The sequence below is a fragment of the Neolamprologus brichardi genome, chromosome 12 (genome assembly GCF_056152115.1).
Source record: "Neolamprologus brichardi isolate AB-2024 chromosome 12, ASM5615211v1, whole genome shotgun sequence".
NCBI lineage: Eukaryota > Metazoa > Chordata > Actinopteri > Cichliformes > Cichlidae > Neolamprologus > Neolamprologus brichardi.
In genome coordinates this window covers 23912902-23984266 of record NC_142115.1, presented here as the reverse complement: position 1 = coordinate 23984266, position 71365 = coordinate 23912902, and the positions used below count along the sequence as shown (strand labels likewise).

At 40.3% G+C, this 71365-nt stretch overlaps 5 protein-coding genes across 7 annotated transcripts in view; 2 read left to right on the top strand and 3 right to left on the bottom strand.

Moving 5' to 3' along the window:
- Window positions 1-2806, top strand: part of LOC148100243 (macrophage-expressed gene 1 protein-like) — a 3255-nt gene extending 449 nt beyond the window's left edge. Inside the window, exons 1-2 of the mRNA XM_087848830.1 lie at window position 1; window positions 1172-2806. The exon at window position 1 is cut by the window's left edge and continues 449 nt beyond it. Coding sequence (XP_087704956.1) covers window position 1; window positions 1172-2806 — 1636 coding nt within the window. The remainder of the gene's footprint in view (window positions 2-1171) is intronic.
- A 10107-nt stretch (window positions 2807-12913) lies between these two features.
- On the top strand, window positions 12914-17055 carry prf1.5 (perforin 1.5). The gene is made up of 5 exons (XM_006789774.2): window positions 12914-13280; window positions 13513-13788; window positions 13963-14234; window positions 14434-14575; window positions 14685-17055. Exons 2-5 carry the CDS (start codon window positions 13519-13521, stop codon window positions 15570-15572), a joined length of 1572 nt encoding a protein of 523 aa, XP_006789837.2. The 5' UTR covers window positions 12914-13280; window positions 13513-13518; the 3' UTR covers window positions 15573-17055.
- A 376-nt stretch (window positions 17056-17431) lies between these two features.
- On the bottom strand, window positions 17432-33247 carry smarcad1a (SNF2 related chromatin remodeling ATPase with DExD box 1a). Of its 2 annotated transcripts, none has more exons than XM_087849205.1 (23): window positions 33172-33247; window positions 30578-30716; window positions 30346-30472; window positions 27977-28046; window positions 27614-27708; window positions 27273-27374; window positions 26585-26663; window positions 25785-26461; window positions 25194-25390; window positions 24137-24227; window positions 23744-23843; window positions 23426-23485; window positions 23048-23123; window positions 22766-22901; window positions 22535-22666; window positions 22027-22122; window positions 21525-21642; window positions 21287-21402; window positions 20582-20770; window positions 20365-20483; window positions 19677-19859; window positions 19375-19484; window positions 17432-18543 (listed from the first exon to the last, which is right to left on the bottom strand). In XM_087849205.1, exons 1-23 carry the CDS (start codon window positions 33203-33205, stop codon window positions 18482-18484), a joined length of 3108 nt encoding a protein of 1035 aa, XP_087705331.1. In that variant the 5' UTR covers window positions 33206-33247; the 3' UTR covers window positions 17432-18481. The 2 variants fall into 2 exon arrangements, with proteins under 2 accessions (XP_087705331.1, XP_006789835.2); XM_006789772.3 differs by lacking the exon at window positions 33172-33247 and adding an exon at window positions 31312-31742.
- A 27378-nt stretch (window positions 33248-60625) lies between these two features.
- atoh1a (atonal bHLH transcription factor 1a) lies at window positions 60626-64471 on the bottom strand. The gene is made up of 2 exons (XM_006789771.2): window positions 62627-64471; window positions 60626-62355 (listed from the first exon to the last, which is right to left on the bottom strand). The coding sequence occupies exons 1-2, from the start codon at window positions 62898-62900 to the stop codon at window positions 61505-61507; spliced, it is 1125 nt and encodes a 374-aa protein (XP_006789834.2). The 5' UTR covers window positions 62901-64471; the 3' UTR covers window positions 60626-61504.
- A 45-nt stretch (window positions 64472-64516) lies between these two features.
- The window catches only part of grid2 (glutamate receptor, ionotropic, delta 2), a 507657-nt gene continuing 500808 nt past the window's right edge, over window positions 64517-71365 (bottom strand). Inside the window, exon 16 of one of the 2 annotated variants that reach the window (XM_006789768.2) lies at window positions 64517-69276. In XM_006789768.2, the coding sequence (XP_006789831.1) occupies window positions 68812-69276 (465 nt within the window). In that variant the 3' untranslated portion in view covers window positions 64517-68811. The remainder of the gene's footprint in view (window positions 69277-71365) is intronic. The other variant, XM_006789769.2, reaches the window with a different exon arrangement.

The following is a 71365-nucleotide window of genomic DNA, read 5'->3' as shown; positions in this document are numbered from 1 at the left end:
GGTAAGTGTTTATTTTGTTATTTATGTTTTTGATAATGTTTTAGGTGATGAAAATGAAGGCAAAATGCTAGTGGTGCAACGGATCACGGTTGATCCGAAATCCGAACCGATCCCACTCCACGGTTCGGTACGCACGTGATCCGAAGATTCGAAAAAGAAAAAAAAAGTATGCATATGGTGCGTGTGGTCAGTCTGTCAAGCGGTAGTTATGGCCAGCGCTAGCGGTCCAAGTAGCGGAGCAGAGGAGTTTGCGGCGTCTAAGCAGCCCTTTGCTGCCCAGTCCGACCGGGCTAAAGCTATTACAAAAGCTAATGGCGCGTTTAGCTGCAGACGGGAGGCCGTCGTCTGTTGTGCAAAACAATGGGTTTGATATATATATACCATATATACACATTTATAAATACAGAGAATACAAAAGGGATAAATAGAATAAATAGGAATAAGAATACAAGGGAACGGCACATTTTAAGTATTGTGAGTCTATTACACCGTTGAATATTAACAAAAACTATTGCACAGTGAAAAGGCACTACAGCTACTTGTTCCCCCCCCTGTCCCCGTTTCCCCTCCAACAAGGAGTTAAACAGTTTGTTGGCGTGTGGGAAAAAGGACTTTTTAAGTCTGCTGGTCCTTGACTTTGGGAGAAGCAACCTGTCACTGAACAGACTCCTCTGGTTGTTTATGGCTGTGTGCAGAGGATGCAAAGGCTGCCCAGCATGGTCCATAATGTCCATATTGCACCTTAATTTGTTTTTATATAAGTGCGTGGAATGAGTCTTCAGTTGAATGTTTTTTAATAGGCAAAAAATACTTAAACGGCGAGCAGAATTTTTGTCTTTTTTTTCTATTTTTGCTGATCCGAAAATTGATCCAATCCGTGACTTTAAAACTGTGATGCGATCCGAACTGTGAGATTTTTGATCCGTTGCCCCACTACAAAATGCCATAGTTGTGGGTTTTGTTGATTAAGGCACTTTTAAAGAGTTATTTTTTCAGTTTGTATAATTAATACTCTGCCAACAATTTCTTAAAATTTTGTTTCTGAAATATGTTGTAAAAATGTAATATATAAATGGAATTAGATTTAGTTCTTTTACTAAACTACAAAAATATCTGTTACAAAGAAATAAATTATGTTCTTTAGTTAATTATATTATCTTCTCTTTCAAAGGTTCGTAACTTTATCTACACAGTTAAGGTTTATCCAGACTTCACTCTGGACGCACGATTTGCGCAGCAAGTCAGAGACATCGCTGATGCGATTGAGAACAACCAGACTAAGAATGCGGACTATCTCTCAGAGATGATGGTGCTGGACTATGGAACTCATGTCATCACTAGTGTGGATGCTGGGGCCGCTTTGGTGCAGGAGGACTATCTCCATGCCTCATATTTATTGGACAGTGACTCACAAAGTGTCTCTGCCAAAGCACAGCTGGCTGGATTAAACTTCTTTGATAAACTGAAGATTGACATTAGCAGTCAAAGTGACCAAAAGAGCTCATCACTTCATACATATCAGTCCAACATTACATACTCTCTCATTCAAAGCCACGGAGGCGCACCCTTTTATCCTGGCATCACTTTGCAGAAGTGGCAGGAAAGTACCAGAAACAACCTTGTTGCCATCGATCGTTCAGGATTTCCTCTGCACTATTTTATAAACACCAACACTGTCCCTGATCTGCCACATCCTACGATTAGAAAAGTTGCTCTCACAATCAGTCAGGCCATAATGCGCTATTACAATATTAGTACTCGCCCTGGGTGTGTTGACATCAATTCCAAGAACTTCAACTTCCAGGCTAACGTGGATGATAATTCCTGTGAGGGTCCAGCTACAAACCTCAGTTTTGGTGGTGTCTACCAAGAGTGTGTTAAAATCAGCTCAGATGCAGATCCACTTTGTGATGCCCTGGCCCAGACAAACCCAGATATAGGTAACTTCTCCTGTCGTCCACCTTACTCACCAACTTTACTGAGATCAGAGGTGAGACAACAAAGCTACCCTAAGTATGAATGTTACGAGGAAAGTTATTCCTGTGGTTTATTTTGGTTGTCAACTTGTTACAACAAACGGTGTCAGGATGTAAACTATGTTCGTTCTGCTCGCATCAACACCTACTGGTGCTCTGTAAATGGACAGGCTCCAGAAAACTCAGGATATCTGTTTGGAGGCATATACAGCCCCTCGCTCCTGAACCCCCTCACAAAAAGCAAAAGCTGCCCCCCAAATTTCATTCCACTAAAGTTCCTCTCAGATGGTGAGGTGATCTGTGTGAGTAATGACTATGAGACAGGTACCAGATTCTCAGTACCATTCGGAGGTCTCTTCAGCTGTCAGTCAACCAACCCACTGGCAAGGAATCAACGCAGGTGCCCTCCCAAGTTCAGTCAGCACCTTGCTGCAATCAGTGATGGCTGTGAAATCCTCTACTGTGTTCAGTCTGGACTGTTCACAGGTGGAGAGCTCCAACCAATTCATCTGCCTCCATACACAAAACCTCCACTTATCACTATGCAAGCCACCAACACAGTAATGGTGATGACCGAAGGAGAAAACAGCTGGGTGAGAGTGGGCCAGACCAAAATGTGGAAACTTGCCAAAACAGAAGAAATCCAGGAAATTGTTCAAGGCCTTAACCCTGAACTCAGTCAGATGTCTAATGGAGAAAAGGCAGGTGTAGCTTTTGGTGTGATGGGTGTGATGCTGATGGTGGCCATAGTGGGAGTGGTCCTATTCAAGAGGAGGAGGAGGATGTCTGGGTTTAGAAGTAGAGGTTATGAGGAGATACATGGCAAATGAGAGTAAGATAAAGCAAGATGAGGCCTGAGAAAATAACATAGCTTGAATGCTTGCTCAGCAAGACACAGATATATGTTAATATGACAGATTTAACTTTTAATCTCACTGTTGATTTTCATACTAGTCATGCTCTTTTTAGTGGTGAAAAATAATCATATTTCAGAGCTTCTATTTTAAACCAGCCTTTGTTTGTTTTTTAAAAAAAGAAACATATATTATACTTTGTATTCTGTACTTATAAAATATAAACTGTCACAATGTCACAGTGTATGACTTTAAGACTACTTCCAATAAACCAGTGGATCCCAAAGTGTGTGTGTGTGTGTGTGTGTGTGTGTGTGTGTGTGTTGGGGGGGAGGGGGGGGGGGCAGTATGAATTTAAAAAACAAAAAAACAATGCCAGCAAAATTGACAGGTTTTTGACAGGGCATCCACACAAACGCAAAGCAGAAGTTAAAGCATCACCAGATATGGTTCTAAACCAACTTCCTTCCAAGCCAAAGACTAGAAAATATGAAGAAGCAAATCAGACAAACAGTATTCCACATTCTTGATTTTTAGTCCACAAACACTTCTTACAATGGAATTTTGGCAATGTTAGCTCTTTATGCACTAGTTATAGTGGGATACAAATAATATCAGGCTGATCCTGCCACGATTTGTTCCCCTGGTTCAAATCACGGACAAACAGTATCCCACAGTTGTTTGTTTTTAAACCCGTTTTGCACAGCGAAACATTTTTTGAAAAAATGTATTGATAGCAGTGTTGAATATTCTTACACAGTAAAACAAACGCACAACAAAAGAAAGATGGTTTGTTTAATGGTTTATTTTACTGCAACCTGAAGGGTGATTTTGATAGAAGTTGTCACTTTTGTACTTCAAATTGTAAACCTTGTTTTAAACTGCATGATCAAAGACATTATTTTGTTTCTATTCTCCTCAACTGCCTTTTGGAGGTCGAGGGAGGCAATGGCTATAGTGTTAACTGCAGGCACATTCTATGTAAGATTCTGGGTTTCCTTATTTGGTAAGGAATGTTTACTTCCTGCTCACGTGTGTTCAGTGTTGGGAAGGTTACTTTTAAAATGTATTCCACTACAGATTACAGAATACATGCCCCAAAATGTATACCACCTTTTTAAACGGTAACTGTAACGGAAATACAGTTACTCATATTTTAAATAAATAACGCCGGTACATTTATTCCGTTACTCCCCAACACTGCCTGTGTTTGACATCTCCCCTCATCCCTGTATATGGCTCAGCACCGTTAAAGGAGCTGAGCCATATACAGGGGTGAGGGGAGATGACCATTTTGTAATCAGCAGGAAGTCACAAACACACACATGTGCTCGCACATGCATACACACACAATGCCTTAGTTTTATGACACACCTCAGGGGTTTTACAATGGGTGTTTGTGAAACTGTTTGACACTGAATAAAAGGCTGCAAGCGGAGGCGGAGGTTGGAGTCGTCTGAGTAAACCCTGGAGGCCTGACAACAGGTGTATCACTCCTCCAATGTAAACACACCTGGAGACTGTGTTTACATTGCAATCTGCCTTTGTGACATTCATTAGTACCCTCACTGACACACACAAAAAAACAACGACTACACAACACACTAACTATACACTCCACGCTAAACGCCACAAATCCATTTCAAAACTTGATCTCTGGAATAGCAGCAGTGGGGGTGGGTGAGTCTGCAGCCAATGTTGAAGACTGCATCCTGGATGAATTAAACTTGTTAACCAGTGGTTGGTGGTGACTCCGGACCACCAACCACTGACTCTCTCCCCCACCGATGTAGGAGCAGTGCTGAGCAGGATTAATGATGGCAACCCCGGGCGTGTTCTCATAAGATTAAGTCTTACTGTACAGACAGGTTCTCTGGAGTTCATTTTAGAACACTACAAGCTTTCAATATACTGTGACTTAGAAACGACTGCTTTAAATAACAATAAAAAACAAACAATTGTGTAACATAAAACTATGTAGGAACAAAAAAGGTTTCTGGTGTACAAAAACAGTCTAAAAAAAAAAGAACAAAACAAACCTACTTGTTGAACAAGATGCCCAAGATTATAATATGATAATTCACAATGACCTGGCCAACTCTCTGTAACTGATGGAACCATGAATTCTGTTCTCTAACAGAAAATCCTGAAAGAAAATATCCATCCATCAATTTGTACCCTAAAATTCAAGCTCAGTTATACACCAGGACAATGGTTTGAAACACACCAGCAAGGCTCATTAAAAAAAGAGAGAAAATGAAGGTTTTGAAGTTCAGACCGATTTAAATGTTTTCATATAACCCTAAGGAGATTGCTAATGCTTTAAAACTTTACAGTGTGGCTGAATTAAAATAAGTCTGCAAGAAAGAGTGGGCAAAGATTCCTCTACAGTATTGTGTAAGACAGTTATCACATACAGTGGATTGCTGTTCTTCCTCTCGAGGGTGGCACAACCAGTTATTAGGTTTAGGGATCAATTTCCTTTTTTTATATTTGGTCAGGTATTTTTGGATTATTTTCCTGTCTTAAATCATCATTTAATAAATACTTTTCATCTCACTTAGTGTGAGAGCATTTCGGTGGTGGTGATTAGAATTATATTTGCCAGATATTAACACAGAAGACAAGAGGAGTGTGCAGAAGGTGTTGTATTGGTAACTACAACAACAACCACAACCATAATAATAACTATAAAAGTAATACGACAGCATGAAAAAGTATATGAGCAATAAGTGTTTTAAGCATGTTTGGTGGACAGTATTGCAGCAGTGACAAAAGCACTCAGTAATGCATAAAATCTAAAATAACAAGCCTGTTTTGAAAGTGTAAGGAGTAAAAAGTACAGATATTTGTTTCAAGTGGGTCCTTTTTATCACACTTTCCATTAATTTAAAAGTGATGTCTGGATTATTTCAAGTTGGTGTGTATTTGTATAGAAAGTGAATGGTGTTTAGTGCTTTCCACCAAGCTACCAGAGCTGTGCTTTCGTGAACTATTAAAGCACTTTATTCTTAAAGTACAGGCCTACGCGCTGTCAGTGTTGCGTGCTGCACAATAACATTCAATATTTAGTATTTACTGTTACTTACAGTTATCTAGGTCATTGCTGTGGTCCCCATATTTTGTTGCTCTGTGTCGCTTTTGCTTGTTTTCTTTTGCTTTTTGTTTGTTTGTTTCAACAGGTCATCCAGTGGCTTTTTAAATGTCTTCTCTCATTGTCCCCCAGTCATGTCTGTCCTCTCTGAAATAACTTACAATAAAATAAAGGTCAATCAAATGGACCAATACGGCAAAACTGTAATGATCCACTTGGTAAAATAAATCCCTTGGGCATCTTTCTTGGCCATCAGACAATAATTCTGATCGCAAGTACCAAACGAGACAGGCCAAAAGAAAGAAGAAAAAAAAAAAAGAGTACAGACCTAATTGTTGTGGTGGGGCAACTGTGTGTGTGTACAGCAACTGTGAGAAAAGTGTTGAGTAAAGATACTGAAAGGTGTAGAAATGTCATCGGGTCTGCCCTGGTTTATTGCAACTGTCTTTCCTAGACCAGACATGGCTATAGTATATGTTGCTTGCAATTGTTCTTTATTTAACCTTTTACCCAGTGCAACGTTGGCACTGTCACAGTTTTCAGCTGCTCTGACCTGCTCTGATCTGCTCAGCCCAGGCATAATTAGGATAATGGGTTCCAGCTGTTTTCGTCAACCTCCTCTTACACCATGCCCTCACCCCACTGCTTCACCCCCCCCCCCCCCCCCCCCCCCCCCCACCCAGATGGCTGCCAGATAAGGCCTTGGCTCAAAGATTCCATGGGACTTTCCAGTTAGAAACATTCAAAGCCATTTTCAGTTGACTGAGAAACAACTGCTTTATTGTGACATAAACTATGAAGGAATGGGGCAGATGACACACATACAGAGTAGAAGGGACTTGGTCAAAGCTCTATATATGCAGTGGTGCTGGTGCTCACTTCAACAGTGATCACGGAAAGAGCAGTGACTCTCCTGGCTCTCTCTTTCCTTCATGTCTGCTCTTCAGTACCTGTGAGCCATCCAACAAACTGGCTCAGACAATGCCGTGCTTCTACCAACCTCTCCATCACAGCACTGGAGGTGCTCCCAGGTGGAGGATGGGACAATCTGCGAAACATGGACATGGGTCGAGTCATGAACCTCAGCTACTTCCAGTGCCAGTCCACTGAGGACGGGCTCTACCTTATCCCAGATGAAGTTTTTGTCATCCCTCACAAAGAGACAGGTGTGGAAACCAGCTCAGAGATAATCAGGTCCTGGCTTGAGCAGAAAAGTTTGACGTCTGAAAGTTTTAATGCAGACATATCCTTCCTCACAATTCTCAATGGTAAATTTTCTAGTGAGAACAATAGAATTAAAATCCATCAGGTCAGAGACTCTTCAACCACAGCCAGAGTTTTTTTCGGATATTTTAGTGTAAAATGAAACACAAGTGCCTCAGTTGGGATACTTCTTCATTAGAGCATGTCTAAACATTTTTTTGTGTAAGAAGTACTCTGCCATCATTCGTTTAAAATTTAGTTGCTAAAATATAATAAATGGCATAACATATTTTTCTTTATTAGTCCATTTAAACTAATGTGTAGCATAAATGCTAAAAATATATTTGTGTTAGTAAGAAAAAAATGATGAGATTCAAGATTTATTCAAAAACATATGGGATATGGTAAATTAATTACATATTAATGATAAAAAAAAAAATACTGCAGTTAAAAATAATAATATTGTAATCCTCTCTTTCAAAGTTTGTAACTTCATCTACACAGTTAAGGCTTATCCAGACTTCACTCTGGACACATGGTTTGCTCAGCAAGTCAGAGACATTGCAGATGCAATTGAGAACAACCAGACTAAAAATGCAGACTGTGGCTGTATCCCAATTCAGGGTCTGCAGCCTTAAAGGCCGCATTTTAAGGCCGATTACGTCACAGTGGCGCGCCGAAGGCTGTCCCAATTCAAAGGCTGCTCGAAATGCGGTCCTCAAATGCGTCCTTCATTTCCCTGAATTTTAAGGCTGTGGCAGTGTAGACTTCGTGGCCCAACATATCCCACAATTCATAGCGCGGCAGTCGGTGTGGATAATTTTGCCGCAGACGGCAGAAGCGGAACGGCCGAAGAGTAAACTGTGAAAAGTAAGTACTGAATATTATGTCACTTATTTATGTGCAAATGTTTAATAATGAGGAACATTAAAACATTACTGTTGGCCACATGTTGGCAAACTTATTTGCCATTAGCGATGTTTGTACGTTCAGCTTTTACTTGCTTTTAAAGCCTTTAAAATATAATAATACAATAGTCGACCTTAATCTTACAAAGAATGTGATGATTTTGTGGATAATTAAAGTCAGTCATATATCCACAAACACAACAAGCTGAAAGTCAGTGAATGCTACTCGGTTTGCAGTCCTGAATATCACGGCACAAGCAGGATTCACTGCACTGTTAATGTTAGCTATGTTATAGGCCTATTGCTGCCTCTGTTCGGTGGTGTCGAGCCAAACGGACTTTAACATGTGTTTGAACGAGCTGACGGTTCACTCGTTAAGCTGAAAGAAAGATGCTTTAATCACAGGAGTCACACATGTGTCCACTGTACCATCTGGGAACTCTTCTTGTTTAGCACTCGTAATAACACAAACACTAAATCCTCCTGTTTGTAGCAGTGTATACACCTGAGACTCTCACCTGTCTGTCTGTCCTGCACTCTCTCTCTTTTTCTTTCTCTCTGATTGTGGAATAAAAGTATGAACATGTATTTATAAATTACACTTGTGTTTGAATCCTGGAGCTTATCACACATTTGATTTCCATGTGTGACAACTGCAAGTGTCCAGAGTGAGGACAGACTGAGGGACCCACTGCTGCACATCATCTGTGAGGCTTTGCACCCCTGATGATCCACCAGGACAAACTCAGCAGTGTGTGAGGAAGAGGAGGAGGAAGAGCCAGCAGCAGCTGACAGATGGAGAGAATAGACAGACTGTTCCCTGTTTGTGAAGGACTGCTAGGAAAGTTATAACTAATTGTCTGTCCTGAATCAGTCTTATTAGGTATAATGTTCAGATAATTTGATCATTCCAGTGTTTGCAGTGTGGGAGAAAGTACTCAGGGCCTTCAAGTTACACACTATGAAAGGCAGCAACAAGTTTAATGTCCAGAAACCTAAAGTATGTATCAGCAGCAGAATGGAGCTAAAAATAAATGTTTGTTTCAGTCCTATGAAGCTTTGAGTATTTTGGATTAGTAGCACTGCTGTGTTTGTTGCATCATATTGCTGTAATTGTTTATATGCTTTATATATTCTGAGCTAAGTTGATCTATAGTGTTACATCATATTCTATAAGGATGTTATGTGTTTGTAGACTTTCTGCCCAGATTGACCCATTTAGCAGAAGTCAGCCTGTTTAAGGCTCTGATATCTATTCTGTATGACTAAAAGCAGTTATGACATGGTCTGATTTTCTCACCCAATAAAGGAATATTTAACATATCAGTCTACATTTCATTCTATCAGACACAGTTATCACAGCTCGTACATTTGCTTTTTACACATATATGTAAGCATTGAGCCAAATTTAGCAATGCCAACATACTGAAGGAACAACATTTGTCTCTTATATATATAATACATCTATATATACACTTTCAAAGATACTTGTCTTTGAGTGAAGATTTAAGGTGATAGGACATATACAGTGGGGCAAAAAAGTATTTAGTCAGCCACCGATTGTGCAAGTTCCCCCACTTAAAATGATGACAGAGGTCAGTAATTTGCACCAGAGGTACACTTCAACTGTGAGAGACAGAATGTGAAAAAAAAATCCATGAATTCACATGGTAGGATTTGTAAAGAATTTATTCATAAATCAGGGTGGAAAATAAGTATTTGGTCACCTCAAACAAGGAAAATCCCTGGCTCTCACAGACCTGTAACGTCTTCTGTAAGAAGCTTTTCTGTCCCCCACTCGTTACCTGTATGAATGGCACCTGTTTGACCTCATCATCTGTATAAAAGACACCTGTCCACAGCCACAACCAGTCAGACTCCAAACTCCGCCATGGCCAAGACCAAAGAGCTTTCGAAGGACACCAGGAAAAGAATTGTAGACCTGCACCAGACTGGGAAGAGTGAATCTACAATAGGCAAGCTGCTTGGTGTGAAAAAATCAACTGTGGGAGCAATCATCAGAAAATGGAAGACATACAAGACCACTGATAATCTCCCTCGATCTGGGGCTCCACGCAAGATCTCATCCCGTGGGGTCAAAATGATCATGAGAACGGTGAGCAAAGATCCCAGAACCACACGGGGGGACCTGGTGAATGACCTGCAGAGAGCTGGGACCAAAGTAACAAAGGTCACCATCAGTAACACACTACAACGGCAGGGAATCAAATCCCGCAGTGCCAGACGTGTTCCACTGCTGAAGCCAGTGCATGTCCAGGCCCGTCTGAAGTTTGCCAGAGAGCACATGGATGATACAGCAGAGGATTGGGAGAATGTCATGTGGTCAGATGAAACCAAAGTAGAACTTTTTGGTATAAACTCAACTCGTCGTGTTTGGAGGAAGAAGAATACTGAGTTGCATCCCAAGAACACCATACCTACTGTGAAGCATGGGGGTGGAAACATCATGCTATGGGGCTGTTTTTCTGCCAAGGGGACAGGACGACTGATCCGTGTTAAGGACAGAATGAATGGGGCCAAGTATCGTGAGATTTTGAGCCAAAACCTCCTTCCATCAGTGAGAACTTTGAAGATGAAACGAGGCTGGGTCTTCCAACATGACAATGATCCAAAACACACCGCCCGGGCAACAAAGGAGTGGCTCCGTAAGAAGCATTTGAAAGTCCTGGAGTGGCCTAGCCAGTCTCCAGACCTCAACCCCATAGAAAATCTGTGGCGGGAGTTGAAAGTCCGTGTTGCTCGGCGACAGCCCCAAAACATCACTGCTCTTGAGAAGATCTGCATGGAGGAATGGGCCAAAATACCAGCTACTGTGTGTGCAAACCTGGTAAAGACCTATAGTAAACGTTTGACCTCTGTTATTGCCAACAAAGGTTATGTTACAAAGTATTGAGTTGTATTTTTGTTATTGACCAAATACTTATTTTCCACCCTGATTTACGAATAAATTCTTTACAAATCCTACCATGTGAATTCATGGATTTTTTTTTCACATTCTGTCTCTCGCAGTTGAAGTGTACCTCTGGTGCAAATTACTGACCTCTGTCATCATTTTAAGTGGGGGAACTTGCACAATCGGTGGCTGACTAAATACTTTTTTGCCCCACTGTAAATAGCTGCAACTTGAATCTTTACTGAAGCTCAGTATTTGACACAGAGTTCACTCACATGTGCTGTACCAGTGTACCTGCACATATGAGTGACAATAGAAGTGATTTGATTTGAGAGTTTTAATTCATTGGAAAGTCTAACTCTGAGTCTTGTCTACAGTAATTGTCAAAAACTAGTTTTACTTGTTATTATCGGTTGTCTCCCTGCCTTTTTTAATTTTTAATTTTAATCAGATTTAACATGCAGGTAAAATCATTATTGTAACTTTTTTGGTTTTGGATCATTTGACCAAACCAAGGATATTTTGCCTGATAATTATTTGTATCCTAACTTTACTATATTAAGAGCTAAAACCTCAAAAAAGTGGACACAAGCAAACAGAAACTAGAGTTTAACAAGCCTAATTGGACAAATGCCTGGTTCCAAAAAGTTGATTCTGTTCATCTGGACGTAGCGTTGTCAGTGGGAGAAATGTTTCATCACTCATCCAAGTGACTTCTTCACCCTCAGCTGACTACCTTATAAACAGTACATTGCACAATGACTGAAACTAGCACTAGCACCACTTTGATCAGTAGTTGTTGATCAATGGTCATGGGAATTTGCACATTATTGATCAGGGAACTCACCTTACAGCCCATTGTTCATTCAGTGGTGCTAGTTTCATTGTGCAAATGCACTGTTTATAAGGTTGGGGAAACCTGCAGTCAGCTGAGATTCAAGAATTCTTGAGTCAAATATAACATTTAATTCAGTTTTACTTTATACTTTGTCATGGTCAGCAAAGAAACAGCCCTCACAAAAGACTTACCTAGATCACGGTGTGTATGAATTTTTTTTCATGATACAACAAATGAATTTGTGCTAGATCTTTGACCTGATACAAAGCATATTTAACTGGAACTTTATAGTATCAGGTCGATGGGCCGGGGTCTTTCTGTGTGGAGTTTGCATGTTCTCCCCGTGTTTGTGTGGGTTCCCTCCGGGTACTCCGGCTTCCTCCCACCGTCCAAAGACATGCAGTTTGTGGGGATAGTAAAATTGGCTAATCCAAATTGCCACTAGGTGTGAATGTGAGCGTGAATGGTTGTCTGTCCCTGTGTGTTAGCCCTGCGACAGACTGGCGACCTGTCCAGGGTGTACCCCGCCTTTCGCCCTATGACAGCTGGGATAGGCTCCAGCGCCCCCCGCGACCCTGAAAAGGAGAAGCGGAAGTGAATGGATTGATAGTTTGTATAGTGTAAAGAATAAAATTTTAACACTGAAGGGAACTTACACTAGGAAAACTTGCATAAATCTGTGGCACCACACAAAATATTCTTTATTCAAATATGAACTGAAATGAAATCTCTCTACCTCTTACACTGAATGAAACCTTTTGCATAAAGACGTGTTTCTCTCCTTTGTCCTCACTGAGAAAAAAACACAAACACGCCACCCACATCCAGAAATAGACAGTGGCAAAGCTGAGCTCATGGTTTTGGTAAGGTTATCAGCACACAGACAGGCCAGCTCAGACATTATGTGGACGAAAGCACAGATTCAGTCCAGCAGACATACACCCGTGCACTGTACACTCACATGTACAAACATACATAAATACACACCCATTTCCCGTAAAGACTGCTCAGACCACTGTTCATCTTTTCTCTCGTGACTACACAAAATTTCCCTCCCCCACAAATGCACATGCACGTGCGCAGACATACAGGGTTGTGAGGGATTTACAGAACTGGGTCTTGAGAATAAAAACAAACCCGCTCATGCTGAGGAAATTGGGAAGGCCTTGGGGTAGAGAGGGAGAGAGACAGAGAAGGAGAGAGCAGCATAGCCAGGCAACTCCCTCCATGTTTTTTTTAAAAGGCAGATGATAAACCAAAGTGTGCACGCAGCAGGCTTCCAGCACAACCTCTCAGCAACGCTAAGGCTCGTCCAACCGTGATTTTATCTCCAGCAGGATCGAGACGTCAGCCTGAGGTTCCATTGCTTGCAGCGAGCTGTGCAATCAACGGTGCAAATAAGGAGGGGGACTTCAAATCAAGAGATTTATTTTGGCTGTGGAAAAAATACTGGACAACAACGAAACGTAGAGGACAAAGAAAGCTAGGACAAGGTAAGAATGTATGCCACCAATGTGCACATTCTCAGCTTTAACAAAATATCTGTGGCCTGATTACAGCTTATATATTTAAGAGGATTAGAAGCTCATCTGTATTTACATCAATAACAAAAAAATCACATTTTCTTTATTTCAAAGGAAAATAACTTAGTTACAAAAATGTGCTTATACACAGTAACCATTAAAATCCACTGACTCCCTTTTTTCCCCCTCACTGTACCTTTAGGTAACCATGTGTGCAGGAGGATACCAGCAGAGACACATTTTCCTGTTTATGTTGGCTTTGCCAATTATGCTGGAAGACTGCAGTGTCCAGGCCTGTCGGAGTGGCACAGGGTCCCAGTGTGAGAAGGCTCCTTTTGTACCGGGCCACAATCTGGCCGGAGAAGGCTTTGACGTGGTGCGGATGCGTCGGACAGGAGCATATGTCATCAATGTCAAAGCCCACCTAGCTGACAACCACACCTGTACACTGTGTCCGAACCGATTCCAAAAAGGAGAGGTGAAAACATGAAACCTACTACTTAACCTTCACACTCTTTATCAGCCTCAAGTTCGTTCCTTCACCCTGTCTTTTTTCTGTACTTTCCCTGCATTTTTCCTCCCCCTCAACTTCCTGTATTTTCCTCCACCACCTGCATCCCGCTCCACTTCCTGCCTTTCATCTGCTCCACAGATTCAGAGACTCCCAGCTTCAGTGCTTGACTGGCGTCCCTTCAGCCGCTGCTCTAAGCAGCTTTCCAGTGCACTTCACCACTCTGTGGACTCCCTGCTGCGCAGCTCCAACTCACTGGTTAACAACAACTGGGATTTGGGTTTGAGCCTTGACAACATTGGAAAGGCAGTTCTGGGAGGAAGCCGCTCAGATTTGGCAAAGTTTGCACGTTCGCAGCACAGTGTGGACAAAGCCACTTTTGCCATTCATGAAATCAGTTGCACCTATTACAGGTAAAGCAACACAGGCTCACCCTTTCAGTTGTATGTGTTACAACTGAAAGGATGACCTCGATTACAATGTGAGAGAAAAGTTTACTTTCTGAATTGTTGGACTCAGTGGACTGAGCTGTTTATCGTCCCTCTTACAGAAAAGCAAGGTTCAATTGCTGTTGTTTCATGATTGAACTCCACATGCCTTTTGTTTTTGCAGCTACAGGCTGGCTGATCATCCACCACTGAGTGCAGAGTTCACAAAGCATCTCAAGAGACTCCCACAGAGTTTAAACACAAGCCAGAACAGAGCCCTATACAGACGGCTAATAGACACTTATGGAACACACTATATACACCAGGTCAGTGAAACTTGTTGGATACACAGTGCTGCAGTATGTAGGCTGAAAGCATTTCTGGTGCAAAAATAATGGTGATGTTATAATGCATTCTATTACTGTTTTGTGTTAGGTCCAGCTCGGTGGTAAGGTGAGGCGAATCACTGCCTTCAGGACCTGCCTGGCCACCCTGAAGGGCTTTTCAGAGGCAGAGATCAAAAACTGCCTGAATGTTGAACTCCGTATGGCATTGGGTTTCCTTCCTGCCAATGTATCTTTCTCCAACAGGTGTGACAGCCTCCTTAAAGGCAACATGAGTATGGGCTTTTACCAAGGCTTCATGACCCATAAGATTGAGGTTACTGGAGGAGAGAGGTACTTCCCTGACATCCTCTATCAGCAGGACCCATCTGAAGCCTACCACAGCTGGATGAACAGCCTTCATGACAACCCCGATGTGGTTTCTTATGGCATCTTTCCTCTGCATCACTTGGTGGAGGATTCACAAATCAGTGCTAATCTCATAAGGACTGTCTCAGAGTACATAAAAGAGAACCAGCTGAAGGAAGACCAACTTGGTTTCAAGAACTGCTCACCGACTCCCAACCTGGACCATAACTGCTGCCCTTTAAGGGCTGGTAGAGGAACTTTCCAACTGGAGATTCACAGAGCTGCAGGCCTGAGGGCAGACACCTTCACAAAAACAGATGCCTATGTGAAGATCTTCTACAATGGCATATATGAAGAGACTGACACGGTGATGGATGACAATGACCCGATATGGAATGCCACCTATGACTTTGGCTCAGTGGAACTGGGTCAGGAGTTGAGGTTTGAAGTCTGGGATAGGGACGTGCTTTACAATGATATTGCAGGGAGGTGTATTGTGTTTCCAGAGCGAGGAATTCATTCCTTAAGCTGTCAGCTGCGCAAAGGAGTTCTCTATTTTACCTACAGAATCAACTGTGATGCTCACTTGACAGGATATAGGTGTGGACGATACTCCCCCAATGCTGAGTAGATTAGGTATGGATTTACAGTAGTGCAAAAGTCTGTACCTCATTTCTTTTTTTCTCCATATTTTGCTATGAAAACAGGAAATAGATGCAGCAACATACATTACAAGATCAACATTTATTAAAAAAAATCCAAGACAAAATAAGGGTTTGTACATTTGTAATGAGCTTAAAAGTCAATATTTGGTATGACCACCTGTAGTCTTCAACACAGACTGAATTCTGTTAGACAAACTTTCTTGTCATTTTTTTAAGTAGCCTTCAGAAGTAGATCTCCAGACTTCTTGAAGGACATTCCAATGCTGTAGTTTGTATGTTGGCTACTTTTTGCTTTGTTCTCTGGCAAGATGATCCCCAGACTGCTTCAATAATGCTGACGTCCAGATTCTGATCTATGACTGAGTGTTTGTGTGTTTTTCTATCCATGCATGCTTTTACTGCATTCATGGATAGAATATTGTCGTGCTGAAAAATGAAGCTGTGGCCATTCAGATGATTCCCAAAACCACTAGCTACAATGCAGCCCCAAACCAAGTCAGTCTCCACCATGTCTTACAATGGCTGTGGCTGTTAAGACCTGTTGCTTTTAATTTTCAGTCCAGTTCTTGTGTAATTGGTCATGCCCCAGCCTTTTATCTTTCCCTTACTTAAACAGCTCCTCGACAGCCATTTTTCTCTTAAGACCATTTCTGATGATGCTTCAGTGACTGGTCGATGGATAAACTGGAAAAGCAGATTTCTCTCTCAGATACCATCTATGGTCTTTGACTTATTTAAGTCCTCCTATTTTTAAGGACACGCTGAACACCATGCTGAAATATAAATAAATTATATTATATATTATACATATTCTAAAAATTATGTTTTTGTGAAAGCATTCTAGTAACAAAATGGCTAAAGACAACTTAAAACTGTTTCTTTGCCGAGCTATCTGTGCATAGACAGTACTGGAATAGGTGCTTTTTATTATGCTTGAATAAGCCATGGGTCAGTGTTGCAAGGTACAAGGTACAAGGACTGGACTTTAAATGAGTGACCAAATAAAAAAAAAAACAAAGACACTTTAAAAATTACAATAAACTCTTGAAAACAAAAAGGAATTAGATATGGCTCAAGACTTTTGCACAGTACTCTATATAATCATCTGGTGGTTCTGTTATCCAAGACATTAAGTCCTGCTTGTGATTTGCCTATATGACAGAACAACTTGGTAAAATGTGCACCAAAATTTTGGCTGAACTTCAGCGGAGTTCCAATTTGATGGGGTATTTGAGCACATTTTTACAGGAACAAATTTTTCCTAATTTTTTAATCTGACATGAATGCATTCTAATGATATACAGATATAATGAATGATAAAGTGTGCAATTGTACATTATATTGTATTGATACATTTTGATAGCCTACTTGTTGTTAGTCTTCTATATACACATGTCAGCAGCATTTTTGTATAAATCAAAATTAAAAAACAATTGAATCAAGACATAACCAGTTTAATTTTTAAGTACCCTTGAGTTTTCTTAAGCCTGTTGGAACTGTCTACATCAGCAACAAGGTAACAATACGCACTTATACAAACAATTATTTTCTGAAAAAATATAAGCTCCAATTTCAGTTTATTAATAATTTCTTATATTATTGCTCTGTGATTATTTTGGCACTCTTTCATTAGATTAATCAAAGAATCTTTTACTGTTTCCCCAAATGAAAAATTGGAAATGTAATTATAGTTCAGCAATGTATACTACTACAGACCGTTACCAACTCTGGCCTTTGGGAGGATCTTTGTAATCTCTGATAATAATAGTTAAAATAAAATAGTCATTGGCTCCCTCTACTGGTGCATTGTTAAAGACACCACACAAACAATTATTCCAATATTTATTATTCAGTTTTAACAAGAAACTAAAAAAAACAAACAAACAAACATACAAATGACTTAGTAAAAGCTTTTACAGTAACACTTTTACAATAACAACACATTATCTACTTATACAGTACACGAATGCGGCAGCTGCTTCCTTAAATCGAGAAGTCTTCTCTCGGCCTGATAATTAAAGGAGTAGAAACAGCTATGAAAGAAATTCAAGCACCATAGGTTTTTTCTTACATACCATACCAGGATAATTAAAATATCTGTATGCTCGATGCAGTCTGCCTTTCCTAAATATGTAATTAGAAGATGACAACAGGATGAAATGTAAGACATTACACTTAACACTGACAGAGTCCATATGCATGTGATGCAGCCACAAATTTTAAATCTGAAATGGTAGAGGAATTTAAAGTGAACAACATTTTCAGTATACTTGCTATTTGAACTGTATTTCTCTGAACACGCAAACACTGTATGGAACAACGGGTAAAAATATATCCACCATTCTCCATGCTCAAACCTTTTTCTTTAAGTCTTAGATTTTAAAATATTTCCTGTATCAAAGTTTGGCAAGTAAACATCATTCTCCTTACCACCATGTTACTTTTATCTGAATGGGAGCAGTGCAACACTGCATATGTTTAAACTTAAACGACACTTTAATTCTGTCAGACCTGTGTGATAGTGTACTTTAAATACCTTTTTATTACTAAAGATTTAAAAATCACACTCTTTCAAGTTTTTACTGCTTGGTACACTTACAAAATGCAGAGGCTAAAATGCAGTTTATACTGGTCTTGTAGTCAAAGTGAGAGCAAAAACTGTGCGTATGTAAAAACTGTTTTAGGCACAGCTGCCATGTCACACTAAATCTGATCTATCGGATTTCAGTGTTTGCATGGCAGTTTATGGTTTACAGCAGTTCTCAAGTACAGACACAATGGTGTTAGCTCAGTCAGAATACTCAAGTCTTCCCAAAATCTCAGGAGACTCCACACAAATGCATTTGTACAGTTTCAAGTTTCACATGTTTGTGTATCACAGTCCCAGTGAGGCTTTGATCAAAGATGCCATATCCTCAGGTATGGTCCCCTCAACACCTAAAGGACAAATCATTTGTTAGCATTATTTTTGCATTATCCTAACCAACTTAGCTAACCCTATTCCAGTTAACAAAAGGCAGGGTACACACTGCAAAAAATATCTAAATTTTCCTGTGATTATTTTCTCAATCCTCATTATTGTTTGCACTTCACCTGCCTAATAATGTTAATCAATTTCCCACATTTTCCACAATAGAATCAGGTTGATCCAATCACTGCTCCTGGAATTCATGCACAGAAACAGAAAAACCCCAAAAAAACTTGGACCCAGTTTTAAAGTCAGCTGGAGTTTTGGCAGAAATCAAAAGCAAATATTTACAGATGTAGACACTGCAGTCAGAGGCTTGCAACCTTTATCTGACAAAAATATATCGCACACATAAGCTAAAGATAGCAGCTGTGGTGTTTAAAAATGTCACTCAAAGACAGAAAGAAGCAAAATAGAGTATTGATTCGGGTGCTCACACAGAGAAAGAGAAGTGTCAGACAGTATTACTTGCTAAAATAAAAAATTCAAAGTGTCTGCTTGCAGAGCACAGATGTGAGTGAGGGGCAATAATCTCTCTGACAAATTTGGTACTCGTACAAAATTTGCAGGAGTTTATTGTGAAAGCAGCTGACCATGTTTAAAAGAATAGAAGCACACTTTGGGCCTTAAAGGTTAGAACTTCTTAATGAAATCCTCACTACTGTTTTTTTAATGTTTTGAGTATTTTTGTCATGTTTATTTTAAAAACCGAAACAAATGCATTTATCTAAATGAATTTATCTACTAGAGAAACCTTTGGTGAAAATAGGTACAGCACATATCTTTAAATATCTCCTTACTTTGTTCAGATGAGATCATGTCCTGCTCCAGCTTTAGTTTCTTGTTTCCTAGTTGCAGGATGCAGTCCTCTATAGTGTCCTTACTGATCAGCTTAATCACCTGTACAGTTCTGATACACAGAAGTAGATCCATCACTACACACTGCATGTGTGCAACCATACTAACCACAGAATTTCCTCCCAACAGAACCTGCATTGATATTGCAAAACGCTTTTCTGCCCAGTAACTGACATGATAAGGCACAATCACAAGACATTGTTGGGTAAAATATATCTAGGATTGTACACAGATTCCATCTAACCTGGTCTGGCCCACACGGTGACACCTGTCCTCTGCTTGTTTGTCATTGTAGGGATTGCAGTCGATGTCATGTAGAATCACAACGTTAGCTGAGGTCAGGTTTATGCCGAGGCCGCCAGCACGGGTTGACAGCAGGAACACAAATATGTCAGGGTCTGTGTTGAACTCATCAATCAACACAATCCTGAAGGAGAAAGAAAACCATTTAACAGCTACAGGTGGGTACAAGCAAACAGACATTGCTTCCATTTCCCTCAATTTGACATATTTTTACCTGATGCAACAGCTAGAATAACAGATGTGCTAAACTTTTCAAACAGCTTAAACTTTAACAAACATTTCTGCAGGATTTAAGGTGCTTTTATTGTAATGTAATATCTGATGTTGTTGAAGTTCCAGTCAAAGTGTCTGTACAGACATCCACATGTGCACAACGTGACCTTTTAGATATTCAATTTAAATTACGTTACAATTTTAATCTACAGGTTTGCAGAACATAGAATATAACTAGAATCTAAGGAGCTTGGGGAAAAAAAGTGACTGGACTTCTTGAAAGAAAAGAAGTTTAAAGAAGTCTAGTCGCTTTTCTTTCCAAGCTCCTTAGATAAGCATGACCTATATGACTGAGAACATCAAATGCTTGATGTCTTGTTAGCTACAATGATCTTATTTCAATATTTGAAACCCACCTGTCCGCTATGGGTGTGGATCCATCCAGTCTGATGTAACGATGCATAAGATGTTTCAGCAGCACTTCCACAATATCAAGCATCATGGTGAACTGACTGAATAATACCACTCGGTCCCCCTGTATGACGACAGGAAAGTTGTGCTGTAAAAAATCTTAAACCTGTGCTCCAAAAATCAAAAACGCAGAACGAAATGGTTCGGTATATTTCTATCTACCTTCTCTTTAAGTGAGGCCAGCAGCTTCGTAAGGTGGTGGAATTTTCCAGAGTCAAGCAGGAGATCCTTTTCAAGCTGGTAGGAGCTGATAGTGGAGTACTGCTGGCACAGACGATTCAGCTCAAAATCTGACATCACCTCCATGTCCTCCTGTATCAGAACAGGATCTGCATCAAAGTGTGTTGGCTCCTGAGGAGAGAGAAAAAGAGACAACCCAAATGTATGAAAATGTACTAAATCAAAGTCCAGCATTCAGTTAGTCAACAGCGTAGAAATCTAAATGTTTGGTGTTGTGAGCCAAATCTGCAAGCTAAATATCACAACTTGAAGAAGTTTCTGGATAACAGAATGAAAAACCAGAATGTCAATAACTTCACGATTCAAAGGTTGTTGTAATGTGTGAAGCAGAGAAAGTGATGTTTTCATGTCATTGGTTGTATTGAACTAATGACTAATGAGAATCAAATTCCCTTGAAAACCACCAAAAGTGACACTGAACTTGAACACTATCAGCAAAGACTTACTAGGTGATCACTGTGTGCAACTTTCACAAAAACAAGGAGTCCTCCAGAACATAGTAGTGATTCTTAGGAAATGTGGACGGAGGGCTCACTGTCTTAGCATGAGCTAATCGATAATTCAGCCAACAAGACAAACAAAACACAATAAAGAACACAAACAGTGGTTGTCGGGGAGTATCCTCACCTTGAGCATAAGCTTGCTCATGGCTTTTAGTTTTTCAGTGGTGTAGTACTGTCTATGAAGCAGAGGGTGGTTGGCCATCTTCCTCAGCTGCATCATCACATTACACAACTCTCGCTCTGAAGAGAAGATGCATGTCAGGAATTATTAATCAAACATTGTTCTATATTACTGTAAAATAGTATCCCGAGTTATATTAAAGAGCTCTAATTCCACCCAGTTCATTTAATGTGGGGCTTACTTTCGCCATTCGTGGTGGATTTGAGTTTTTGAAAGAGGTTCTGGTACAGACCCCGCTGTTTCTCACTCATTGAGCAGAACTCCACCGTCTCTTCCTTTGCTGGAAGCTGCTGAAGGACCTTTTGGGGGAGGGGGTGGGGGGGGGTGGGGGGGGGTGGGGGGGAGGGAGGAGCACTATTAGTTAATTAAGTTAATTAGTACATATAATCTCTGTAAATGTGTATGATTAAAACTACTGTTTGTTAGTTTTTCCTGCAAGCTTATCTTTTAGCCAAATAGTCATTTAAATAAGATCAACTCCAGACAAGAAGGATTTTCATAGAAAGTGTATGAATATTTATTTAATTCTAACTCAATTATGACTTGAAGTTCATTACTATTAAGAGTTTCACACAACTTGGGCAAAAAAAACTAAAGCTGTAATGCAGGCTTTCATTCCAAATACTTGAAATTCTCATAATACTTGTACAGTACAAATGTGTAACTTTCCCAGATTAACTGACCTCGCTCTTGATCCGCCGGAGGATGAAAGGTTTCATGATGAGTTTGGCCTGAGAAATACGATCCCTCTCGAAACGACTCTGCTCTTCATGTGATTTCTAACATGCAATGTAACAAGCAATTTGAGTCAGATAGGAGACAGAACAATGACACACGCTACTACTAAACAGATTTTGCATGTTCTTCTTGCACTGTTTTAACCTGTGAAACAGAAGAGCATGATATTTGTCGGTAATTAAAGTGAAAACCAGGGAACAATGAATAATCAGTTAATTTCAGAGGCTCAAGTGTATTTTCAAACCCTGTTCCTTGATGCAGCACCTGTTTTGGTATTTGAGCTGTTTTAATCACTCAAATTCTTATTTAATAAGAGAAGACATGACCGACTATAGTTTAACATAAGAAAGAGAAAGGAGCTGCATTTTCTTGTAATTCTGGAGTTATTTAGTGCTTAAAAAGTACAAAAAACCCCACTTCTGTCAAAACAAAATCGACTTGACAGACACTTACCATAGAAAACATTTTTGAGAGCTGGGTAGTGGAGCTGGAGAACATAGATGGCATGATGAAGTTCAGAAGAGACATCAGCTCTAAGAGGTTGTTCTGTAACGGAGTTCCTGTCAGCAGCAAGCGATGCTCTGCCTACAGGGAACCAGACAGAAGCCGAACCCCGTTAGGCGCAACAAAGAAAAACCACAGTGGTGTTAAAAAAAAAAAAAGACTACACAGAGGTCAGCTTACATTAATAGCCATAAGATGCCGATAGCGCAAAGAGTTCATGTTCTTCAGCATGTGGCCTTCATCAAAAATGGCATATATCAGCCGCAGCTTACGAAACAGGCTGCGGTCGCTGTCGTTTCCTATTGCCAAGTTATAACTGTAAAGAAACAAACAAATGAAATAAAAGCAAAGGTATGAGTGAAAAGTTTCTATAGTTTCCTCCAGGAGTTCATACTTCACTGCACTAATTCGATCTCCTGGTAGCAAGTTTGCTAAAATGATGAGTGATCTGTGTTTGCTTACGTGGTCACAATGACATTGAAGTCAACATCTCCATTCAGGATGTCATGTTTGAGGTAGCGACGATCTTCTATAGATCCTATACAGAATAAAGGAACACAAACACAATGCTATGTTTACAAACAGGAAATGTTCACAGATTTTTAAGCAAGGCCAGACACAAACATTTTGAAGCAAAAATCACAGCACAATTTAAAAAAAAACTTTTTTAATTGTGCAAGTGCACACAGCAGACATGTGACATCCAGCTAAACTTCTAACAATCACCACAGATTATGCATATTTACATGTGAACAACATGCTCCACAGAACACAAATCCTCGAGTTCCTAAAACTGTTTCAGTTAATTTTCTAGCAACACTTAATTGACTATAACCTTACCATAATAGACGAGAACTTTGAGATCTGGACACCAGAGTTTCATCTCTCTGACCCAATTATCTACAAGACAGATTGAAAACAACACAGATCAGAAATGGTCATTTCTTTAGGTTTTATATAAATAAAAAGATTCAGATGGAAATATTGAAGTTTGTACCATAAATGTTAATGGAGATAAAAATCTGTATGTATATTGTTCTGTTTCAATTTTCAAGTTATAATTTCAATAAAGTATCTATCTATGTGGACTATTATTCAAGCTGAAAGATTACACGGTATAAAGTGAAGTGGCAAAGCGCGTGACGTGGAGTTCATTACCCAGTGTAGAAGAAGGCACAGTGATGAGGTGAGGCCCTTCAATACCATTCTGGTACAGCTGAGCTAGAAATGCTATAGCCTGGATAGTTTTCCCTAAACCCTGCAGGTTGGACAGTGAAAGAGACAAAGCGATACAATCAGACATGAGACACAAACAGTAGCAACAGTGTTCAAACACTTATGTTTGAACACTGTTGTTTCTCAACAATATTAAGAACAAAATGTTGACCAACTGCTCAAACCAGTGCTCTCTTGCCATTTTTAGGCTAAAACAACACATTTGCTTTAATTCAGTATCCTTATTTATACCTTTTAGGGAGAAAAAAAACAAACTTATACCTGGGACCTGTCGGATTTAACATTTAACAACAGGTCCCAAGCTTATTGCCTCACCATTTCATCAGCGAGGATACCGCTCAATTTGTGTTCATGAAGAAGCAGCAGCCACTTTAGCCCAATTAGCTGATAGGGTTTCAGCTGGAACCTGAAGAACAACAATAATTACAGACTGAGAAAAAGAACTGGGTCTGTCTTTTTTTTTTCCCAAACACACCCTGACTCACTAATTACGTCGTAATGCATAATTTATGGAAAAATGATGAAAAGCTGTTATAACAGCAGTTAAGGCCAAGTTCATTCTGAGGTCACAAATCACCTCAGTCTTCCTACATTGGTTCCTACACTGGTTGCAAATTCTGCACTTTCCTTCCAACATCGGAGAGTTATGTTAAAGATCACCGTTCAGCTTTCACTCAGTAGCAAAAACATTCAGACATTTCTTTCTAATACTCAGCACATTATACTCGCTTGTTTTTTGTATCACATTTGCTTGTCTTATACATTGAAATGACAACAGAAAGCCTCCTTTATCAAGTTACAAAATATTTTTTAAAGTTCTGTAAAGACATTTTTAACAATCTTGCTCATAATAAAGAACTGATTTTTTTTAATTACAAATTTCAATTTTTTGGTTACAAATTATTGAAACAATCGACAGTGCTGCACAAATATCTTGAACTGACCCTCGTCTTTTTATATTTTCCTAGGAAAATGGGAATAGAGATATATTCAATAATTGTGCAAACAAAAACCCATTAAAAAATATAGCATGAAAAGTACAAGCAGTGACTGCAGTGGAGACATTTATTTTTTTTAAACACTGTTTCACTTCAGCTCTTTACATGTTGTAACTTCATTCTTCCCCATGGCTGACAGATGAACCAATAACAGTACATGTAAGAGCGGCCCACAGACCGGCTGTACCACATATTTTTGACACTTGCCTCAATTTGACAACAAACACTCTCTGCAGATAGTCTGAAGCTCCCCACAACAGCCCACACGCTACCACCACTGAACTATTATTTCCCCATTATTCTTACTACTACACAAAAACTTAAGAAATTTAAGATGGTTCACAAACTGTTTTCAAGAATTACACTGTACTCACTGGGTGTTGAGCACTCTGGGCTGTTTCATGGCTCCTGTCCCTTTCTCCATCACTTGAGTGACTTGTTTGACCATTTTTGATGAAATCGTCTCACATTTGCACATCAGCCCCAGGACAACCTTCCTCTCCTTGAGGACGACTCTGCAGCCCACCAGCAAGTCTTCTGAAAGTCCATTGTTCTTATTGAGAACATCAACCTGGAGGAGAAAAACATCAAACAACAATTAACATGACAAATAAATCTGACTAAATATAGAGAGGAGTCATTACTACTCTATTTGTACACATCCTGATAAATCTTGGTTATCCATCTTTGCATATTTACCCTCTGATGATAGAAGTGTTGAGAAAAAGAAAACTATTGTGATAAAACTATTGTGCTGAACAGAGCATGTTATCTGCAGAACAAGCCAATACAGCGTAAACAAAAGGTTGCATTCAGTCAGATCATTTCAGACTGTGAATACAGCCCTTTGTTTTTAAACCTCTTCTGACAAAAACTCTATCAAACTGTTTTATTTAACATAAATAATCTGCTGGAAATCTATTTGTGGTTTCATGCTTCTTGTTTAGAAACATATGGCCTCTTACCAAACTTTTCCAGCTTTTAAAGGGTCTCAGTTCCACAATTTTCTGTGCCTTTTTAATGGAGCACCCAGACATTAGTGACAGTTCGTCTAATGATGCATCCTGGAAGAATGCAAGAATCTCCTTCTTCACGTCTGTCATGCCTACTTTAGAGTCCAGCTCACCATCTGAATCCTCAAACTCGCTGCTTACTGTGTCTTCATAGTCGTTTTCGCCCTCTGAACTGACATGTTCATCTGAGGCACGCGCCTTCCTCTTTCTCTCTGCCGCCTGCTTCTTAGCTATGCTGGTTCCACTGGTAAATCTGGACAAAGTCTGGGCAGCAGATGAGGAGGAAGAGGGCTTCAGCGAGGAAGAGGTAGCAGTTTTGTTGGCAGAGGACGATGAAGCCGCTGGACCAGATTTTCTTACAATCCAAGAAGACAGAGTGGCACTTTCTTCTTTGGAGTCTTCGTTGTCTTCCAAGTCAGAATCATCGTCACTGTCCTGTGTATTTTCAGAATCCTCTGTACTGTCATCCTCCGTTTCACTGACATGGTCTTCAAACTCTTCATAATCGTGCCTCTTTTCACCATTTTTCTGGTCTTTTTGGTGCCTCAGCTTTCTCTTTAACTTGTCTTTCTTCTTTGATTTGCTGGATACCTTTCCTTCTGACCCATGCGAGCTGAAACTTGTATTATCTAATATCAGAAAACAAACGGAGGTTTCAGAACCAGTTAAGCACTTCAACATTAAATTGAAAGTACATATAAACTGCTTGTTAAACAGTGAAAATATTCAGATGACAGCTGTTGTGTTTGCACCTGTGTCTGAGAACATCTGTAGAACCTGCAGAGCATCTTCAAAATTCCAGTCATGTTCCTGCAGCACCATCCTCAGCTCCTACAACACACAGACTACAGATCAGTCCTCAAACTAACACAAAACATTGTTTCAGAAACAGCTGTAATTTTGCCCGACTTCCTTTTCTTACTATTTTGTGTGGATATAATTTGCTTTGAACTCATCAGTAAATGTTCAACTACATCTTCTCCACCTTTATACGGTGCTTAATACATTTATTAGGGGATGAAAACAAACGTTTTAGAAATCTTGTTTTAAACAAAAACTTTCACTTAAAGATGTTGTACATACTGGTGGATTGACCATTGTAGAAGGCAGCTGTGGTAAAAACCATACACTCGGTCATGGTCTAATAAATTTGTCAAGCACTGTATGTATATTTTAAGTTTACTTGTTGGCCTTCTAGGACTGTGGCATGTAAAAAAGAAGGCAGAGCCAATGAGAGAAGGGGAATTCCCAGGGTGGAATTGAACCAGGACACTACAGCAAGGGTTGCCTTCTCACCAGCCGAACTAAAGTGGCACATTGACACATTTTCTTTTTACTGCAGTGTTGCAGGCCATTTTATACAGTTTTTATAACATATTTTTTTTACATCAGTGGAAAGGTTAATTGCGACATTGTGAATTTAAGACGCCTCTCACTCACCTCCTTGTCCTGGTCAGGAAATTTCTTCTGCAGTCTTCTGACCATAGATTCCTGCTTCTCCCAGCTTGGCTCTTTGTCCTCATTTTCTTCTTCATCAGAGGCCTGTCCGTTAAAAAAAATGCAATAAAATTACCATTTTAATTTACAAAAAAACAAAACAAAGCAGAAAATGTGAGTCAGTTCTTGTAAACCACGCTTTTGTTCTGTTTAAAAGAAAATTAAAGTATTCTCAGTGTTCTGTGCACACTGTTTTCATGCTGTATCATGACTGAAGTCACCATTAGTGTCGCAAAGATGCACAATTCTTCCCATTTTAAACCATTAAGACACAGAAGGCTTACCGCTGATGGTTTTGTCTTCTTGCTAGGTTGAATCTCAACACTGTCTTTAGAGCTGCTGCTTCCATCCTGCTTTCTCTTCCTGCTTTGACTCGAGCCTGAGAGGACAAAACAGACAGTGTTCCTAATAAATCTAACTAATTAAGAAACAGATCTATCTACTTTAATCACTTTGGATGTTATTTTTACAATAACATGCTCATATATTTGGAATAATTATTTTTCACACCTAATAATTGCTTCTTCTTTTTTTTTACTCTTACTTACTCTCTATAAGTTTAGATTTGGTACATTCTTTGTAGAACTAAAAATTTCCCTTTAAGTTATAAAATAAACCTCAATATGAAAAGTAAAATAAATACTTACCTTCTTTATCACCATATTTTAAAAGGCAAGCAGCTACAGCCCCATCCAGTGTGCTTGTACTTTCAACAATCTGAAAGGAAAACCAAAGGGATCATGTCTAATGAACAGTGACTACATTTGAAGTGGCTAATATATAAATACAGTTTTCAATCACCATTATAAATATTTCATTTGGGAAGTGTGCTGAAATTGAATTTAAAAACAAAAAAACAAAAAAACAAACAAACAAAAAAAAAAACAGGCAGCAGGCTGGTTCTGATTTTTAAACACTAAATAATTTTCTAAAGCATACATAAAAAATATAGAACTTCTTTTAGGTATTCTCTATGAAGAAGTTATATTCAATGCTAGCAGTTTACAGGCCACATACAAATTTAACTAAAGTAAATGAACATGGGTTAAAGAAAATCAATCGTAAACATTAGTGAGCTGATTATTTACCGAGCAAAGAATTAGCTAAAAAAAAAAAAAATGTAGCCTGAAATGGACAGACCATTGAGCTCTTATTGGCACAAAAAAAAAAAAAAAAAAAAAAAACATTCACCCCTAATGTTTTATACTTGGAAACTGGCATTAATTCATAAAGATACTAGGGCTTCCACAAACAATTATTTTTGATAGTCGACTAGTCACCGATTAATTTTGCGATGCATCCATTGGACGTAAAACATACAACTTATTGCACCAGCACGCATCTGCTCTTATGTAACTATCATTAGCTTACAGCTTTAAGTGTTTAAGGTATGTGCTAACTAAAAATAAAGACAAGATGACCGTTTATTAAGTTTTAATGAAATTTGCAGATTGCTTCAGTGAAGTTTAATAAACTCCTTGCTATCTAAAATATAACAGGACACTGGAGTATATTCTCGAGCATCTCACACTTCTGATAATCAGTTGTCTGCTTGACATTTATTCAGCTGTGTAAAAACTATAACTTTAATCGCAGCCAAACTGATTTACTCAGGAACAAATAAAATACTAAAAAAAGCCAAACAATAACATTTTTAAGTTATCTAAATGACTTATATATGTTTAACCTGAGTAGCGAAAGACGAAAACGATTTGCCGGGAGTCCGGTGTTCTCACCGGCTCTAGTGAGCCTTGCCCCCGGCTAGCTATCGAGCTAGTGGGTAACAGACGCCTCCGAAAACGTCGGAGCGCTTTTAAAAATATGAGGTGTCTTGATAAACTGTGCAGATATTTGAGGTTTACACAGCTACATTCTCGCCTGAACATATGTTAAATGTTTATTTTGTGACCCAGAAAGAATAATAAGAGTAATATTAAAACTAACTAGCTGCCGCCATTGTTGGAAACTGAGCTGGGCTGCGCTATGAATTCTGGGACAGAGCTAGTGATGTGCGGATCAATACTAAAATATTGATTCCTCCGATACCAGTCATTTATGTTCTAGAATCGATTCTCACATTAAAATATCGATATTTTAGTAATTTAGCATAAATTTGTAGTTTATCATTAACAGTAACACAGTGGGGAGAACCTATTTCATTCCGATTGTCTACATTGGAAGGAACTACTTCCTCTTCTGCCTTTCATAGTCATGTGCGAAATACGGCTGTATAAATGTGTCAGCTCCTTGGCGTGCGCACTCACAACAATGGCTGAGCGTAACTGGAGTTATGTGCGGCCATATTTTACATCCACAAACGTGGTTTGCGATACATGTGTCAAGAAAGTGAGGTGTTGTGGCAACACCACTAACCTCGTCAAACACCTCAGAGTAAATCATATCACAGAATATGACGAGCGTATGTTGAGGCGAACTGAAGAGGAGTGGACAGGGACAGGTGCTGCTAGGGCGAGACATACGTCTCTCACGGAGTCCTTTAGGGCTGCAGGCGGGCAAGGTGTTCAAATAGCGCACAACTTCAGGTTTTTTATTTCTATATGATGAATTCTGCATTATTAAGTGATAAGAACAAGTAATCTGATGTCCTGTAATCATTATGATGCTATAATTTGAGATACAATAAATAAAATACGTTTTTGTACAAAGTATCGGTATCGGATCAGTATCGTCAATACCACCCTGAATATTACTTGGTATCGGATCGGATAGGAAATCAGTGGTATCGCACATCACTAGACAGAGCTACTTCTTCTTCTTCGGGGTTTAACGGCAGCTGGCATCCTTGTACATGCAGTGCTGCCATCTTCTGTTTCAGTCTGTTATTACACTCTTAAATCCTACTACTTATTCCTGCGTCTTTTGTGATCTTACAAAGCTTCAAACGACGCATCGACTATCAAATCAGTCGTCGTCGATTTTGATAGTCGACGTAATCGTGACTAGTCGACTAATCATGGTAGCCCTAAAAGATAGAAAACCTTTTATTGAAACTCACCTCCAGCGCATCCGGTCTTGTCAGCTCAGGAAACATCTCCATTAGTCTGTTCAATTTGTCATCCAATTCATTGTCGTCGTCCGTATCATCCAGCACTACAATTTGGGATGCTTTACCAGCAGGCTTGCTATAAAAGAAAGATAACAACTCTAAAATATGCAGTGGATCAGTGAACGAATGCATACATTTGGGGGGAAAAAAATAATTACTAGTTATTTTAGCATATACACACTTGGATTTTTTTGTTAATGACATCTTGGTCTTTGGTTCAGAAATGACTTCATCCTCCTCTAAATCAACAGTAAAGACTTCCTCAAAAACAACTCCTCGGGCCACGGATTTTGGGGGGGCTTTGACAGGCTTTGTCTGGGCTGGGGGAAAAAAAGACAGCAGAAACATGTTGGTAGATGTTTTCCTAACAGCAGACAAAGAGATTTCATTCAATATATTAAAATTAATGTTTGCAGGAAAAATACCAGTGAAGAAGACCAGTGATACTACAAATTGTATGACACCTGTCTGCTTTTACGTTTTTCTTGGCAAAACATGGAACATAACCACATGCATGGAACTACTTGAAGTTAAAGAAGGTGGATATGAAAAGGACCAAATCCTGAAATTATGGTTGACTTGTGAACCCTGGTACACAAGACATCATCATAATACTGAGCTTAGTGTTCGTATGCTGCTAAAAGATGAAGATTAGACTGACATCATCTCAAATCTCTTATAGGATTTCTGAAATGGCTTAACATTGTAGTCTTTTATGCTGTACGTGTAATATTTGATTGTGTAAATGGCCAGCTTTAGATTGAAAGCATTATTTCTAAATATCTACCTTAATACTGCTGCGGGGGAAAGCCATGCTGAGCTGTTAAAGTGATACAGGTAATGCTAACGATAGCATTTCAACACATCTAGCTATCAGCAATGCAGAGCTAGCCTTTACATGTAGCTGCTGGTTACCTGGTTTGTTCTCCTTTTCAGACTCTGGACTTTTTGACCCGTTAACCTGGTCCTTGCTGCATGCCCTCCCGTCAAAACGGAACCGGTCTAAATTGAAGAGACTCATTTTACCAGGTCCTTTATGTGCCTGACAGCGGCACTTCTTTGTCTCTTCCTACTCAGCCGTATTTTTTTCCTGTTCAGCCGTATGAAGCACAACGTGATGCACGATGTGACAGCCCGCTAACTAGCGCCAGATATTAGCATAGAGGGTAAGAAAGCTGTGTCACTGCTCCGTTTTTAACGGCATCAGCTTAAAATTGATCGGTAATGTCACACGGGTTTTGTAACAAAGAAAGCGGTTAAACTCCCGTGTTATGTATGCTGCATCCCGACTATACCCGGTTTCCCGCGAACTCCCTCGGCCCTGGAGGAATCCGAGCCGGCACAGCTCATTGGTAAGAGGAGGAAGTGGGCGGAAACTCATCGGTAAGTCAAGATGGTACTCTGTAGCATACTTCCGCTTTCGCTCACATTGAATTTTACAGGGCTAATGGTAGTGTGTCAGCGTTTCATCGCGAATATAAATACATATGAATGCATCCGTGAGGTATCACAGCGTTTTCCTTTCCACTAGTGGGCAGAAGAGAAGGAGGTTCATTATTTTCACGGCAGTGTCGACGTTGCTTATGAAATCACTGGTGTATAAAATTACACACCCGGTAGTACTTGTGGGTAACCATATCATTTGAATGTATGGATCATTAACTGCAATATGCACTTTGTTTTAAATTGTCTGTGTATGAGCTAATTACAAAGATACAGACATGTCTTTCTAAATTGTAATTACTATGCAATTTACAGGTACTAGCCAAGTCCATGAAATGTGTTTAGAATGGCGTCGTCGGGGTGTACAGAGCGTTGAAAATGAGCAATTCTAAGTAAATCGTGGTGCAATATTAATAATGATGATAATAATAATTTCCATCATGAACATCAAACTGCTGCATGTACTGTGAAAACAAATAGCATTGCATGCCTACAGGAAATGCCTGTTTTTGTGAACCCAGATTTGTCTTGGAAGGATATGTTCTGTTTTCATTAATGTATTTATTACCATCAAAGCAATAATAACTTATTTCTTCTGCGTTTAACCATCCAACACGAGAACTCTTAATGGGAAATACAAATATAAATTTATATTGGGAATATACATTTTTTCCAAAGTCTTCTAAATACAACACATTTTCCTGCTCTATATGCCATTTATCTCCAGATAATACCCAATGGGTAAAATCTGGCTCTGTCAGGAGCAGGCTCTTATCCCCTGACTTGACGCATGAAGTCCTTAGAAACTCTTTTTTCCCTAAATTTTGCTTTTAAGGAGCCAGACTTTATTGTATATTTGAAATTGTGCTTGAGTAATAGTGCTCTGGGCTTTCTGAAGAGCTTTCAAGGTTTTTATTTGGGCAAAGGCAGATTTTCCACTCATTTTTAGTTCAGTCCTTCCTTCTACCTTACTGTTTTCAAATGAATGGGGTTTTGTTGTAGTTGTTTCTTAAGCCACTTAATACTAACACGATGGCTTGACCAATGAATCATTCAAGCACAAAAATACACCTAATTGCAGGCATGAACGAGTGTTCACATAACAGACCATTTAGCAAAGAACCAATTTTGAATTTTATATTTAAGCACAAAAACACATCATTTGTTTACATCTTGGCATGGCGTACAGTGTGTCCTTTAAAAACAGAAGAAAGTGGAGGATAAAAGAAGTGGCAGACTTAAAAACTTAAAAATCTATAGCAGACAAACAGTATCTAAAAGTTATGTCCTTGAAAAATAGGAAAGAAATGCAGGAAAGACCTGACACGGGACCTGAGAGATTGATGTTGCTCTCCAGTTGATCCATATAATGTTCACCGAAGTCTCCTCAGAAATGGTCTCACTGGAAGGGTGGCTGTCAAGAAGCCATTCTCAAAGAAGAGACAGAAAGGGGAAAGGCTGAGGTTTGCCAAATTACACAACAACTGGACTGAAAATCAGTAGCAACCGGTCTGATGGAGTGATGAATCCAAATTGTTGTCAGCATGCAGGGAGGAGGTCAGGAGTGTCTACAGCCATCTGTAAAACACAATGGAGGCTCTGCTATGGTTTGGGGCTGGATATCAGCCAGTGGTGTTGGAGATCTTAGATCTTATCACAATTGCTTTACCATTAGAATTGTGAATGCAGAAAAGTACAGCCAGATTTTGATCCACCATGCAGTGCCATCTGGAAAGCATCTGATCAGGGATGGCTTCACTTTTCAGCATGACAGTGAGCCCCAACACACTGCCAATGTAGTAAAAGCATACCTGGAAGGAGAGGCCAGACCTCAACATTATAAAAGCAGTGTGGGATCATCTTGAACTCAAAGAATGTTTTTTTTTTAAATTTACTTAAGTAGTTTCACACAACTATGTTTAGTAACTCATATGAAACATCTTAATTTTGACTTTATTTATCTGTTATTTCAGTTAAATACTGTAAATACTCAATGCCTTTACATTCACTCAGTTTAAAAATTGAGTACAACAGTCAATTTCTTTGGAGTTACTCAATACAGTTGGGTGGAAACATTTGAAATAACCTTTTTAATTTTACTTAAATAACACAAATAACTTAAGTAAACTTAAAAAATGTTAAGTATGTTAAGTAAATCCAACTGAAGAGGATATTTTAAAACCAACAATAGTGAGATTTCATTGTGTGTGTGTGTGAGTGTGTGTGTGTGTGTGTGTGTGTGTGTGTGTGTGTGTGTGTGTGTGTGTGTGAGTGAGTGCTACCAAAGCCTGTTACATTTGTACAAACTCTGTTCTAGCTTTATATCCTGTATTTCCATGTACTTTAGCAGTGTTTCCATAAATTCCTGCAGCTATTTTCCCATTTTCCCAATGAAAGGGGTGGCTCAAGACTTTCGCAAAGTACTGTGTATAAAACACATTTAGATCAAATTTTTTTGCAATAAATATACAAGATGTTTAAACTTATTTTGTCCTCATAATCTGATAAATATCCCGTTACTCAGGAACCAAATCCCCCAGAGTTTAAAAACAAAAAAATGAAAAAGAGCCAAACACTGTCACACATTCACAGATCAGCAGGTGGCAGCAGATACATTCTTTTTGAGATGGGATAAAGAACTACAAAGTTTCCTTCATGTCCTTTTGTAACTTCAGCATCCTCTGGAGGTGTGTTCTCTTTGCTCTCATTTGAGTACCACTTTGGGAGAATACAGTTTGTTCATCCTTATATATTAAAAAAAAACAACTATCATTATACAGTCCTAGAACTGTCAAACTAGTTCTTCTACATTAAATCTCTGTGTGCAAGGTACAGCCATTTTAATGGGCGCAGAGACAATAAAGTTGTTAAAGAAATAACAACTTTATTGTCCATTGCCAATTTTATGGCATGAGATGAAGATCACAGTGATAATTTAAATAACTGGTGTATTTGTGGAAACTCTGATGTATGATGTATCTGGTGTTTCTTTTTGGTTGTTGGATGGATGTTTCAGTGTCTGCTATGCTACAGGAGATCAAGAAAGGAAGAATTGAAGCATGCTTTGTTTCAGTTCAGAGAATTCCACCAGTTGACTTAAAAGTGATACTCAGACGCGTTTAAGTGATATTACTTAGCAGTAACTGCAGACCATTGGGAGCGGAGCAGGCACTCACCTGTTATTGGTGTGTACTTGAAGCTATTTTTATGTAAGGTAGCGTAATAATCACAATCATCAAGTGAGTATTGGGCTTCTGCTGATTTTTTTTTCGGTCGACAGTCTGTTTAATCAGCTGACCTTTGCTGCTGCTCTCTCTTAAGCCACACAATTCAGTATATTAACATAAGTTACATAAAATGTCATGCCTGTTTAAATGGTAAGTGGTCTGCATTTGTAAAGCGCTTTACTTAGTCCCTATGGACCCCAAACGCTTTACACTACATTTAGTCGTTCACCTATTCACACACAGGTGATGGGATTGGTGAAGGATATTTGACATGCAGCCTGGGATCAAACCACCGACCTTCTGATTACTGGGTGACCTGCTCTGCCACCTGAGCTACAGCCACCGCAAACCTGAGCCAAGGTTTAAATAAAAAAATAACAAGGGTGTTATGGTCTCTCTTATAACTTAACTGCTATGGTAACAACACCTTTTTGTTGAAGTAACTTACTTTATTTAACATGTTTTGCAAGGGCGCAGGCATATCAATGCGCACATACAACACACTTGTGTAGTGGTACTACTTTATGTTATAAAGTAGTACCACTACACAATATATTGCTTTTACTAAATACATAACAAAGGGAAACTAAAGAGGGTCATACATTCAAATTATATTGGCTGTGCCAATAAAATATATATTTTTTTCTTTTTAGTCCTGCACTTTGTAGATGTTCTCTGTGCACTTGTCTCACAGCTGGCTCAAAGAAAGCAAAGTTATTTATTTCCATAGTATTTGGCACACGGATCCACATACTCTCACCATTACAAGTTAAAAATGTTGCTCTCTAACAAATCTTCTCACCTAAGAGAAGCAAATTTGTGAAGCAACAACAACTAAGCTCTACTGTAGTTCCTCAACCATCCCACTGGTCTGCCTTCCTCCTGGGCAGTCACACACACACACGCACGCACACACACAGAGCTTGAATCGGGTTGTGGTTTGACAGGATGTGGTGACAGATGGATTTAAACTGTATTTAATGTGCAGACTAGACTGTGTGCACAGATTATGTGTTAGAAATGGTCTGGCTACATGTCAGACAAACATGTCTGCAGTTTTGAGTAAAACCTGATTGAACTTTGAATGTTCTTCTAATGACACATCACAAAACACTTTAAAACACCGGCCTCTTCCATAAACCCTGTTTTCACCAAACTAGGCAACATGATGTCACTACGCCTTGCGTCGGAGCAGTGTTGATGGTTACGTTTGATCGTCTCATCATAACACCTCAGCAGCCAGTACAGCGCCATTTTGCCGCCTTACTGTCGCCCCCACCATTGTCATGGAGACCATGTAAGTTATAGCATTGCTTGTGTGTATGTGTGTGTGTTTGTACTCTACCCAAAGCACAATAGACAGACTGACATAGAGTCTGATAGGGGTTGTGACCCTTCACAGCAGGATGCTCAAACTGTGGCTCCTGGCTTCTCCTGTCTCCTGGTCAAGGTTTGTGTGTATATGTGTTCGTGCATGTGTGTGTATGCGTGTGTGTTTGTACTTTCCATTAAAGTTAGAATGTTTTTTCCTTTGTTAGTTTTGCTTTGTCAGGGTTGTTATACAGGTGCTTTTCTACTATGTATTTATCAAACTCAGGATTGCACACAGATTCAAAAACAAAACAAGCAAGCATGTCGTGTTTCCAACAACGCAGGCTGCGAGGCAAGAACCATTCGTACGGTATGTTTTTGCTCGAGTTAATAGGCGAAACAAAAGTATGAAAACATACACAGAACAAAAGCGAAGCAAGTGATCTGACATCCTGCTGCTTTAAAACCAAACACACACACACAGATAATATGCTTACACTTCTCATACTGTACATCTAAATAGTGTTTATGTTCTCCTGTAATATGTGAAAAGCTTGCATCCACATATTCGTTTATGAGGGCTTAACTATTTAGTGCCTGTGTCAAGTGCATGTGTAAGTCCACGCCTTACATGCATGCCCGCGCGCTCGTTGTGTGTGCACTTTTAAGGTTGACCCATCCATGATGTCCCAGTGGACTTGTCACAGTGTCTGTCACCACCCAGTCACCATGGCGCCCAACTTGGCCGAGACCCGACGGCGGCAAGGAGCACCTTGTCACCCTGGTAACACGTCTGGGATGTAACCCCCCCACCCCAACTCCCCCAAGAAATGCAGGGAGACACACATACACATGCACACACACACATACGCACACACCCATGCAAAAATGCATAGAAACTCTCCCTCGCTTTCTCACACACACACACACACACACACACACGCACACACAGAAAGCCACACACTCTTTGAGTGTAGGACATATTTCATGTTAGAAGTAACTGTAACAATCAACGTTAACTGATGTGGCTGAAAACACTGAGAAAAAGATTCTAGGTTTCTTTTTTGCACAAAGCCACCAAACATAATGTTAGCACTATCTCATTGTGATGTGGCTATTGGTTTTAAACAGCTTATGATATTTCAAAATGGTTTTGAAACTCTACTAACATTAATTTACCAAGTTCCACACCACAGACACTATAATACATTTGTGGAGCTGTAGATTACTCTGATATATCCAGCTCTGTCTATACAGCCAACCCTGCACAGCTACTGTATGTTCAATTAACAGAAGGTTTTCCATTGATGTTGTATAAAAAAATTTGCCGCCTCAATTTGCCACCACAATGCTATGCTTACATGAGCTTATTTAGCAAAGTATTGTTATTGTGTCATAGCCAGCCACTGGGTATTTTATGCAAGTTTTGCTTTAGGACACTGAAATAAGTGAAATAAGTCACCTAACCTTATTTGTTCCTTCGTGGTTGCTACCAGAGATGCTGTGTATAAAAAGAAATACCAACACATGCGAGTGAACAGTATACAAATGCTGTGAAAACTTTTATGGATGTGGTGACTCTTATTTCTGCTGGGAAAACTTGTCACTGTTACATTTTGGTATAACTGACATAAAGTCAAGGTGACCACAACTGTTCCATAAAGAGAGAAACTCACACATATCCACATTTGACACATAGAGTGGTAAAAGTTTAATAATAAAAGAGCATCACTAACTGCGTATCTTACTTTCACTTTTGGCAAACAATATCAAAATAGCCTATAAGTCAAGTTTAGCTCATGCTCATGCACCGGGAAACAAACAATATCATAAAGATTTTTTATGATATTTCCAAAAGGTTAGCAGACAAGACTGTGCAGTGCATAATAACTGCAACCAATAAATATGATTTCCTGGAAAAAGGTGGCCAGAATAATTTACAGTGACATAAAAACATGAACCAAGAAATAAGACAGGATTTGAGGACTGCAGCAATATGCTTTTTATGGACAGCATTTGGGTTATTAAAACATCTGAAAATCTGCTGTCAGAAAACTTATAAAACACTTTACAGAAAAAAACTGCTTTTGTTTAGTCATCACTCATAACCTTTCTCTCTGCAGGCAAAGCGAAACAGCAGCGGGGGAGAATTCCCCTGTTGCTGGCGGTGATGCTGCGGAGCAGCGAGACAACACACCAATCACAGAGAGACAATGACTGATCCTCCTGGCTGCCTTACAGAACATCAGTCAAACAGAGCTTTGTTAGCGCTGCATTCCTCTGTATTGTCCTCTTTGCACTCCGTTAATGAAAGATTGTTAATTAGATCTGTGTCAAAAAATGAAAATATATATTGCTACTGTAATCTCTGCATTTGCTTTGTAGCGATAGTGTCTCGTTATTGCGTTTGCCTGAAGTGTGGCACAACTAAACGGTGGTTTTCCTTCCTTTTAGCGGCTGCAGTCAACTCTGATGGTTCTGTCACATTATTGCAGTGTTTTAATTAAGCAGAAGGAGACATGCAGAAAGACAGGCGGACAATGAATGATCCCCAGGTTGCCTTATATGACGTTGTTCAGACAGAGCTTTGTTGGCACTCCATGCCTTTGCATTGTCTGCCTGTCTGCAATTGTTTGAGTCAAATGATGCCAATTATGTCTCTGTCATTTAGACAAATAATATTGTTGGCTTCATGATTTATTTTTCTGCTTTCACCAACTGATTATTGTCCTACTTGGATTGCTTGGTGTAATCTACTACTGCTACAATTTTGTCCCCACAGTTTAGCCTGAAACTGTTGATTTTAACATAAAGGGAGGGTCTGCCTTAAACTTTACTGTTGGAGTGGAAAAAAGTGAAATATAAAATGCAGGCAAAATACTACAGGACATGACTTGGCTCACTAAAAAAAAAGTGCTAGATGTCCATTCGATTTACTGGTGCCTGAACTTGTTCAGTGGTATTTGCCATAGTTTTACTTTTAGGGCTGGTGCACAAAAATGTACACTTGCAAGCTCCAGGAAAACTTTCACCCTTGTTAAAAAAACAAAGCTGTCCTGAGAGAAGAGAGCTCGGACAAAGTCTTGTTAGGTTGTTTCTGTTTGTTGGCAGTCTTTCTGGGACAATCGTGACTGTGTGAGTTCATATGTGCGTGTCCTGGCCTCTCTAGTCTGTAAAGTGGCAGGGACTTTTGAGGTGGCTGAGATGGGAATGCCAGCATAAGATCAGCACCCCTGCTGGTGGACACCAGTTGGGGGTCGGTCCCCTCTAGAACGCCACTGCATCTAAATAGCTGGGTCTGATGGGGCTTGTGAATGAGTGTGTGAGTGCTTTTTGAATTATGTGCGTACATCATAAATATGTTTGCGTCTACGTGGAAGTTAGAGGCCGTGTCTGGGCCTTTTTGTGGGTGGGGGGAGGTTAGTGTGGTGACAGGCTCAGCTGTGCTGAATAGTGGGATAAAAAGAGCTGACGCGACGGGAGTTGATGTCTGACATGACCCCTCTCAGCAGGCGCACCGCAGTGAGCTGGGAGCTGCCACGGTGCGTGCCTGTATGTCTCAGTGTATTATTGGGAAAGTGAAGGAAAGCGATGAAGTTAAGAAGTGAGTTACAGAAAACAGCAGGGGGGAAAAATAACTTTTTTCACCACCCTGATACACAGCAACACACACAGCAGAGTCCCTCTTTCTGTGAAACTCCACCTATGCAGATGTAGCTCTGGTGTACTCTTGTGTAATACGATCTTCTCTGGCCCTTTCCTCCCTTAGCTTTCTGTTTTCTCGGACTCCATATGATATACCTCTCCTTGACCTTCTCGCTCTTTGTCAGTGTCCCTGCGCTCCCTTCTTCCACCTCTTTCCGACTTCTTCAGTCTCTCCTGAAGGTGCATTCAGGCTGGTAAAGTGATCTCCAGCATGCTATGGCTCTCCTCATTTGTCCCCCTTTGCTCGTCACAGTTTCTTGTCTCATCCGTATTTGCATCATCCCTTTTTTTTCAGGCTCATTCCTCATTCTCTTCCACATCCTCAGTCCAACACGCACACACAGAAACACACACACCTTGGTCCATTTCTATTCACTGTCTCTCCTCTCTGGGTCCAGTTCTTGCCATCAGTCTGATAAGTGTCAACAAAGCCCCCACTGTCTAATATGACCCTCTATTCTTCCCCCATCCCCTCTCTCTCCTTCTCTCTCCATCCTGGAGCAGCCAAGCGTGAGCTAAAGGGAGAGGTGGGGGGTGGGGGGTGGGGGTATTTATCATGTGCACACATCACAACTTCTTTTACCTCTACGCCCACCTTTTTCCTCTCTTTCTCCCCATCATACTTTTTGTTTTGATGTATTGTTTATGCTCCAACACATCCTCCTTACTTTCTTGAACTTTCTGTCATTCTCTGTCTCCTTTCCCCCCTCTTTTTTCCCTCCAGCCATCCTCAGCTTGCATGGAAACCTTGCCCTCCCTGCTCTCACAATGGACACCGATGCTTTTAATGTGGAACAATGGGACAGATCTGAAAGTTTAGCCAGCCCTTTGCACTGTATCCCCATGCACTCGCCTCCCTCCGCTGATCCTTCTCTTTCTTATGCTGCTACTTAGACCTGATTTTATTCTCCACCCCAAGCCTTAATTGTTTAAATCTTTGAATATAAGTTAATTAATATTATTATTTGTGACGATTTTTATTATTTTTATTTTTCATTTTAAAAAATGTCTTATGATAAATGGATGGCCTGGTACTTGTATAGTGCTTTTCTACTCTAACTGAACCTTTTACAACAAGCCTCAGGCACCCAGTCACACACATTCATACAAATACTTTTTTCCTATACCTAAGCACCTTGTCTACATTCACACACACGCTTTGATGGATGCATCACAGGCAACTCTGGGTTCAGTATCCTGCCTGAGAATACTTTGAGATGCAGTCAGGAAGAAGTGGGAAGCAAACCACTCACCTTCCAATTGGGAGATGACCCACTTTACCTCCAAAGCTCCGGTTGTTAAGTCTGACGTCACTAGCCGTGTCGGGGCCTAAACTCCGCTGCAGGTCCATATATCAAACGATCACTATGGCATTACTGAGAGTTGAAAAACTGTCTAAAGTCTTTCATCTTTAATAAAATGATCAGCGTTCTGCTCTACCAGGTGTAACAATTGAGTTTAACATCCAGGCATCCATGAAAACGGAACTTATGACATTTAACGCAGTTAGAAGTTAGCAGGAAGTTAGCTCGCTAGCTTCTATCTAAATACAATATAGCGTGTCCTGACTGCGGGGTTTTGGAAACATATTAAAACGTACAGCTCTGTTATCACTTCCAACATAAATGAAGACAGAAAACTAAACAGCAGTGACATTTGTAGGGTTACTGAAGTTTGGCTAGCTGGTATATAATGATGTGCTACGTGACTGCTAGCGACACAGCTATGTTAGCATAATATAAACAAGCTAACTTTTTTCCCACTTGATAAAAGTTAACGTGAGTGTTCTCGGTGGTCAGGAACAAATGTAATCGCATGGCAGGATGCTGTAAAAGGACCAAACTTCAGCCAGGAGAACAATTGAGATAATCCATCCACAATACGAGGTTAGTCATGGTGCATGGGCTGGGCTGTAGTTACATCCTAAGGTTTTAAAAACTGAGCTTAAATAAATGATTAGCGGTAATAAAAGCCGAGGGAGGTCAACAGTGATCACTGACTGTTTTAGGAGCTTTTTGAGATTAAATAGAAGTGAATACAAAACATTAAACATGTTAACAACACAAAAGCCATATTAAACGCAGACTACTCTAGTCCCGGAAGTAGGTAGATTTGTCACGTCATCACTTAACAACTGGATAGCCACCCATTATACACCATGCTTTTGGTATAATTTCTTAAAAAAATTATGAGCTTAAGGTAAAAAATAAAAATAAAAATCACACATTGCGCAAAATAGTGTCTATTAAAGGCGGCGTAATAAGACTGAATCTTTCTGTAGATAGTCGTAATGTGCAATTATAGTTTTTGCTCGGATGTCCCACTTAAAAATCTTTCTAGTGATCTGCTGTGTTGGCATATTCACAAGCAAGTATCAAGATGAGATCATCTCACATTTGGGTTTAGTGACTCTTTGTGGCACATTTTATCCATTTATCTTTTATAAACTGTGAGAAGTAAATCAAATGAAATTTTTTACAGCCACTTCATTTATTAAGTGATAAAACTGACTTTTGCAGTTTGCCCCATTACAAAAAAAGGGTGTTAAATCATTTTATAAGTGAACATAAATACACTGTATGAAAAAGTTTTATTAAGTTGAACTTTTGTTCACCTTAACACATAAATTAACCAGACAGTGATTAAGTTATATGTACAAATGTGTATGTAATCACGCTTTATTTTTAACGCTCCTTCTTTCTACCCATCACTCCTGTCACTCCGCAGCCTAATCAGTCATTCAGTCAGTCTGCCCACCATCGCTCTGAAAGTCTGAGAAGTAATAATGGACCTTGTTAGCCACTTAACTGCCAGGCCTGCTCTCCCTCCCTCTCTCTCTTTCTCTCTCTTTCTACGTATGAAAAGAATAACCCTAATGGTGCTTGTTTGCCACTCCACTGCTCTCCCTTATCCTCATATGGCTTTATCTTTGCTGATCAGTGAACCCAGAGATAAGTCTCTCTATGACTCTGCAGTATCCTCTTCCTTAAGCTTTTATCGGCCCCGATCAGTGTACCTGGAGTTTTCTGTTAGAGACCCCGTCTGAGAAGGTCATGTTTTCATTCTCCCCAATCAGCTCACAGACCGATAAGACAATTTGTAAGGTGGAAATCAGAGAGGCCTCTTTTTGATCACCAGGAGGACAGAGATGGAGGAAGGAACTCAAGAAGAGAAATACTAGTGCAATGTTGTTTTTCAAAATTTCAGGAATATCTACGAATGATTGCAAAGATTTCCAAGGTGATTTTTGTGTGTTTATTATTATCAATAACATTGTCCCAAAAGATCACAGGAAATTTGGTTGTGTCTAAAAGTCACGAAAAGTGAGGCAAAGATTTAAAGTGAACGTCAATTTAACAGTTCCCTAAAGCAGTATATCAAACGCCAGTATTGTCTGTCTTTTCAAAACTAAAAAAAAAGATAAAGGTTTGAAAGTTGGATATATTTCAAGGTGGGTGTTAAAATGACTGGATTATAAAAAGAGAGAGAGAGACACAGAGAGAGAAAGATGCCCAGAAATGCTTTGCAATCAGTTTTGACAATTTGAGGACATTTCTCAAGGCAAAACTGTAAGTAATTTGGGGATTTCCTCATCTATGGTCAAGACATTGATAAAAGATTTAGAAACTCTGGAAAAATCTCTGTCAGCCACTGAATGGCTCTGATCTTTCGGCCTTCTGGTGGCACGACTTTGGAAACATCCTGTTGTGGAGGTCGCTGCAGGAAAAACTTCAGAATCGAGAATTTCTCACTGTATACTCTGCAGCCAATATCATTTAACATGGCCTGAGCCCAAATGGAAAGCTATTCAATGGTCTGACCAATCAAAGTTTGACATTCTTTTGGATTTTTGTGGATGATGCATCCTCTGGTACCTCTCCTCTAGAGCTCATTCTTGGGACCAGGCCTTGCTTATTTCGCAACACAATGCCAAACTACATCTTTGCACTTACTTAAAGAGTAAAATAGACTTTATCCTACACTGGTCACCTGCTGAAAACATTTGGGGCATTTTGAAACTAAGTTGGGGCCCAAAGTGTTGACCAATGAAAATCCAGTATCAGCAAGAGTTGGAAAACAAGATACTTTCAGAATTACAATACTCTGTCTTCATGTCCTCAGTTTTCAAACATTCACAGAGTGCTGTAAATCGAAGAGGTTGCAACTTCTGTTACTGAATATTCTACATTAAATATAGAGTTTGAGTGATTTGGATATTTTATCATAAATGTACAAAAAAAAAAATTCCAGTGCTTCCTGATGTTCTCAGAATAAAACAAAGCAAATACGTCATGTGGTAAAAAGTATTACTTTTTTGACTGGTTACTTCTGGACCTTCTCATCAGTATTCACCCCTTCTCCCTGAAGGTTTCTCACTTTAGCCCTCGATAATCAAATCATCTCCTCTGCAGTCTCACATAAAGCCTCCAATAGTCCAGCCACGGCCCCTTAATCGACATGTTATTGCCCACAATCACATTTACAGCACAGAGGCAAATCTGCACAGATGCGATTGTGTCGGCTGCTAATCCAATAAGTCCTCGCTCACTGTTCTTTTACTCGGCATCTTTCATCTTCAAAAACAAGGTGACAGTGTTTTAATTTTCATTCTTGGGTTACTCTTCATCAGTTTAGCTCACGGTGTGTGGTGGAGCTTATGGACCGAGACACATGTAGGTGCCGATTATTGTACAAGCGCGTCTCTCCTGTGGGAAAATAAAGTGCAGTTTTTTTTGGTTTAGATGTCATTAGAATGGGTGGTTTTTGTTATTATTTATTTACAGATGCAATGTCTATTGGATCATGCTGCGAAGATTTGTTCAAGCATGGTGGCTTAGCACTCATTGTTTGTATTTGATATCTGCTACTGGTCAGTCAGAATAGAGGACAAAGACACTCCTAGTCAGCAAATGTAAAAAAAAACAACAAAAAAACCAAAACTACCAGTTCTTATTATGCAGTTCTTAGTGCATCAATACAAATAAGATGCTATAAGAAAAATCAGTGAAGATGAATAAAACAAACAAACAAACAAATAAACAAAAAATATTATATTATTTTTACATTTTTAGATGTCTCCTGAAATCCTGACTGCAGTCAGTAAAAATTGATCATAACTACTCATATTAACACATTCATTTCATCTTGGTCAACACAGGGGGTAGTCAGGTGGCCAGTGAACCATCCTTTGAGTACTTGGGTGGACCCCTCAGCTCTCAGGGGGAAGAATGTGTTGATGTGTGTGTTGGTGACTCAACCCCAGGTCTCCAGGTCAGAGTTCCTGACACACACTCACACCCAGCGGGGTGACAAAATAATTAACTCAGATGCTGATTGACAGACAGTTCATCACACTGGTACACATGCATGTACACACACACCCACAACCACACACACACACACACACACACACACACACACACACACACACACTGTTCCTGTTCTGAAATAAAGATACTAAATAAATAAATGCAAGGTCTCAACTGAACATGTAAAAGATAGTAAAGTAAATGATTCACAAGAAGTTAGTAGTTCTTCTGTTCCTGCATATGTTGTGAAGAAACAGAGGGGTTTTTTTCTTTTTCTTTTTGTTGTTGTTTTTTGAATGTTAAAGTCATTAATACTTAATAATTATCTTGGCTTGCTTGGAAATGACTCGGTATCCCTCACGGATGAGCTGGAATAGATGGCCGGGTTGAGGGAAGTTTGGGCTTCTCTGTTCAGACTGCTGCCCCCTGCTATCCGAATCCAGATAAGTGGTAAAAAATGGATGGATGGATGGATGAATGGAAGAATAGATGGATGGATGGATGGATGGATGAATGGATGAATGGATGGATGGATGGATGAATGGATGGATGAATGGATGGACATTAATGTACTTATTTGAGCAAATGGCTGAGAAATCATGTGACAGTTCCCCCTTTTGTCTGTATCTCTTAAGTTGTCATATTTCATATAAATCAATGGAATTACTACCTAATGATCATCCTTAAATCCTGCCTGTGGTCAGCTGTGGGACTTTCCCAGAAGACATATATTTTCATCTATGCCATAATTGGGCTATTTGTTTTTTTCTTTGGTGATCTTCCTTCATAAGTCTTGCAACACTTCTCTATTTTTATATTGTTCAATTCTTATTTACTTCTTTATTTCTTGACTGCTTTCAAATTCTTACGAGAAGATAGCATTGCTAAAATCCAATGTGGGAAGAAAGCAAATAAAAATGCCTAAGAAGAGAAAAAAATAAAAGAGAGGGAGAAAAATAGAAGCATCTCGTTCTTGGAGGTACTGTAACACAGACCGCTCTGTCTCAGATAGCATGTTCACCTTTGAAGGGTGCACTTAAAAGTCTGGGTGCATGCGGGGTGGAGAGGGGGCGGTAAAAGCGCGACTGGGTGGGTGGATAAGGGCTAACCCGTGGACTGAAATAGTGTGCCACCCTTTGCTCGCCCCCTCCCTCCTCCCCCGTCCCCTTCGCTCTGAGAGGCCGTTTTTCTCTACGGCCACAAAGGGACAGGGGTCGGATTGCGCCGGCACATTCACGAGCCCACTTTGTTTTCAAATGGTTTTGTTTAGTTGTGACACTGTAGACACCCAACACCTTCCAAGAATCCGAACTCTTCTGTGGGGGAGTGCAAAGGGCAGGTGGGTGGTGTGCAGGCATGAGGGGAGAGAAGGTGGGGAGGCAGGGAAGCAGAGAGGAGGAAATTTGGGAGTGGAGGGGAAAATATGGATTCTGCTACAGCATCTTCTCTTTTCTTGCACATGTAGTCTTCCTCGTTCTTCTGTGCTTTATGTGTCTTCACTAAATGATTTGTTATCTTTTGCTGCCCCTTCCTGCTCTCTGACTCCTGCGCCCCACCCTCTTCTATACTACCAGCTTCCCTGCCCTCTGCTCAGCGCTCTCAGTGCTGCCTTGTGCCTTCAAGCATTCACACTGTTTAAGCTTTTCCACCTTTGAGTGTTTAAGAAGCTTAACACAGCAGGATCTGGACCATTTAGCCTAAAGTCGGCTCATGCTCAACAGCTAATACAAGACTAATTCTAGGCTTAGCCCTGACTTTTACATGGCATTTTCTGCCAGTCTGTTGATATTGATATGTGATGCCCAACAAGCAGGTACACAGGCACTGCAAATATTTACTTTATGCAAGCCATTTAACGTCTTCGTCCTTTAACAAAGCATTCTGTTACTCTGTTTCCTCTCTCGTTGGTAGGATATTTTCCAAATGCAGTTTTCCAAGAGCCATACTGAAGAGTTCATACTTTCATTTAATAAATTCTGCTTTGACCTTAACAAAAATACTTTTTAAAAATCAGTTATCACAATTTAGTTTTAATCTTAAGTCACAATAGACAAGAGAGTTCCTGCAAAGGTTTACCTGCTCACTGATTATGTATATGTTGATAATCTGCTGATTATTATTGCTTATGAGTCAAAGACTTCTGTGGTTAACAAGGCACACAGACAGCCTTTGTAAATGCTTCTTGACATGCTTGACAAGGCAATAGTACCTGAGCTCACAGGGGCAATGGAGTCAATTGCTACACATACGCAGTGCTTTGGAGGGCAGGGGTTGTGTTCTGTGCAGAGCTGGGGGAGGCTTACTCACACACACACAAATGCACACACACAATCCATTCCCAAACTGCATCCCAATGGACGGATGGTGCAGTGGCGGGCTGCAAATTCAACCTCACCAAATGGTATTCAGCCAGTAAAAGCCAAACACACCCGCTAAAAGAAGAATGTGTTTTGATTGTGTGGATTTTGAGTGAATGTAAAGCAGCAAAAGACGGAAAAGGCCTAAAAAGATAGGTGGGAAAGAGCATGTGTCTCGGAGAGAAAAGAATAAATAAAGAGACATGGAAAGAGAGCAAGGGAAAGACTATCTGCTGCATTAACCTTCCCCTCCACAGTGCCAGCATAGAGTCTTTTCTGCACTCCTCTTTCAGCAGAAAGGACCCAGGGGACAGTAATGCTAAGCCCTACTCCATTCTTCCACCAGAAACTTTGATTTCCTATTAAGTTCCTTCTGATGGGGACTGATGGGGACAGGAGGGGAGAAAAGGAAGGCAAGAAAGGGCAGATATGGAGATGGAGGACAGGAGGGAGAAAACAGAGCGGTAGAAAAAAGGAGGTAGAAAGTAGAAAAGGCAAGAAGGAGAAAAAGTAGAAAAGGTTGGCAAAAATCATTAAACAATTTCAGAAAGCATATGGGAGAAAAATGGAAAACAATAAAGAGGCGACCACACACAACATGCACTGATGGCAGGACGGCGGCTGTGGGACGTTGGCTGTCCCTGTCCTAGGTACCAAAGGCATTGTTTACACTCAGCCCATTTAGCCCTGACCTTTCCTACCTGGCAGACATACAGACTGAGAGGTAAAATGGAACACTAAGAAGCAGACAGGTTGGTATGCAGACAGACAGGTGAGATAAGAGGACGACAGAAAAAAAAAAGGAGAGAAATAAAATCGGGTGTGTAGGGTGGCATTCAAAACAACAAACGGGTGATAGATAGCTGAGGCATGTATCTTTGTCTCATTTTATCCCATACACTGTAATCCGTTTCATATCAGTATCTACCACTATGCATAATGATAACCATCTTGGATTGTTCATGTTGTCAAAAAATTCATCAAGCGATCACACTCCTAATTTCCTGCTCTGTTTGCGACTATCAAACCTAAATTGTTTTTTTTCTGATTCAGGAGCCACATTTTTTTTAACAATAGTTCATAAATAGATTGGTAATTTCATATTTAAGACAATAAAATAGAAGGGCACTCTAGCAAACACTAAATAAATTGAAATAAATGGATTTTCAGCTGTTGATGACCGATGATGAGCTGAACTAGCAAGCATTTATGAAATCAGGAAGGTAAGCTTTGGCCTTTTGCTTCACATGTTCACTAGATTATCTGATAACAGGAAACATCCAGACTATCACTGTACTTGTCATTGAGTATCTTTTTTTTGTTCCAGTCTGCATGCCAAAGAACTCTTGGTCAAGATATTGAACCCCAGGTTTCTCTCCAAGAGTGTGAATGTTACACAAAAAACACTCAGTTGTGTGAATGAATGAATATGTAAGAACTGGATTTACCAAATACAGAGCAGCAAAATCAAATTTAAAGTAGAAAAACCACCCTTGGCAGCACAAACTACAATGAAGCCCTTGCAAAAACAGGCAATGAGTTTTTCCCATCAGCGTGTAGGAATTATGGCCCGCTCTTCTTTACAGAATTGTTTTCACTCAGCCACATTAAAGTTTTGTAAGCATGAAAAGCCTGTTTAAGGTCAAGCAAAAACATCTCAATTGGATTTGAAACCAGACTTTGACTAGGCCACTTGAAAAATTTCATTTTGTTTTAAGCCATTCAGAGAGGGAGTTTCAACCATTGTCTTGCTGCATTACCCAATAATGCTTAAAACCCAGGGAACAAAATGATGTACTGATATTGTCCTTTAGGATTTTCTGGTACAGAGCAGAATTCATGGTTCCATCAGTTGCAGCAAGTTGTCCTCAAGCAGCAAAGTAGCCTCAAGACTATCACCCCACCACCACCATGTTTTTACTGCTGATATGATGTTCTTTTTATACAGTGTTTTGTTAGTTTTATGTGGATGGATCCAAATGAAACCTTTGTCTTGTCAGTCCACAGGATATTTCCCCAAAATTCTTGTGGATCATGAAGATGTTTTTTGGTCAAATGTGAGATGAACCTTTGTGTTTTTGTATGTTCAGCAATGGATATCTTCTTGAACTCTCCTATGGAGGACATTTTTGCCCAGACATGGATCTTATCTGAGGCAAGTGAGGGCTGGGGTTCTTAAAGTGTTATTTGGGATTCTTTGGGGACTTCCTGGATGAGCAGTTGCTGCGTTCTTGGGGTAATTTTGGTAGGTTGGCCACTCCTGAGAAGGTTTGCCACTGTGTCTCTATTTGTCGATAATGGCTCTCACCATTGTTCATTAGAGTCCCAAAGCCTTGGAAATGACTTTGTAATCCTTTCAAGACTCAATGATATGTTTCTCATCTGTTCTTGAGTTTCTTTCGATCATGGCATTATTTGTTGCTTTTGTTTTCTGCTTTTTAAATTATTTCTTGACTCAGCTCATCTGGCAGTAGTCAAGCCTGGGTGTGGCTAGTGAAACTGAAATTGTATAATTGTGGTCTACAGTGTATGTAGAAAATTAAAAATATACAGTAATAAATACCACAATAATAACAGCTACTTGCTGATGGTTACAGTTCACCACCCAAAGAGCCTTCTTCAGTGGCCGCTTTTCTAAGAATTGCTCGACAACATTTATCTGTGCTCTTATGATAAATAGTTCCCATGTTGCGTGTGGGAAAGAAGGAAGCGAGCGATATTAAAGTTGTGTAGGCGAGACAGAGAGATATGGAGACAGATACATACAGAGAGAGACAAAAGGAAGCAGGAGAGAGCTAGTCAGAGGGAGAATGATTGATTGATGTGGTCAGTGAGGCGTCACTGATCTCCACAGGACCCCGCCCCCAAAGAGGAGGATGCGGATTGGCCTTAATGATGTGAAAACAAGGAAAATGAAGCACGGATCTGGGAGGAGAGAGATAAGGATGGTAAAATTAGCCAAAACAAACTCCGTCAGTGAGCTTAGATATTTTTTCCAATTTCCATTAAAAAACCCGATTTACATTTTTCAACCTCCTTTGACTGTGCAACAGTTAATTTAGGTTTTCATGTCTTATATTGTTCAAGCTTGCATTTGAGTTCCAAGTTCCAAAAATCAACTGGTCTTTTTTTTTCCACAAGCAGGAAAATACGGTAATTTTTTTATTTTGTTATTTTTTTACTTTAAATAGAGTCTGAATGAAATCTGAATGGAAATGTGGTACACAGCTAGTGTCAGTTTTTAGAAAGCAAGTGGTTTATGTCTCACCAGAAGAAATGATGAGGTTAACAGGTGGAATTTGAGTCACATCTTATAGTTAGTTAAACAACCATTTTATGTGTTTGTGCTGCCCCGCTAAGAAGCTCATTAGTCCTTTACAGTGCTCAGAAATGTCTGGCTATGTTATCCTGCTGGGATCCTACATTTTCCTTTGCCCCACAGGTCATCCTACCAACAGAAAACAAATACTTAGAGATGTTAAGAGTTAAAACAAAAAGGGTTTCATAAGCTTTATGATATGCTTTTAAATTGTCATAATTAAATTATTTTAAAAAATGAAAAAGAAAAAACAAACAAACAAACAAACCTAATCTTATAAACAACATTCTTGTGAGGGGTTTTTTTGGGAGGGAGGGGGGGGGGCACTTTCCTTCCTGTGTAGTTGAAAAGATCTGTGTTAATCCTCTTCCTTCACTGTAGGAAGTATCGTGCTGTTGTTTTTTTCTACTGGGGGGGCTTGTTGTTTCTGAGTATGCCCTATAGCTATAGCTCTGTGTGTAAAAGGACCAGTCAAGAACTACGTGACAGCACTGCTATGCTGATTAAGTGGTTGACGTGTGAAGTTAGTTGAGCTTTATCTCAGAAGCAAACAACACAATCAGCATTTAATGAAAGCTTCAGGTTTAATCAATAATACACACATAGATTGCTAATTCAAGAAAATCAGATCGTAATCAAGCAATCTGTGCCTCTAACACTGAATCCTATGGACATAGCTGGGGGGTATAATAAGTGGGGCAAAGGTGTGTGAGACACACTGAACTGACAATAGTGGAAAGCCAATATTGATTAATTTTTCTATGTGTTGTGTGCATATGCGTTTGAACATTTAAAAATTATCCAGATACTATAAACTTATGCATAACTCTTAGTCACTAAATCTCAATTGCTGGCTTTGCAGTGCAAAGAAATGACTTTTCACAGCTCCACTGTGGACTGCCTCCACCCGGGATCAGTGACTGAGCGGACAAGTTGAAAAGACAGATGAAAAAGACAGGACATGTATCTCGAATTGGTAAGACTTGGAAAAGACGTTTGTGTCTCCATGTACGTGTGAACGCACATCAAAACCACTGAGTGTGCACCCGAGAGAGGGAGACAGGCAAGGTGAAGGGGTGCGCTGTTGGTGCCTGTGTACTCTGCGCTGTGTAAGTGCAGGAGGGAGGCTGTAAGTGATACCCTTGTCTGTTCCCTACTTGCCCCACTCTGAGACCGCTCCACCCAGGCCAGCCCGGTAGAGTGGGGGTCCCCTGGGAACTGGACAGGACAGGGAGGAGGGAGCAGCATGGAGGCCAGGCTTTCAGCTGCTCTGAAAAGGAGCGGAATCAAATACAAGCAAAATCTCCTTCAATATACTGTATCCCTCACCTGAGTAGGGCAACTAGCTGAAAGGAGAGCTCGTATAGGGCAACTGTACAATGGGCACAGGAAGGACAAGACAGGAGATCAGAGAGGAGAGGAAAGTTAACCATGACCACCCCATTACCTTACCTTTGTGTTTTTTACTACTGGCAGCTGTGTGTTCCCTGGTTAAAAAGTTTATTTTTCATTACATTGTGTTCATTAATATTGCGACAGAGTATTTGAATCCAACACGTTATCATTCCCTCCACCTCAACACCTCTAGTGCAATGCAGAGTGGAGTAAGGTCCTCATTGCAGGCTGAATATTAAGCAAAAGACAAGGTCTTATTGTGGCTGGTTGCAAGTCCAACACAAAATAGGAAAAAAGTCCATTTGAAAACATGATGCAAAACAAAAACAGGCACAGGAAGCAATGACATAACAATTAGGGATGAGGCAAAGCAGGGAAATCAGATGGTAGCACATTATCAACACAGGGGGAAATTAATAGTCAAGGGTATCAAGAGACAGGAAGCAAAACTAAGCATGAAAGAAAACCAGCCCTCAAAGTAAGACAGGAAACAAGCAAGATATTTAATACTGGCATGGATACTAACACTTAATAGGAGATCAGACACAGGGAGGCGACACATTAGCAAAAGAGACAATGGGAAGAACAGACAGGTAAACACCGAGAGAACAAAAACTACCCAAACAAAGTATGCAAAACTGACACTTATACAGAAACATCCTAAATGGTTGTTCGGGTCAGAGGACCTTTTCCCTTTATCAGTGGAAATAAATTCTCAATCAATGCTGCATTCATCTTTTGTGCGGTCTGACAGTTGCAATGATTGTTCAATCTCACACTCAGATTGACTAATTATAAAACAATACACTTACTGGCCATTTTATTATTTACAAGATGGGAAAAAATACACACACATCCACACCAAAAAAAATGCATTGAGCCAAAAAGTGAATCAACACGTGAAAATAAACAATTAGCTTTCACACTGCACTCCAATACTAGCAGCATGTACTCTTTCAAGCACACTTGCTCTTCACTTTATTATTTACTTCTGTTCAGCTGTTTGTTCACATAAATATCTAATTAACCAATCACATGGTGGCATTTATGCATGTAGACATTGTCAAGATGACTTGCTGAAAAGTGAGCCGTGCGTTATTGATGTCAGATATCAGAGGAGAATGGTCATACTGCTTCGATCTGCTAGGAAGGCAAAACAAACTCTTATTGCAACCAAGGTATGCAGAAGATTCTGTGATCCCACAACATGTCAAATCTTGAAGAAGACGGACTACAGCAGCAGAACTCTACACCAGGTGCATGTCAATGAATGTCTAATCCTGCTGCAACATTGGGATGGCATCAATGATTACGGCTGCTGTTGGGTATGTGATAGTGTGGGTGATATATTCTTGATGCATTTTGGGGCCCTTATAGCTAGTACCTTCTCAGCTCAACTTGACTCAACTCGACTCAGTTTTGGATGTTTTCCATTACAACTGAGTACCACCTAATGTGTGTGAGATCTTTATAGCAACGTGGCCGAAAGTCCAATGTCATCATTTGTATGCTACACAAAAATCTCAACACTGGAGGACATCGAGGTGATGGTATACCAATTCAGCTCAATTTAGTTTTATTTATACAGCGCCAAATCACAGCAACAGTTGCCTCAAAGCACTTTATATTGTAAGGTAGACCCTACAGTAATACATATAGAGAAAAACCCAACAATCATATGACCCCCTATGAGCAAGTACTTCGGCGACATATGAGGTTAGTCATTAATATACTGCTGCAGCATCACCCTGGTTTTTTTTGTGCAACCATTGCCCTCGTTACCAGGCTTCAAAAAAGGCAGTTTTTATTTTTGTGAAGGAGACGCTGTAAAATGATTCAGCAATGCTACTGACTAAGCAATCAGTTGCGTGCAGTCTCTTGATGTCACATTTTCGGATCACCTTGGAAACCCGGCTGAGTAGGTACTGAATGAGTACCTGGTACCAGGTACTGTACTAGCACTTATTAGAAAACCCTAAAAACCAAGTCAAGTTGAGTCGAACTGACCCCAAGTAGGTACAAGAGGAAAAGGGCTCATAGTTGACCTCTGTCAACTTAATGGTGAAACACGAATCCTTTCCCAACCTGTATTTGTGCATTTTATGCAAAACTGAGAAGTAAAATAACAACAAGCTTCAAGTGATCACCAATATTTGCATTGCCAAAGTGCATGTTTGTAATCTTAGAGCTGCAGGTACATTCAGTCTGCTATGTGGTTGAGCTACACTGACAGTGCAACCCGGCTGACCCTGCACCATCCTGCTCACAAAGTGTTCTGCTTGCATTACCTTATATTTTTATGGTTTTAATTATAGGTCGCGTGGAGGAGGGAGCAAATCTTTTTATATCAGAAAGACGTGTGGAGTAAAACTAAAACTTTTTTTTTCAATCTTCTACCCTTGAATTTTGACCTAAATTAATAAAATAGTTTTCATTGTCAGGCACAGCCACATGTTTTTTAGATGTGTGTCCATATTTATTCTTCCCCTCACACTCTTCTTTACTTCCTCTTATTTTTATTTAGGTCTTCTTCTTCTTCTTTTTTTTTTTTTTGCTAAAACCTGAATTCTTCTTTTTCTTCTTGTTAAACAGGACATAGCTTTAAGCCTTTGCAGTTCAGAGGTCTTGAAACCAAAACCCAATATGTGACATTGCACAGATGCTGGTTCTAGCCAATGACTGTAGAAAAGACCATTGACAGTCAATGGTTGTAGCCTGTCAGATCATCAGGGTCAGACTGATGCAGTCACTGCTTCTTCTTCTTCTTCTTTTTTTTTTTTAACTAATATTTAATTAATTAAGCCTTTTAATGCAGGGAGGAAGATTATACTAAAACAACCTTTGGTCACATTTTTAAAGTAAATACAGCCTTTTGAAGTGATACTAGGTGATGTATGACCTTGTGTTATGGCATGCACACATGTTTGTATTGTACACGTGAATCTGGCAGATAGCCAGCAAAGGTTACAGCTGGTAAAAATCACTGGTGTCAAGTTAAAGAGTTGGTGTCACACTAAAGAAGCTTAAGTGCGTATCAAGCTGTAAACACACAGACACACACACATACACACCAATGAGCTGAAGCTAGCTCTCTACATTCACGCCCTTGTGGACCTCTCATGTTTAAATGTGTGAAAAAGATAGTAATGCTCCTGCAGCCAAATCACTTCAGAAGCTTAGAGAGGTTTCCTTTCATGTTTGCAGAGTCTTGGTGGAGGTCTCTAAATGCAGACCGACTCCACAGAGGACGGGCTGAACACCCTTTGTAATCCAACCCTGGTGGAAATCACGCTGTGTGAAAAGGAGTAAAAATATTTGCAGTTAAGGTGTTTTCATATTGGGGTGGAGAACTGCAATTCAGGTCCTATAAATAGAAATAATCAAGGCACTGCTGAGGTCTATAGCCAGCAGTTTTATGTCAATAAAATTCAGGGAAGTCATTCCAAAAAAGTCATATAAATAAATAAAAACTATGTGAAATATTTCTATCTCATTTTAAAAGTACCCCCCCCCCCCCCCACACACACACACACAAAAAAAAAACCAAACAAAGAAAAAAAATAAAAGTTTACAAGATTTAGCACATAGGACCATACAGGAAAAACACACTCTCTTACATATAAAGACACACACTGAGTAATGCTGCATGCACAGATGTACCCAGATACATACTTTCAGATCAAAGCTTTACATCGTCAAACATGCAAATATAACATACACACCCCTTCTCTCAGGCATAAATACACACACAAAAACACACACAAAGCCATGTAACTGATTCCACAGGAGCATTGAGCTCTGTGGATAATTGGTAGCACCATTGTGCTGTTCTTCAATGGGCCGGTTACCCAAGAAGCCTCATGTTCGTGTTCATGTACATTTGCTTTGAAGGTGGTGGACACAAAGAGGTGAACCCTGCCCAGAACAAAGCCCTGGGAGACCCTGCTTCACCCATGGACATCTTTCATGGAGCGAACCGCAGAGATAAATGATCTTCTTCCTTGTCGTAGTGCGACTGCTTTGGTGTGTTCGTGTGCAGGCTGAAATGCTCTAAGGCTTGGGCGGCATGTAATCACTGAAACCACAGGATGTATTTTGTCAAAATAGCTTAACACCTTTTTTTTTTACAAGAATGGACAGCCCTGGGGTCTTAGACCCTTTCAAAATAAAAGGAGAAGTGTGCTTAGTAGTCTTTTCTTTTCTGTAACAATCACATTTTTTGCATTTTCTGTTTTGTGGCTCTTTTTAATTTTTTTAAATTTTTTTTTAGAGAATCAGGACATTATCTAAACTCAAACTGCTGACTTTGTTGCTTGAACCCTACTGAGAAATATCTTTATGCTTACTCATAACTTGATTTTCTAGGAGGAAATCCATATATACCCTACACATATATGCCATTTTGCTACTGTGAAGATTTTTAATTTTGCAGAATTTTCTGAAATTTGTTGCATTTTTAATGCCAGCGAGTCTGGGAGTGTGGATACAAAAATTTAGAGAGACACAAGTGCAGGCATGTGTGTAAAATGAAGCAGTGCCTGTGTGAGCACATCACATGTTCATACTCCTGTCTCATTTGTGCCAGCTCTGATCTTATCAAACAATACTTAGAACAAAAATAACTTTATCGATCTCAAAGGGAAATTCATACTTGCCATTAAATTACATGCCCATTGTTCAAGTTTTCCTTTCCTGCTAAGAGTTTAACTAATTTAACTAAATTGCAATTTTAAAAAAAAATCTATTCTACTTCTACAATATAAAAATAGGTGATTTTACACAGACTGACAATCATAAGCTCACTGAAAATGCAAAGTAAATCCATTTAAAAAATTTAATATTTCCCAAAGCATTACATAAATGCTGTCCTCCCACTCTTTGGCTGTTCCTCAGTCAGAAACACTGAGACCTGTGCTCATCTGAATCCAGTGTACCCTTTGCTTTATTTACAGTATGTGACAAGTTCTGTTTTTACCAGTAGTTTCACTGTAAAATTACACAAAGGATAACTTTATTATTCTGTGTCAACATTTCCAATGAAACTCATTAACAATTAATAGCATCACTGAGTTGGAGCATGCAATGCAACAGGTGCTCCTTGCATCACAGCTGCATTGTGTGTTTGCTGGTCACTATAGGTTACATTGCAATGCGTTATAATAGGCTAACTAATGAAAGGTCGGTTCTTTAGGCTAATATGAGGATCAAATAAAGATCAAATAGGTGTTTAGTTATTGTTGTGTGTGTGTGTTAGCCCTTTACAGTTGGTTAAACTGAATAGAAATTAAGTTATTCCAATTTTTGATTGCCCTTACTCTCATCCTGTTCCCTGTTGCTGCTCTTCTTCTCTTTCGTCCCCCCCACCAGCACCACACACACACACACACACACACACACACACACACACACACACACACACACACACACACACTCATTGTTCCGTCTCTATATCTGCCCATGGTGTCCTCACTCACTGCCCTCTCTCTACCTCTCTTTCTCTCTGTCTCTGAGACAGCAGATGGAAACTATGGCCCAGTTCTGCCTTTTGTTCTGGGTCCCCAGAGAGACCAGTGGCTTTTTGGACAGCACACAACTCGGCTCCCCATATCTCATACAAAATGCAAGTGCCTTTCTTTTCATTAAAAAGAAAGTTGGGGAATGCACATTTTCTGAATATATTTATAGAAATGAGCACGAAGGTACACAAGCCTCAGATGCATTGACTGTTTATCATCCCAGGACTTCACTGGAACTTTTAAACTTCTTAATGCAGGAAAAATAGAATTTAAAAAAATTATTTCAGTGATCCCTGCAGATTTAACCAGTTTGCACAAAACGTGCATCTTTTTTTTTCAGTGCTATGCACTGTGCATGATGCATTTAACTTTCTTATTCTTTTGGCGTCTGCACACGTAGAAAATATGTTAAAGCAGTAAAGACAATGTGCAAAACTTACATCTGAGTTCAAGCTTTAGCCACAAGCAAATTAAGCTCTATGTGCGTTTGTTGTTCTGTTTCTACTTTTTGCTTCTCCTTTTACTCGCAGCAGTATCCACACGCGTCAGGGGCCCCAGTTCTCCCGAACGCTGTTTTTTTTTTTTTTTCATAACGTCCATGCATTAATAATTAATGTGCCTAAAACAGCGAGACCTCCACCTGCCTACCAGCATCCCACCTGTTACAGATATGCTTTTTTTTTTAATGTCTTTTTTTTTTTACCTTGCAACTTTGTATATGTTTGTTTATAGAAATTTTAACCCTAATGTAGCCGAAAAAAATGTGTCGTTTTATATTAAGAAAGAAGTCAGAAAATTACTCTACCCTGCAAAAATAAGATAAAATAAAGGCATTGCATTATTAGAAGTCGAATCCTGTAGTTTCTGCGGTAAACCATCAATTTAAATCCAAATAGCCTGTTATATTATAGAAACTCCTCGGAAAGCTCAGCGGTTGTGGGTTTCCCAGTTAAGCCTGAGTATTTGCATAGCCCATCAAACATGAATGCTTTAGAAATAAAAACAAACTGCTTGGCTTAAACATAAAGCGTCGGGCGCCACATTCTTTATTGTGCACAATGCGTGGATATCGTTTTACAGCTAATCTCGTTTCATTTGTTTACTTATTTATTTGTTTTTATCTGATTCAGACAGCTGCAAACATCGCGCTGAATAACGAGAAGTGTCAGTGATTCTTTGAACCCGATCCTACACCAGAATTTGAATAGGCCTACTTGTTGTGGCCTCATTCTAGTCGGTTACGTCTTAAACATCTCTGCAGGGGGTTGGTGGTTACACAGATGATCAGTGTTACTGTTCTGGCTCTTCTGTATCCATCTGAAAAAAAAATTGTTTACGAAACTTGAGCTCGCTTCACCGCAAAACGAACTCGGCTCAAATTGCTGTCCGATCATACTCGGATACAGCTCTAGCTGCATAAATTCTTTTAATAATTTAACACGGATTCCTTATTATATTCCCCTTTATTCCCTGCCTTCGAGGGGCGAGCGCAGGGGCGCAGACTGCGATTGGCTCATAACAGTGGGTGGGAGACAGAGCAGTGACAGGTAGCAAACAGGTTGCTCACCATCATGAATAATTTCGAAGGTGCCTATTTTGCTCCTCTCCCCTGTAGCAGGCACCTTTATCCGCCAGGGTTTTTAAGCATTGTAGTAAATAGCCTGAAGAAAGAGGGGGCGGGGGTGGAGGGGACGACTAATTTGAGCCTGAGTCACGCAGCAGTCCAGGTTGCCAGAGCCCGCGCGAGCGGGGTGCGTGCGTTCCACGTGCGTGTTTGTCTAAGTTGACGGAGAGAAAGAAAGAGAAAGAAAGAAGCGGAGGCGAAGAAGTGTACACGTGTGTCAGTGTGTGCGTGTATGTGCGCGCACCCGTGTGTGTGCAGGCCTTTCTTTAATGGAGAAAAGTGTGTTCCCTCTCGAGTCAGGTCCTCGGGGACACGGTGGGGACCCGTGAGCGCTCACCAGCTGACAGAGCGTGCTTCACTGAGGCCATCCAACACCTCGGCCCACGAGCCTGCCAACAATAGCCTGAAATTAATGCACATCCCCCATTAATAAATCCGGTATTCACCAAATGGACAGCATGGCAAGAGTTCAGGAAAAAGAAAAAAAAGTTTGTTTCAAGGAAGCAACAGACTGAAATTAATTAAAGCGAACTTTTCTGTGTTGAAGAAGTCGAACACTGCAACTTGTAGTTTGGAGCACAAGGTGCAACAGGCCAGGGGGGGCGCGTGTACCTGCAACATATGGCCTACGAGCGCGTGTTTACATCACATTACATAAGAGAAGCTCAAATATTAAAAGCGTCTTTAATTAAACATAAATGCGTGTTTAAATTTCTGTTTTTTTTCCTCCTATAACTTTAGGGATAAAATCAAACTTCTTGGCCTATTTGTATTTGCCTAACTCATAAAATCTATGGAACCAAAACTGACGTTAACGTTATTTTATCGATTCAAAATTCGTTAAGGTTTATGCATTATATGTAAAAATTTGGCAATAAAACGTTTTGGTGCTATTTTACTTGGAATTTATCCATAGAAATAAAGAAATTATTATTATTATTATTATTATTATTATTATTATTATCATCATCATCATCAACAGGGTCACAGAAACAGAGACATGACATTTTCGTTTGCTTTTTTTTTTTATTATTTTCAAAATCAAATTAACATAACTAAGAATGGCGAATGATTGCTTTTTTCCTGGGGCAAATTTAACTAAAAAAAGCAAATCACATGAAACATGGGCTATGAGCAATAAATACATTACATACAAGAACAAAAACAGTTCTCAAACAAAGAAAAAAGACACACAAGCTGATGTGAAGATAAAAAAAAAAAGAAAATACAAAAGGCGGCAGCAATGATGGCTACATTAAATAGGCTATTTGTATGGAGTTGGCAGCACTACACTAACAAACAAAGCAAACCTCTATTTTTATATTTATGGTGTGAAAACAAACAAACAACAAACAAAGCCTCTGGCTCTTATAGTTTAAAGTGCACATCATTAACTTTTAAAGTTGCAAAACAAAAATTCATTTTTACAAAAAAAACAAACAAACAAAAAAAACATAAATCACAACAAAACTCATTTCATAGCTACAAAAACGTCTTTACATTATCAAATATAAGCAATTATCCATAAACTTGTGATTTTTTGTGGAAGACAGCTTTTTGGTTGGAGGGACGTGGGAAATACCCGTGGCAGTGCTGCGCGCGACATGGCAGAGGGGTCTTCCAACCACGTCTCCATGGAGACTGAAAAATTATAGGATAGATATTTATTGGCAGAATCGAATTAGGCCTTACTCACATTTTTAAAAAAAAGGATCTTTAAACGATGCAACATGTTAAATTAAACATTAAACTTCTTTTTCTTTTATTTGCAAAAAGCAAGAATTTCTCTTAAAAACGCATTTCGTCAACTCAGGACTATCGCTATGATTGACACGTTTTATGGACATTACTTCACTGTAGGCTATAGAGAAAGTTCGCTATACTGTGTCTTTATGTGGGAATTTAGAAGGAAATTGTGCGGTGATGGTGTGAGGGCAGCTTCAGTTCTGAAAGATCGTCTTCTTCACTCGAATGAAGCTCCATCGCTATTTCATCCGAGTCACTGAAGTGGGAGTGCGGGGAAAACTCTCCGTCGCTCCGGGGAGACGCTTTCCTCCCATTTGCAAACTGCGAACTGCCCGCCCGAGCAGATGACGAAGGAGACGGGGAACACATCGCTTTTTCAACTCTAGTGGAAAACGAACTTTCGTCGAAGGAGGAACAGAAGGGCACCCCGCTGATGTGCACAGGTAAGCTGCTACCTGAAACGGGCGCAGGGTCCGCTGCTCTGCAGGTTGAGGGAGACTGAGAGGCCCTGTCCTTCATCCCGTCATAACCAGCGGTGGATGAGAGCATAATGTCACACTTTGGCGAGCTGGTGTTGTTGGAGATGTCGTTATTACTGCTGCTGCTGCTGGAGGAAGAGGAGGAGGAGGAGGACACCGGACCTTGGAGAAGCTCGGCGAGGGCGTTGATGTAAATCTGCGCCATCTGCAGAGTTTCATACTTCGAGAGCTTCTTGTCGTTGTCAAACGCTGGGATGACGCTGCGCAGCTCATCAAACGCATGGTTGAGCCCGTGCATTCGCCTTCTCTCACGCGCGTTGGCGGCCACTCTCCTTTGCCTTTGAATCCCGTTGACAGGCTTGTGGGAGGGGGCTCTCTGTCTCACGGAGGCCTCCTCTTCGGGCCCGGTGAGGGTGCCTTTAAGGCGACACAACTCCCTGACTTTGAGAGAAGAAGACGTGAGGCTCTTGGCAGGTTTTCTGTAGCTCTGAGGGCTGGGATGGCCTGAGGACCCCGGGGAGCCACTCTCTGAAAAATGAAAAGAAATTAAGCTACACTATGGGTTGTGAAAAAAGCGTATCAGTACTATTTTAGACAATAAACTCGTTACAACTTTCCAACTGCGCAACGTTATACTTTACATAAAGGAAGCGCTCCTTCTGTTTATATTTAACTTCCAGAGCTTGATAAATTACTTCAGTTACCACCAATAGCCCCTGCTGCCTGTTGCATGAGCCGGTTTTTAGATAATTAACGGGAAAGCTGCTCAAAAGTTGCACGCACTGGTGCTGTTCCTCACCGTGGTAGGAGCCGGTACTCGGACATGGCGAGTGCCGCAGGTAGTCGGGTGAAGTGGCGTGTGCCGCACAGGTGCCAGAAGCGGAAGCCAGCCAGGCGCGTGGGTCGCTATCGCTGTCCACGAGCGTCAGCCCAGGTTCGTAGCGGGACTCCTCGAACTGTTGCTTCCCTCCCCTCTCCACCTCTCTGGGGCTCCCACAACTCTGCTGCCGCGAGTGCGTGGCCGGCACCTCACGTGCGCATTTGTTCCAGCCCTCCACAGTTAGGACATCCATGATTCCCCCCAAGAAAAACACTGTGGAGAAAAAAAGTTATCGGAGGCACGCACAGCTATGTTGTCTCACCGTGTGAATGTGAGTGTCGCGTGCGAGACTCCTTCTCTGGTGTCTCAAGGCGCGGCGTCGGTTTAAAAAGCGGCACGCGCCTGGAAGCCCCCCTCCTCGCGTCGGTCGCGTGTTGACGTCCAATGAGAAGTCTCGGTAAAGCCCGAGAGAGGCGATTATGACCCCCCGACGCTGGACTGTTTATGATAACGTTACAATTTAAGGGGGTGTTTAACACAAGGGAGGTAAGGGGAACCTCCCACAGGACGCACGTGCAAGTGATGACGGTTTTTAGGTGAGGAGCGTGGACGGGAAAAGAACACCTACCTGCTTCTGAGCCCGTGTTACATCTCAGGAATGACGGAGAGTAGGGAGAGGGTTAAAGAGGCGAATGGCAAGGTTCAAGTGGTTAATTTGCTACCCACGGCAGTGGAAGCGGCGACTCAGTTAATTCATTTAATGCTTTCCACTGTAAAACCGCTTCAGCCAAAACCAAACTGCTGGATTTCACCAGTAGCAGAAATGAACAAAGTTGAGGAAGAAAAGTCGTGGGTAGATGAAGCGTGACCAAAAGCCAAAAAAAAAGAAGAAAAAAAAAGAATGTAGCGGTTCCTGGGGCTCGCGCGCTCATTCATTCATTCTCAGATCATCTCCAGTTTCCATTTTTCTTTTGTAGCGGCTCTAAAACCTTTTGATCCAGCTCTCGGAACCGCCCTTTCGGTAAAAAAAAAAAGGGCTTCACAGGGAACGGAAACATGAGTAGGGGTCTCAACACTGTTTCCGTACTGACACAAGTGGCGCGCGGTTGAAGGGTTCTCTCGCGCACACACACGCCGACGTTATTGCCAAACTTCACTATGCCTTCTATAAGATAGGCTACCTTTAGAAAAAGGAAATACGGCTTTTAAAGCTACAGTTAAAAAAATCAACGGGAAGCAAATTGAAGCACGTTCAGTCTGATGATCAAAGGAGCCGTGCTTACCGAGATGTAAACTTTAGGCATCTGGCAAAAGAGCAAGAGGATGATTGCTGATGGGAAATGGGCTCAGCGCAGTCAATTAGAAGGATTAGAAGAATATGCAGAAGATCGGTGTATGGGACACAAAGATCAAGAGATGCAAACCCGAATGTAGCTGCCAAAGTATCCTGGTAATATTAAAAAAAATCTAACCAAATTAAAATGAAATAAACTTATCAAATAATAAAAATAAATAAAGAAAGAAAAACATTTTTTTGCGTTTTCATTCATAATCCGCGAGATATCCACGACACAATATATAGCAAGGAATTGTGTGAAGGAACCCCATAATTTCAGAGATAATCCGACATCAGTCTTTTCCATTTTTTATTCATGTATTCATCATGGGGACGTCTTGCGGGCTAGAGGTCTGGCGCCGAGCGTTTGCCCCCTCTTCCCACCTACGAGCCCCCCCCCATCTAACGGGCTGTGCCGGGCTCCTGAAGCTACCGACAGGTTGGATATTGTAGCTGACGATTATTAAAGTGTCGCAGCCACAATGGAGACTCTATGTTCCATTGGTCACGCCTGGGGGGCTCCTCGAGGGAGAGTGGCGGGCTCCCATTCCAGTGCGCGAGAGGAGTCTGCGTGCTGCCCCTTCTCATTCCCATCTCCCTGGAGACAGGGGCGCGACGGGCACGAGACTGGGGTGAGGGGAGCTGGACAGGGATTTCAAAACGTATCTGCGTTTCAACTAAATCAACTAAACCCGCATAGATCTGGGATTGCTTCGGATGAAGTAATCTTCTAAATGTGTAACTTTAAAATAGGAAACAACGGAGCTTCCTGTTGCTGAAAAATGAAGATCATGGAATTTAAATACTTGATGTTTTAATTGGAACTCACTGGAATTCATCCATTTTACCTACAGTGTATGAGCAGTGTCAATAAAACTCGAAATTAACAGCATTTCAACTAGACTCCCTTCATTATAGCTGAATATCTGCTAAACCAGTATAGACTTAATCTTTAGTAAAATCATATATAACAAACCTTTGTGCATGTCTATATTATTTTCTTGAGGGTTCTCATTAAATATATAGAGATCTATTACAAGTTATATTTTATGCCATAAAAAGAATCCATAGTTGTTTTAGAGTCTATAATCTATATGCTTCCTCTTCAAAAGGGTGAAATGTGAGTGGTTAAGTCTACATTAAGTTGCTTACAGTGATCTCAGACCTTTAGTTCAAATTTGCTGTGGCTCAGCTGTGTCCATCACTGTCTTCCATTAATTCTAATTAGCTCTGGGAATGCCTGACAACCATTCAACTCATCACTGAGTGCTAACAGTAAGATCAGAGAGACACTTGTGGGAGCTATGTAGTGCCACTATCTGGTTCACAAAGGCTATTGCAGTGTAATGCTCCAGTGAACTTGACAGCAGTCATCCTCAGCAGGATCTCTATCCAGCTGTTAACAGCAGTATACGGGCCTTTGAAGTGATAGTCTATGTGGGAAAGACACAAAAGCTTAGCTCAGGCTTGAACTTCACACGTATTCCACACATGAAATGAACTCACAAAACATTTGTACTCACTTCTATCATGATTCTGGCATCCAGTATCTGGACCAACGCTGCCGTAAAATACATGAAAACGGTGAAAGCTGTGAATTTAAATCTTTAGATGCTTCCTTTTTAAAAAAAAATATGTGAAGAGTTTTCCCGTGTGTTGGGGACCAGGAAGTGATATGTTTAGTGCAGTGTTTCTCAGTCTGTGGTGGGGTTTAGAGCCACTGCAGGTGGGACACAGCCAAGCAGGTTAGAAAAAAGCAAAAGTGACACTATGTAGAATTACTTTTTTCCTCAGAAATAAACAATAGTTTGCTGATGTTACTGTGCTAATGTTTACATCACAGAGAATTCATCTGGTTGGTTATATTGTAAAGAATTGATGAAATTCATGGGGCAGCGGGAACATGCCAAAATAAGTTTGAGCACAGCTGTTTAATGTAATAAATATCCTCTTCTTTAACTAATTATTCACAAACTGTTGTATTTTTTCATGTTGAATTTTGAAGTGTGACTTTCCTTTGATGGTTGTCTACATTAGCAAAGACAACAAATACCATCCCACTGTAGAAAACCTGTTTATTAGACAAATTATACACAGAAAGCTTTGCCACTTGTAACAGAGGCCCCAGTTTGTTCGGTTTTTGAATAATATGCAACACATACAACAAAATAGGCCTATATTAAATACTGTACATCATAAATTTTTGAAAATTATCAAGTAAATCCTGTAGTTCTATGTATGAAATTAAAAATGTTAACAGATAGCAAAACAGCAAGTTTGTGCATGCTTTCTTTTTAGTGAACTTGCCACTTTTTGTTATTTAGCTAGCAAATAATAAAATGAACTCAGGATGACATGAGAAAAGCAAACGGTTCGTGTGTGTTCATGTTTACCATGGGCAAGACAAGGGAAAAGCCAAATGCAGCAATGTGACTGCTCAAACTCAACACCAAAGCCCAATGTGATATACTCTTTTCTTTTTGTTAAACAAAAATAGCATTGACATGTAAAATATACATTTTTATAATGTCTCTTTCGTTTATACTAAATAAAATTTTTTAAATGTCTGTGTCCTATTTGTCATTCGATAGCCATACTGTAGCCTAATATAAGAAAAGAATGCCTAAGAACGCTTGCTTCAAAACACTGTGGCTTGACTGAATTCTCTACACACAACATTTTGCAGTTTTAGTTCTTTAAGATAACAAACTGAAAACTTGTTCTAAACAACTATAGTTATCAATTATTAATACAGCGTTAGTGAAAAAGGTTTGGTTCCGTTTTACCAACCCTGCCCACCCCCCACCCGTGACCCATAAAATATTCCTTTAATGCTCTCAGTGTACCATTCCCCACCCCAAAATGCACCTTAATGGTCTCATTTTAATTAATTGGCACTTAAAAAAACAAACAAACAAACAGACACACAAACAAAAAGTTTTATAAACAGTACCCTTAACATGAAAAGTATGAAACAGAACCGCATTTTGGACTCGTCTCGCAAAAGGCAGCCATTGAGTTGTGATGGCCTTTGGATCTTCTCCATAACTTTCCCATCACCCGCAGCACAACCACTGATCTGTTCTTCTTAAATAGTCCCAGTACACTGATATATTGGGTTTAACTGGAAGCTGGGAGGTTACAGCGAACTAGTTGTCACGTAAGGCCTGCACTGAAGATGCTGTTGCAATGGCTTCTCCTCAACACAAAATAAAACTCCATTTCACCACTTGAACCTGATAAGAAGTGATTCATGAACTTGATGACATTACAGAGTGACATTTTTATCTTTTTTAAACACCCGAGCCATGGTAGCAGTAAAAGTAAGCAAAACAAAGAAAAAACAAAAATCAAACGTCTGAATGACTTAATGATGCAAAACCAGAGACTACAGCACTCATTTAGCAGTTTTTCAAAATTTGCTGAAAAATAAAAAAACAACATAGACAGCTTAGAACAATGTTAATTTTTTTCTTGTACTTCCTGACCAAAACACATTCCACGCATTAAAATCTATTTTTTTTTCCAAAAACAAAATTCAATAAAAGACATATAATAAGCATAAGCTTTTTGAAGTCTTTCAGCTTGTCTTTTATGTTTTTTTTTTAGTTTTTTTTTAAGCTGCTTTTTACTATACCTCTTAGAGTCAGATTAGAGGATCTCACCTTGACTTGAAAAGCAGATAGCACAATACAGGTGAGAAAAGAAAAGGTCAGATCTACATACAATCACTTACAGGTCTGTGGGCACTGGTACAGTGCAGTGGGATTGACAAAGAGTTTAATGTGCATCAGAATGGTGAAAACAGTTTCAAGCTGATGCACCAAAAAAAAAAAAGGAAAATAAAATGGCAGAAGTAGTTTAAGATTGATGCACCAAACTGGCAATTTCTACAGTGTCATACTGTTGCACTGTCATGGCATTTCAACAGTTTCCAGATCGATGCACCAGGAAGGTGTCGCTATGTGTTCAGCCTTCTCTTTAGTCAGGCCACAGTGTGGACACCATCTTGGAGATGATTACACATTTAGAGCCCCAGGTATTGGTGAAACGCCACCAGAGAAGAGAAAACAGCGTGAAAAGGCAGAGTTAAACTGGCGAAGTGGAATCTTCCAATATTCATTGAGTTGGGGCCTTTTCAAAACACTACACGGGCTGTGTACTGTATGTATTCCGAGGGCCACTGACAAAAGTATATGTGTTTTATATACCTTCACAAAATAACAGCCCCATAATTGCTTAGTAGTAGAAGCCCCCTTGAAGTTGTTTCATGGCTAAAGAGATCACCAGTCATCCACAAATGACAGCCCTGGAGCTAACAAGAATATAAGAGTATTTCCTGGAGCTGAACTAGTATAAACTAAACCCTCCGAGACGGGAGTTTAGATAGTAATAGGAGTCAGGTTGTTTCATCAGATCCCGTAACATGAGGCAGATCCCATGTCATAAAACTGAAACAATAAAAAAAACAAGATTCCCTTTCACACACATCTCAAAAATAATCCCCCAATCACAAGAACAACAACAATAAAGCAAAGAGTCAAGCCCCCTCCCGCACCCTTTCCCCTCTTGCCCCTCACCACCGTGGTTTGCACAAATGAGGAACACCCCAACAGACTTCCACCTCCTTTGACTTCCCCATGTATAAAATAGACACCCCTGGAAACACCCCAGCTGAAACTGAAAACAGAAAGATTCCTATGTACACAGATCTCCACCTTCTGATTTTCAAACTTAGCCACATCATATCTGTTCTACCACCTATGACTGACTAGAACCACCTCGCCTCCTCCTGCATATAACTTCCCGAAACAACCTTAGCAACTCCTCATATGGAGGTGCCCCTGTCTGGATCATTGCCATAGCCAAAGTTGGGTCCTGGACCTGTGGGCTGGTAGGGAATGGAGGACATTGTTTTAATGGGGCTGCGGAAGAAGCCACCATTGGGGGCCCTCTGCCTGAAAGGGCCCACCCCACCAGTCCGGTGGTCCTGGAGGACACCCCCGCCACTGCCACCGCTACTGAAACCAGCAGAAAATCCAGCGGCGGCTTTGGCGGAGAGGCTACGGCTTAGGGTCTGGATCTGCTCAGGGATGAAGGTGGTGGTGGTGATGTGGGTGTTGCGGAAGTCGCTGATCTGCTCAAGCGCCTGGCGGGCAGCAGGTAGAGCATCCATGTCAAGGGGTGTTAAATCGACGGAAGAGGTGGAGAACTGCTTGTGGGGGCTTTCGTCCTCGGTGCACAAGCTGTTAACCCGGCGGTGTAGGTGCTCCAGGTCGATCTCCTTATCGTCCTGTAGGTGGGGAGGGGCAGGGAAGGAGTAGAACGGAGAAGAGGTGATGGTAAATGGAAAGAGGGGAAAATGTTAATGGGAAGTGAGGGAAAATGGAAAGAAGACATTTGAAAGGAAAGGCGAGAAGGGATGGGATAGAAGAAAGATCGAGGGAAAATGTTTAAGAATGGGAGATGGAGATAAGGAGATATGGAGAAGGACAAGATAAGAGGAATGCAAATGGGAGGGATAAATTGAGGAAAGTTGGATAAAGGAAGAGAAGGAGGTAAAGGGAGTAAAGGAAAGGAGTGAGGGTAGTGCAAATACAGGAGTAAGGAAGAGAGGAAGAGAACAACAAAGGAAACAGAGTATGTGCAGAGAGGACATAGTATGGGGTGTATTTGTATTCAGCAAAAGGGATGTCATCCATCCAACCAGTATAAATGGTTATTAAAAATAATAGTGAGAGCAAGAGAAAGGTGTTAGACAAAGCAGATGGTGAAACGATGAGGGCGGGACAACAAGCAAACATGACACACGATTTCAAGTCGTTGTATTTGCAATAGTTCAGCACAAAAATGTTTTGATGGTCACAGGGAAACATGGATTTGGCAGGAAGCGGGGACAGCAAAAAGAGAGGAGGGGAAGGATGGAAGGGAAAGATAGAGAAGCACACTCTGAGCTGTGGTCAGGATATTGGAAGAGAGAAACATACACACACTTGTACAAGGTCTGTAAGGGAGTGCAGATAATCTGGAATACCAGCAGGAAACACACTGCAGTCATGCTGTGTGCTCTGTGATTCCAGGGTGTTAGGTCAATTATCAAGCAAGCATTACCATACATTATCTACTTAATCTTCAAATACAACTTATTCTATGCAAGACAGTTCAAATGTTGGACAGTACCTGACTTTGTCTTATGTATTTTACCTGGTTCATTATGGCCACTTTGATAAGGAAAATTCACATTGAGATTAACATCTCGTGAATTTGGTACCAGGCCATAATTTATTGCTGAAGTTCTTCTTTTTTAGGATTGCATCAATAACTTAAATCAAAAAATGTCTAACAATTAACAATCTTAACAATTCCACTTGAAACACAGCAAATACATTAACTTAAGCTTTAACTTAACTTACAGTATCAGTTAAATGAAACTTATAAAGAAATATGACTATATTCACATTTACTTATATAATAACTTATCCACATAGTCTAAAAAATGGTAACACTCAGTGAGAGGTGTTTCATGCTTTTACTTCATAGGGTAGGGTGGATAGTAGTGCAGGGGAGTTCAGTTTGCAATGAATGAGGTGAGCACATAGACGAGAGAGGGCTCAGGTGAGCAGAAGACAGTGCTGGAGAAGTTTCCACAACTTTTACGTTGTTCATTGTCCACAAACATGCCAGTGTGCTTCTGTAGGTTTTTAGGTGGTGGGATGAGGTAAGGTTTTCTGTCTCAGAGGTAGGTGAGGTGGGGGGAACCACATAACTGTCTCATTTGTGGTGTTTTAAATTCCAGGGTAGTATTATTTAGGTAACATCATACAGGGTTTTTGTGATGATAGGAGTCACATTAATACGAGTAGGGGGGATAGAGAGTTTTACTGACCGTGTCCTTTGGGTCTGGGGGATTCTGGAGGGGGCTCTGGCCCTACTGTATGTAGTTCACAGGACGAGGGGACCAGGAGTGATGCCCCATCTAAAGGAGGGACAGTGGGAGGAAGGAGAGGACGAGGGGGCGCTAACGTCTGTCGTGAAACTATCATACAAACACTAAAAGTTTGAGTTAGGGGACATCAACGGGGCAGTGTTGGTACAGAAAGAAATGAGGGGGAGTTGAAAGAGAAGAGTGAATCACAAATGGTCAGCCTGCTGTCTGTGAAAGGAGACTAATGGGTAACTGGGTGAACAAAAGGGACTGAAGCAAGGAAAAATGGAAGGTTTCTTTCCTCTTTTTTTTAAGAAGATCTCAGAGCCGGATCTGACTACAAGATTATGTTATTCTGTGAAGAGTGTAACATTTCCCAGCATCACAAGATCTACTATAACATTACATAAGATATAGCAACACTAAGTCACTTATTAAGAACTATAATGGCCTATAA

What these genes read in the sequence shown, in the direction of transcription:
- smarcad1a (XM_006789772.3), bottom strand. Translation starts at nt 31,417, where the DNA reads ATGAGTCTCTTCAATTTAGACCGGTTCCGTTTTGACGGGAGGGCATGC. An exon ending in AAAATATGGTGATAAAGAAG is followed by an intron (nt 27,709 to 27,976) that starts GTAAGTATTTAT and finishes TTGTCCTCTCAG; the next exon opens with GCTCGAGTCAAAGCAGGAAG. An exon ending in CAAAGTTCTCGTCTATTATG is followed by an intron (nt 23,124 to 23,425) that starts GTAAGGTTATAG and finishes TATTCTGTATAG; the next exon opens with GATCTATAGAAGATCGTCGC.
- atoh1a (XM_006789771.2), bottom strand. Translation starts at nt 62,900, where the DNA reads ATGGATGTCCTAACTGTGGAGGGCTGGAACAAATGCGCACGTGAGGTG. An exon ending in GAGTACCGGCTCCTACCACG is followed by an intron (nt 62,356 to 62,626) that starts GTGAGGAACAGC and finishes TTCATTTTTCAG; the next exon opens with AGAGTGGCTCCCCGGGGTCC.
- prf1.5 (XM_006789774.2), top strand. Translation starts at nt 13,519, where the DNA reads ATGTGTGCAGGAGGATACCAGCAGAGACACATTTTCCTGTTTATGTTG. An exon ending in ACCGATTCCAAAAAGGAGAG is followed by an intron (nt 13,789 to 13,962) that starts GTGAAAACATGA and finishes TCTGCTCCACAG; the next exon opens with ATTCAGAGACTCCCAGCTTC. An exon ending in GAACACACTATATACACCAG is followed by an intron (nt 14,576 to 14,684) that starts GTCAGTGAAACT and finishes GTTTTGTGTTAG; the next exon opens with GTCCAGCTCGGTGGTAAGGT.